Source organism: Otolemur garnettii, unplaced genomic scaffold (assembly GCF_000181295.1).
Source record: "Otolemur garnettii isolate 467f Iridium unplaced genomic scaffold, OtoGar3 scaffold00021, whole genome shotgun sequence".
In the NCBI taxonomy this organism is placed as follows: domain Eukaryota; kingdom Metazoa; phylum Chordata; class Mammalia; order Primates; family Galagidae; genus Otolemur; species Otolemur garnettii.
In genome coordinates, this window is record NW_003852416.1 from 7972146 (window position 1) to 8044234 (window position 72089).

Genomic DNA, 72089 nt, shown 5'->3' on the forward strand with positions numbered 1-72089 from the left:
TGGAGACATATAGACTCCCTATGCCGCCTGTTCTGGATGCAGGAGGCAACCATTAGGAAGAGGAATGCTGGTACCTCCAAATGCCGTGCTGAGAAGTGCGAGTGCAGAAAATGTGTTGGCCTGGGAGCTGGAGGCATGGCATGGAGCTGGAAGCCCAGGCGAGTCTCTCCACATTTCTGGGCTCTGGTTTCTTCTCCGGCAAGACTGAGGAGGTGCACCAGATTCGGGGCACTGATGTGATGGCCTGGAATAGCTCTAGTCTATTTTCATTACTCCTTTCTCGCCCAGAAATTTGCCCAGTCAGGGGCCATCCCTGGCAGGGACAGCTGGGCTAATCACTCTACAGGTACCCAGCTCCATGTCACCCACCTGGAATCAGGTTGGGATGAACATTGGAGGATGGTCTGGGAGGGGAACAATCTGGATGGCATTATGTACCAGGGGTTGGTATGGTGGGCAGAATTCAGGGGGTTCCACCCTCTTAGTTTGGGGGAAATTATACATATACAAGGCACAGTCTTTTTCTGGTCTTCTAGCTCTCTTAAACATGTAGTAACAGAAGAGGGGTCTGAGATAAATTCCTTGATTACTGCACTCTGGGGCCAGGTGTAGTTCTATGCTTCCCTTGGGGCCACTACTGTTATTGGCAAAAAGAACCTAGGTTGAATCCTGGGCAAGTGTGGCTGAGCTCTGGCTCCGAGAAAGGGGAGGCCCAGAGGAATGAAAGCATTTTTGGAGGTGGGGTAGGGGGTAATAGTTTGTAGCAACTTTCAGAACTAGTGAAAACTATGGCTTCTCTCCCCTTACAAACGCCCCTGTGCAGACTCTGTTCTGTAGCCTCTCAGAGAACTCATGGGACTCTTATGGGACCCCTGGGATGATGTTCCCTGGACCACCTGCCCTCAAATCCTCTGGGTGGGGTGGGAGTGTGGTTATGAGAATGCAGATTCCAGGGCCCCCACACTGGACCTACTGAATCAGAATCTTTGCTTGGGAGAACCTTTGAATCTGCTTCAAGAGTAGATTGTTTGTTTGTTCCTTTGGGAATAAACCTTCATGTGAGAGAAACTCTGGGAGCAGAATCTGCTTAAAGAGTACCCCAGCTGATTCTGCTGCAGGAGGGAAGGTCTGGGATTTAGGGAGTCAGGAGCAGGCTGGCCGCCCTCACTGTAGTAGGCTGGGAAGAGCCTGGGACGGGGAGCCAGAGGGTCTGTGTTCCGGCCCCAGCATTTCCAGGCGCCCTGGACATGATCCAACTCCAAAGCCTCCAACTCCAAAGCCTCCAGCTCTTAGCCTTCAGTGAGGGGTGGAAGGAACTGGTGACTGCGGGTCGTCGGCTCCTTCTTTAAGCTCTGTGGGCACTGCCGCGGAGCCTCCTGAGGAAAACCACAGCCAGGCTCTCTGGGCTTCAAAGTAGGAAATCCGTCAACTTTGTTGGCTGCCTGGTGGTTTTCCCTTGATGGTTGGTTTTTTTGTTTAATTTCCTTCCCTGTGGTGGAAGTGTGGTTTCCCACTTTGGAAAGTTTAAAAAATACACATATATATTTTTTTCACACTTGTATGTTTTTATTATAAAAGTGACATATGCTCATATGCTAAACAAAAAAAATTCCAACACAGCAGAAATGCCTCTTCCCCCACGGCCAACCTTCATTGGGTTTCTCAGGAGTAATTCTTTTAATAATTTGATATGTGTTATCATCGACTTTAACTCAAAAAAGCTTGTCAGAGCAACGGTAGCGCAACTAAGACTACGTGGCAGGCAAGGTGCTTAAATTTGAACTGCAAGGTCAGTATCTCTCTCCCTAACTCAGGGTGAAAAAACGTTATATATACATGCAAACATCAAAAATCCATTTTTACAAAAATGAGACAATATTCTATTGCCTGTACTCTAAGCTGGTTTTCTCATTTTACTGTATTGTGAACATTTTTCCATAACTGCACATGCTGAACTTTTTAACGTCTGCAGTGTTCAATTATGTGAATCCTACATAAGCAATCCCCAAATGATGTTTTATTATTATTACAAACAGTGGTACCATAAGCTTCTTTCTGGCAGGTATCTTTATGTATTTGTGTATTTCTGCATGTAAATTTCTAGAAGCAGAAACAGTAGATCAAATAGGGCATGTAAATAAAACTTTGTTTATACTCCCCTCACAATGTGGATAACAGGAAATGAATTATATTTCTGAATGTCTCTTCTAAGTGCTGAACATCTTTTCAAATCTAAGTCCAAATTACCAGGTGAGAATCAGGATATGTGCTTCCCAGAGCTGGTTTTAGATTCTGGGTTCTGCCAGTCAACAGCTAGGAAGCCTGGAACCACAGAGCAGCCAAGTCTTGTCCCGTTCCAGACCGTGATTTCTTCCACGTGCCATGACAACACTGTAAGATATTGTTTCTGAAGCCTCCTTTTGCTCTAACATTCCCCAATTGGATTAGTGCTTTAGCTCTCTGCCTTTGTCTTCCTATTTATAAAAAAGGATTTGATTCTTTTGGCTTTCCAGTATTATTAGTTAATGCGCCCGTTAGTTAAGAACTTTCAAACTTTGAAGTGCTAAGTAGTTCCCTTATTTTTCATACAGCAGACAGATTTTTGCTGGATATGGCCTCAAGTGGCCTTGACTTCTAAAAAAAGTTACTGGATCTTTAAGAAAACAAGGTACTTATTGAATCCAGGAGGTTGCTGTGTCTCAGCACTCTGGAGAGGCAGGAGGTGTTTGGGAAGGCTGATCGGGTATCACACCTCTCCTGGGAACCTTGCCTTCCTGGAAGGAGTATTTCCAACCGTACATTCCTTAACAAAGGGATTGTGTGGACGACGACCTCATGGGACACACAGCGTGTACTACATGAGACGCTGACCCAGTCTGTGACTGTGGTGTTTGGAACAAAGTCTCAGATAATACTGAGGCCTTCCATTTCCACTGTGTGTGTCATCATCTCACACACTGTCTCAACATTTCTATGCAGTAGCCACAGAGGGGACAGTTATCCCTGCTGTTAAGATGCAGATGCAGAAATTCACAGAGTGCCGACTTGCCTCGTCTCGTGTCACGGGGTAGGCAGAGCCCTGGCTCCATCCTGCCTGGGCTGCAGTGGGTCCCAGGCACATTTCTCTGAGGTCCCTTTCTGGGGCACCTTTTTAATGGCCGGACTCCTCTTCAGCTCCCTCTCCAGTCCAGACTTACCCAGTCGAGAAGGAGCAACACCTTGATAATTTAAGGGGCACCTACAATCTGCAGTATGGAATTTCTCCGAATTTGGGATCCTGATGATGGTGAGTTTTACTTTCTAAAACACAAGAAAGAAGAAAATTACATGACTAAAAATTATCCTTGGCAGGGAGGAGGGGAGGGTTGTCAATCTGTCTTCACACGCATTGAAGCTGCTTCTGAAGAAAATCCTGCAATGAGCTATAATATCTGGGCCAGAAGAAGCCAGGGATGACTTGTGTATTCAGCTGGAAAGAGGATTTTTATTTTCTGGGGTCCAAAGGCCTGAGCCTTTAGGGCAGACTCCAGATGGGGCCCAGATGCATCAGGAACTAACAGAGCCTCTTGAAACTGGCAAATCAAGATGAGACCATCAGACAGGACCAAGCCCAGACAAAATGGGGAGGAAACTGAAATTTGATGAGTTTTGCTTGCAATCTAGCACGAACACACACACACACACACCTTCTCTCCAGCCCCTTGCTGACCCCACCCCCTCTACACTCAACCTCCCATTTCTCTCAACTGTAGTGCAACAGGTGATGGGCTCAGGTACTTGACAACATTAGGGGCCACTGATTGTTCCTCCTTTGGTGTCACATCTCCCACTTCCAGGGGAGTTTTTGGGTTTTTTGTCTTTTTTCTTACCAGGGACTGGGCATTTGGATTTTAAAAGAGGATTGGATATCCATTGTAGCATAAATTAAGTCAGGAATGGTGGGAGTGGAATAATAGGGGGTTTTCTGATCTTCCAGATAATCATGTCGGTGAATGCCCGTGTGTCAGTGACGTCTGGGAGTTGCTATCAAATAGAAAGGGGGGAGCCAGAACCTGCCCAAGAGAAACTGGGAGTTGCTATCAAATAGAAAGGGAGGAGCCAGAACCTGCCCAAGAGAAACGCCATTGCTTCCTTCCTGCGCAATGACTTCACAGTCTAGAACACCCAGGTAGCAACACCCGGCTAGAGTTCCTGGATCAGCTCTTAGGCAAAAAATCCTTTCTTCTAAGCCAGTGACTAAAAATTATCCTTGGCAGGGTGGGGGGAGGGTTGTCCTTCAGAAGGGCTCAGAAGATTATATTGACCACTTGGCTCCAGCATGGATCTTTGGCAGAGGAAATATCCAACAGTTACAGAGTGTTGGGCTGGGTCCCTGAAAGCTGCCTTTTCTCCACCAGGCAAAATCCTACTCGGTCCTCAAAACCCAGTCTAACATCACCTCCAAGACACCCTCTGGACCTCCTTCAAATAAATTCACTCTGGGCTTCCTCTGTGCTCCTACAGTTCACATCTCAGGGCACATACTGTATTGTAAGCAGCACATAATAAGCCTGTTTTGTCCACTAATCTGTGAGCTCCCTAAGCTCAGGCTTGAAGCCATTTTCATAGCTCTCAAACCTAGCACAGCATCCAGCATTCAGGAAATGCTCAGTGAGCAGAAAGTGAATGATGAATGTGTACTCGCTCTGCCACTCACTAGTCGTGCGTCTTGGACAACTCACTCATCCTCACTGGGCTTATTCAAGTAGATAATACGGATAGTAAAATTTGACCAAGAGAGTTAGTGTGAGATGCAGAAGAGATAAGAAAAATTCTTAATATAGACATGCTACATAATCATAAACTCTGAGAGCTGGGGAAATTCAGGACATCATCTAGTTTCAAAAACGTTAAGCCAAGAACCCAAATCAAGCACCACTAAACAGTATAACCAAAATTGTTTTTTATCCCTACAGTGTTTTGAAAAAAAAAAATAAGAAATTTAAGCCAAGAAACTGTTTCTTCGAGGAAAGCTATCAGGAAAGTCCAATATTTTGGACTGAACCTGTTTTCATAAAAGATCAGTGATCAATGTGAACGTCTCTAGTTGAAGCCCCAGCATACCGTTTCTCTCCTCTCCTCTCTTTTCATTCCCATCCTGGGGTGTAAGGAGTAATTTGAAAACCAACCCTTACTTTTGAGAGAATAAACTGAAGCCTGAAGAATGGGAAAGGATTTTCCCGAGGCACAGGGCTAGCTAGAATTAAAAGTAGACTAGGGAAGGAGTGGACAAAATGGAGAGTGTCCTGCTGTCCAGGATGACGGCTCATTCTTTAGGACACACATGCTTAGTGCATCCCCACATATCATGTTTGATTCTTACCATAACTCTAGGAAGGTAAAGCTATGATGACTTCTGAGATGAGGAAAGTGAGGCTTAAAAAAGTGAATTTACACTGCATTCCACAGCTAGTCATAGAAGTAAAAGTAACTAGTAACTATCATACTAAACAAGTACTGAGCACCTACTATGTGCCAATCACTGTTGTAAGCACGTTACTCTCATTTCATCCTCCAACAACCAGTACTATCATTATCCCTGGCTTTTCAGAAGAGAAAACTGAAGCACAAATTGGTTAAAGGAGCTGGTTCACAAGCCCTGAGCCAGCCTGATTTCACAGAAGCTCTTTTTGCCTTTGAGGTGCTGAACCCAGGTTGCCTATCTCCTAGCCCAGGGTTTTCTCCAGATGCTACTTGCTGTGAAAGAATTCTGAAAGAGTCCTTCCTAGGAGAACACTCTGTTTATTTAGACTTGGTGGCAGAAGAAGGAAGAATCCCATTTGTGTTCAGAGTTCTTTTCAGACTCCATCTGAGACCTCGATCTGGTTCCTTCTGGCACTGACTCGCCCTGGCCAGGGCTGGTGAGTAGCACTCACCTCCTTCTGGATGGATCGGGTGAGAAACAAGGAAACCTCCTCCAGGCTCTGGGGCTTCAGGTCATTCACTGCCAAAAGATGATCTCCATGGCAAAATAAGCATCCCAGGCGTGGGGGACCTTCCCACTGAGCCACACTGCAGGGGGAATAGGGTGTGTGAGAAGGAGCTCGCTGGGAGGGCAGGGCACGTGGGGGACACTACACTCTAAGGTGTGTCACTCTGAAAGAGATGACCTCCCTTTTCTGTTTGTAACTGTGGTCCCCAACGCCTGAGCAGCGGACCAGTAGTGGTCCATGGCCTGTTAGGAACCAGGCCACACAGTAATTAAAATACAACAAACAAAAGGTGGTACCCCACATCCAGGTCACACAGAGGCGAGTGTGGGAAACTTCATCTATATGTATAGCCACTCCCCATGGCTCACATCACCGCCTGAGCTCCACCTTGTGTCACATCAGCCTTGATGGGATTAGATTCTCATAAGAGCATAGGTACTGCTGTAAACCACACATGTGTCTGATCCAGGTTGCACGCTCCTTAGGAGAATCTAATACCCAACCCCCACCCCATATGTGGAAAATTGTCTTCCATGAAACTGGTCCCTGCTGCCAAAAAAAAGTTGGGTACTGCTAGTTTGTAATATTCTTTCCTCTATTACTGCTATGGGAACCTAACCCCTGCTACAAGGCCCAATTCAAATCATATCACCCTTACAAAGTCCTGTCTTCCATGCCTTTGCTATAATTAATCTCTCCTTCTCCTGGTCTTCTATTGCATTTGTGAGTACCTTACTTATTATATTTCATTTTACATATGCTTGTTTGTGTGGCTGTCTTTTTCACCAGGCTATGCGATCCTGAAGTAGGGTACCACTATTTGTTTCTAGTATTTTTAATTTTTACAAACCCGTGTCTCCAAATAAACATAGGGTGCTCAATACGTGTTTACTGGAATAAGTGGGTAGATAATGATTACACAATGAGTATCTAATAAACAAACGAATTAACCAATGAGCAAGCTCAGTCACAGAGACGTCCACAGTTTTGGTCAAGTATTTATTGAGCCTTAGAGCATGGAAAATTTGGAAAAATGGAACTTTATGGTTCTTCCCCACTTAGAACTTAGAAGACTACTAATGTGTAGCATTTACTGTACATTAAAGGTCCTTCTCTTATAAAAATGTAACCTTCCTTCAAAATAAATTACAAAGTCTTTGTAAGAATGTAGTATCAAAAAAACAGTGATTGCCTTGTGTCTGGAAGTCTTAGACCCTAATATGTCTGCCTTTATTATTTAGAACTTTGAATTTTATTAACTTCATCAATGTCATTCATTCTTCAAACACTTGTTGTTCAATGATTGGGAATGATGCCCTTGGACCAGATGTATTCCTGCCCGTTCTCCTTCATCTTTGAGAAGTCAGAAATTGGCTGCTTCTTGGACTCTTGGGTCCTCTTACACCCTTCCTCCCCATCCCAGGCTCCCAAGTGACTCTCCTCAATAACAATACCCTCATTTCTGCCTTGGAGACCTTCTCATAACAACAGTAATATAGCAATCCAAGCCCCCTACTCAATTTTGCCAAATACAGTGTTTCAAGACACAATTATTCTCACCTCTTCCAACTCTAAGTATAATCGATAACAGTCAAATCGCCAACCTACCATATGCGTCCTGCAGCTTCTATGAGCGTGAGATAGTTTATGACATCAGGAGGAGAAAGGAACACATTCAGCTTCTCCAGTTGGCCTTCATCAGGGACGTTGCTATGAGACAAGACGTTGTAACAGTCAGAGCTGGCAACTGGCCCTGGCCCTGAACTATGCTTTCTGAGTACACTTTTGGCCTCTTATTTCTGAGATGATACTTTCCAGGTAAAGGTTGTCCAAAATATTTGGAGAAAAATATAAATTCAAATTTCTGAAAAGAACTCATTAATGTCCTTCCCCACCCTCTTGGGATGTGGCAGTAGGTGGTAGGCAAGAGGAAGGGAGGCAGATAATGGACTAAATTGGTTACATAACTGTCCACATTGGCTCAGTCTGCATAATTCTTTGCAGGAAAAGATTCCATAGAAGAAGACAGGGAGATGAGTAAAAATTCCAATGATCACATCAAAAGCTCTTGGTATTACTTAAAACCTAAATCCCCCTCTCCTAGTTGATAATTAAGCCTCATGCGACTTTGTCTCCATAATCACGCTGATGTAAGAAGCGGGTGAATGCGACCTGGGTCAGTGTGGATCCAGAGTTCCAGGACATGAAAGATTGCCAAAGGAGAATTTGCAAAAGTAGTTGAACATGCTACCCCCAGCCCAGGAATTGCTTTGCCCCAGCAAAAGAATTTATTCACTCTCCTCTAACACAGCATCAATGACAAGGAGAAGCTGGTCAGATTCTTGGCTGACTTGGAGACTTTTAGGAACTGCTTTGAAATTTAAATTCTATGCAAAAGTAGAAAAAGATGAAGAAGAAGAAGAGAAGGAAGAGGAGGAGGAGGAGGAAGCTGCAGGAGCCTGTCAAGTTTTAGAAATTTGAGTTTTACTTGATTAATATGGACAACTGCACAACAGTGAGGGATGCCGACCCCTTCTGGTCACTTGTGGCCTGTGCTTCTGCACTGGCAGGTGAAAGACATGAATCACTGTCTGAGTCTTGCTCTTGCACGTGAGGCCTCCCATCCCGGGTCTCAGGTAAGGTCTGGGGCTCCTCTTTGCCGCCATCCTCAGACTTATGGGATGTCTCTTGGAAAAAACTAGAGAATGAGAAGTTAAAACAAACCCTTTTTTAGCATGTCTATTTACAATTTTCCACGGTGTGTGTCAGATTTGAGTAGCTAGCCGCCATGTGGAAAACTAACAAGGGCTTGAAGTATATCCAACCACCATCAGAATCACAGCCATAGTTAGAATCAGATCCAACAAAATTTCCTTCTGAAAATGGATATGGAATCAAAATAACCCTTTCCAGGGTTTGGAGGACAGAAGCAAGAGTGTGAAAGACATAAATGCAAAATAGAAAATAACTTCCCCAGGGAGACAGAAAATGTCCCGAGGACGTCATCGATGGTTTTCTGTGGGTGGGGAAACCTCTGCCACATTTTCTTGTTTTGTGAACAAGAAATAATATGCTGAATAATAGGCTGCACTTGGTCTGGGGTAATGTTTTGCATCAATTTATCAACTATTAAAATGAACTGACAGTAATTATTCTATGATAGCAGATTAGCTGAAATTAATTTTTTAAAGGGCAGTTTTCCTTACCAGGATTTCATTGACATATAATGACACTCCTTTCTCCTGGAGACCTGGCCTGGACTATCCCATTCAATGGATTCATCAGAAATGTTGGCAGCAATAACATTATCCAGCTATAGACAAGAAGAATACATGTAAAGATACGAGTCTACCCATCAGTCAGGTAGCTTCTTGTTCCTACTGTTAAGGCTCTGGGCCCTGAGATAGTGGGTCTACCCACACCAGATGACCATGTTTCTCATTTGGGGTATATGGACCAACCTAACCACAACCAGCAGACTCTGGGAGACTCAAAGTCAATTTTCTTCTCCTGAATCCCCCATGCTCCTGATACAGGTGTTCTTTCTATTGTATTAAATTGCTGCTTTCTGCTTCATCATTAGACACTTAATGACCTGAGAGCCTTCCCCCAGTCAGTTCTACTCTAGAGTCATGATGCTTGACTAGATCGATGACTCAGGAACAAGGTAGAGCTGGTGTTAGACTACAGTGTTCTCAGGTAGCCCAGGTTGCTAGGTGGGGAGGGGTGTCTAAAGGACTTTGAAAATATGGCTGTTGGGGCTTGGCTCCCATAGCACAGTGGTTACAGCATCGGCCACATACACTAAGGCTGGTGGGTTCGAACCCGGCCCAGGCCAGCTAAACAACAAAGACAACTGCAACAAAAATATAGCTGGGCGTTGTGGTAGGTGCCTGTAGTCCCAGCTACTTGGGAGGCTGAGACAAGAGAATTGCTTAAGCCCAAAAGTTTGAGGTTGCTGTGAACTGTGAGGGCAGCATAGTGAGACTCTGTCTCAAAAAAAAAGAAAGAAAATATGGCTGCTGGAAGGCTCTCAATAACTCCTTCAGAACAAAGACAGTCACTTGCAACAATGATTGTTCAAAATCCCTAAGGCTTCCTAGCAAGTTCACTGCTAACCCATAACTGGAACATTACCTCCAGTCGGGCCAGTCTTCCCATTGTCCCCCTTCCTGTCCCCACGTGCACCTGCTTCCTTCACCTGGAATGCCCCTCTTCTCTTCTGCCTATTGAAATCATGTTCAGGCCTGGCTGACGTCCCACAGCCTCCTCAGCTTGCCTCAGCCACTGCCAAGCTCTCCTTTTTCTGGATTTCTATTGCCTAGTTTTGTACTTTATTTTGTCTTTTAGCTTAGTCTTATCTGCCTTAGAGACTGCATCCCATAAGGTATCCAGCAAATGCCAGGCTTTAACTGGTGCTTGGTACACACCTGACTGGTTGTTTGGACTACCACAAAGGACTTAGTCCCAGGGAACACAAGCACAAACATATTTTTGGGGAAAGAAGGGCTCTGTGCTCAAACGAGCTTAGGAAATGCTGTGCGTTGCATCTGGCTTGGCTATTTATGATGCACCACGGCATACTAAAGGCTCTGAGAATTCTGCTGCTCAGAGGCTTGTCTAACTGCCTTTATCTGGGCCGAGGATGCTTACTCTGCAGAAACCCATGTCACCAACTTGTAGAAAACCCCCAATTTGGGAATGATAAGCCCCTCCACCCCCCTTTTGTTCTCCTATCTCCCACTTGGGCTCTTCTCTCTGCGGTCTGCTGCCCAGGTAGCTGCTAAGGATTAGGAAAGTTAGTTCCGGTTTTGCTACTTCCCACTCTCAGAAGCCATCACCTCCTCTACACTACCTACAGAATGGAGTCAACTCGGCACTCAAGACCCAGCATGATCTGACTCTTCTCTGCTTTATTTCCCACTATGTCATTCGTACACTCCAGGTTCCAGCCTAACTGAACTGCTCACCACACATGCACCAATTGCCATTTCAACCTGACTCTGCTAGAGAAAATCCATCCTTTCTATTGCTTCCTGAGCACTTTAACCATGCCTTTGCTGTCACACTGCCACACAGAGACTGATAAGACTGTCATCTCTGAGGACAGGGTCAATGTCAGATTCATTATTGCAGCCATCATGTCTATAGCATGGCCCAGGGCCAGTGCAGAGAAGGCAGTCAGGAAGGGCTTCCAGTGGATGAACAGACTGATACATGGCACCCCATTTGTCATCCAAGCACCTTTGCTCATACTATTCTGGCAAGAATATAGAAAGACTCCCTACTCTGGGTCTTTGAGTCAATCCCTCACATCCAAATTTAACCCATCAGACAAGGTCAAATGCATCTTTTCCGTGCAACCTTCCCTGGTCTCTTGTCCGGAAGTTAGCTCCTCTCCCCACGCCCCTCATGTAGCCCTGAAGCATCAGTCTTCAGCACAGAGCTCTTTCTATCTTGTATGATAGTCGGCTTACATTCAAGTGTTAGCACCTTGATCACATCACCTGATTCGCCTATGTCCTTATGGACTCCAGCCTAGTGTCTTGCAAATAGTGCATGGCTGGGACACAGTAAATATTTGTATGATGAATGGACAAGGTTGGGGTTACCTCTAAAAGAACACTACGAGGACTAAGGTAGTGACTCTCTTCCTCTGTATCTTCAGTGGTCTCTGAAAGGACGTCATCTGGTAGATGAGCTTGCCTGAATCCTGGAGAATCTATTTCCAGTGAATTCTGAATAAAAGAGAAAAAAAAAAAGGAACTAATTTTTTTTTCTTTGTAAGATATGGAATTAAATCACATGTTTTCCGGAACAGCCATAATAGACTAGTTGGGTTGAAAAGACCAGCAGATCTTCTAAGGTTACATCCAGAAGCCCACACAACTTGAATTTGCCTTTGGAGTCAGGGACACCACTGATGATATAAAAATATAAGCACATCATTCAGGCGTTGTTTTTCCTCTACCATCTGGAACTGTAACTTAGAACAAGTGGTTTTCTCCCGTGGGTGGCGTTCTAAGTCCCTAAGCTCTGCCATGAGTGCTCATCCCCTTCTTTTTCTGGTTATCATCCAATACCATCTGAGAAGGTAATTAACTCAGTGTCCGGGCACTAAATCTTTCCTTTTCCTGCTGGAGATTTCTCTTTTCTGTTCTGCTATCATACTTCTATTGTTTCCATAGCAATGTAATTTGGTTGTCTTGATCATGTGATAGTATAAACTAAAGGCTTCAAGGTGATCTAGGTTCAACTAACTATTGCTTCCCCTCCCCCAACTGATGCACAATACTCTACTACAAAGCGGCTGCTTTGTTTGGCAAGAAAACTGTGATAAGTACAATTTAATTCTTCCAAGAACTATGCCTTAGAGCAAGAGGTTTGGAAAGGACTCTCAATGTTCTCTAGGAGGTCCTTGAAAGAAGGTGACTTAACAAGAAAAAGAAACAGTTGTCTTTGTATCCATCTCTCTAGCTCCAAACTCAGGGAGCCAGATCTAGTGGAGTTGGGGGTAAAGAAATGTTCCCCACTTAATTTAAACAAGCCCCAGCAAGGCAAATGGTACTTTTACCTCGAGCTGGTTGAAACCTCACTGGATCTGAATACATAATGTGAAAAAGCAAAATGACCACTAATGTCGTCTCTGGGGGGAAGGAGATATCGTGAGCGAAAAACTGAAAAGGGGCAGCCTGCCTAAGTCACTGGTGTTTCACGCCACTGTTTCTACTCAAGGAATAACTAAGACGTGCTGTTTGGCCTGGTGAATTTGATATGCTACAGAAAGCTTTTAAAATAGTTGCAGAGCTACTAATTAGATAAAATAGGAGGCTGTGCCTCATTAGATGAGCTCAATGCCCACAGATGGGGGAAAGTCACTGAGTCTCTAAGGGAGGAAATAGTATCCACGCAGGAGAACAAAACCCCTCCGCCAATTTATTACCAATATCCAAACTTGGGAACACGGCAAATCCAAGAAAGCTGAGGGGACAATTACAGGTTGCTTTTAAGAGGAAACTGTATTATATTTTACTTCCTCAAGTGGATTTTATTGGGAATGAAGGTGAAGTGCCATGGAGCTATAGTGACAAGGAAGACCAATCAGGGCAAAGGTAGGAAATTACAAGCTCTCTGTCCCTGACTGTGCAGAGCAGACAGCACAGAGGGAATAGGCTGTGTCTGGGGCATATTCTTACGGAGGGATCTGTGTGCCGTGTGTAGAACAAAGGAAAAAGTTGCCAGACAAGATTTGATTTAGCCGAGGGATTTTAGCACAGTATCCCCAAATGCATGTCAAGAGCGTGCTAATGAGCCAGGCACGGTGGCTCATGTCTATAATCCCAGCACTCTGAAAAGCCAAGGCAAGTGGACTGCCTAAGCTCAGGAGTTCAAGACCTGCCTGAGCAAGAGTGAGACCCTGTGTCTAAAAACTAGCCCAGCATTGTGGCAGGCTCCTGTAGTCTCAGCTACTTGGGAGGCTGAGACAAGAGGATCACTTGAGCCCAAGAGTTTGAGGTTGCTGTGAGCTACAATGCCACGGCACTCTACCCAACGTGACAGAGTGAGACTCTATCTCAACAAAGAGCATCCAAATGAACAAACATGTTGACACGTATTCAGGGCCAACAGTGAGGCTCATCTGTGGCACAGAAAATAAAGTTCATATAGGGTCACTGTCAGGGCGAAGGATCATTGTCAAGGTGGGCGCGGTCAAAGTCAACTGCTAACTGGTAAGATTTTGAAGCATTAGCTGACTCCCAGGTGTGGTGTCTGAGAGGGAAAGAGGTAAGTATGATTACCAAGTCTGGGAGACTGTCCCTCGGAGAGCTAGAGCCAACAGCTTCCCATGTGCTGGAGCCAACAGCCTCTAATGTGCTGGAGCCAACAGCCTCCGATGTGTTGGAGCCAACAGCCTCCCATGTGCTGGAAGGACCAGGGAGAGGGCTGGGATTGGAAGAGGGCTTTTCATCACCCAGGGAGAGTTTCTCCTGCTTACACAAAAGAATGACGTCACCATAGCATGGCTTAGGTCTCACCCAGCTGCCTGCCTCCAGTCTCTCCCCATGGCCATTCAACACTCATATTGCTGGATGGCCAGCATTGAGTCACTCAGACAAGAATCTACCGTCTCTCTCCTATTCCCAGGCTGTTGACAATACTCAGACTGGCCTTCAGAGGTGACCTGACTTTCTCTCAGCCGATCTTCTCAACTACACTCCCTCATACCCTGTCCCCTTGGCTTAATCACTGGAGTCTACTTGCAGGCATGCTGTGCTTTCTCCTCCTTGGCTTTGGCTTTTGCTGTAAGCATAGAACAGCCTAGAAAACATGTTTTAAAAAGAAAGACTACCTAGAGACCGAAGTCCCATCTATAAAAGTCTGAGCTAAGAAGGGACTTAAAAAAATTAGCAGAGGCCCTTTGAAAATGATTAAAAACTTACAGTTATTAGCGCTTACATAAGAGACAGTATATTAAAATGCAAGCAAGATGAAAAACATTTTTATAGAAACCACCCTGGACTTAGTCACTTGAAAGGCAACTGGTTACGTAGCTTGAATAACAATGATCGAAAATACTATGGTTCCAGCTACTATTTTAAAATGCTAAGGTTGATTTTTCCTCCCCCTTCCATGATGAAGAAAATCTCAAGTGTCTGTATTTTAGCTCTCTGGCAAAATGCAAAAATATTTCCCCCCCTTTTTTTTCTTCCTATTGTTAATCATAAAAAAACAAAAACCAACCAGGGGCGTACACATTCTTGCTTATTTGTTCCTTGTATAAACACCGGTTGCTAAGGTGAAAAACAAAAGCCACCATTGTTCCCTGTTGAAGGGGGCTGTGTTCAGGGGCCCTGTTATTTTGTTAGTGATGGAGAGTCACCTCTGTATTCTGATGTGCTGCTTTTACATCCTGGCAAGATGATGACATGAAGGAGACCCAGTCTTTTATCTTCTCCCTGTTGACAGGAATACATTTTCAGCCAACAATGGCACCAATGGCACCTGCGTTCCTTTTGAACCAGAAAGGGAATCTTGTATTAAGATTAGAACAGGCAGGGAGAGCAGGAATCAGGGGAACAAAGATTTTCCCGAAGTAGTTTAAATGGCCCATCTGCCTTTGCACAGCAGAATTATCTCTCATGCCACCTTCATGGGGCAAGTTCAGAGAAACGGGAAGTAAAATAGAAAATAATAGTGGTGATCACAGGGTTTGGAGCTTTTGGCTTTGACACAGATTCCTTTTCTATTCTGAAGCGACCCCCCTAACATGTGGGCTCCATTTCTGTGTAACCATCCAGGTGCGTCTCCCCATAGGGAATGCACATGGTTATGAAGAATGTGCTTGAATGGTTTTGTATAAATCACATCTTCTGTTCTGTTGACTCACATGACAACTTAAAAGAAAGCATTGGGCCCATCTGAAACAGACCAGAGTTCTTCATACTTCAACTTCAGCATTTGCCACCACTCCCCCAACTCCCAAAGCCATCGGCCGCCCCAAACCCATTTGCCACCACTCCCCCAGCCCCTATAAACCCATTTGCCACTCACTGCAGCAGATAAATACTCACCAACAAAGAATCCACTAGGCATCACTGCCGGTACCAGGGCCCTCACTGGAAAACTGGAGACTCCTTGAGGGGTGAGCTCAGTCCCTCCCTAATATATGTACCTTGTACAGAAGTTTGTGTGTTGGATTCTTTTATGTAGAATGCATCTGGGGTGATGGTGACTGTTATGCATTGAATTTTGGCCCCCCTCATTCATATGTTCCAGTTCCAACCCCCCCATACCTCCGAATGTGACCGCATTAGAAAATACGGTTGTTGCTAATGTGATTAGTCAAGAAGAAGTGACATTGGAGTAAGATGGGCTCCTAACCCAACATGACAGGTGTCCTTATATAAAGGGGCAATTTGGACACAGAGACATGCGCACAGGGAGGACACCATGTGAAGCCTGGAGTTATGTTGCCATGAGCCAAGGGAACTGCCTATAGTTAGGAGAGAACATATCTGCCTGGAACAGATCCTTCCCTGGCAGCTTCAGAGGGAGCACAGCCCAACCAACACCTTGATTTGAGACTCTTAGACTCCAGAATAGACAATAACGTTCTGTTGCTCTAAGCCACACAGTTTGTGGTAGTTCATCTGACAGCTCCAGGAAACGAGTACAGTGACATTCCAAAGTGTTTTAACAAGTAATGAAGACTGACAAGACAGGTTGGAGACCCTGTGGCCTGGGTCTCTCCACAGAGCGTGTTTACCTTAAATTGGTTTAGAATGTTTTGTTTTCTGGGCTGATTTGTTCTGTGCACATGCTCTGGATGCTGGCACCACCCTCTCTCACCTGTCATGGCCAATGAGGAAGTATTCCCTGCTAGTCGTTTTGAGGGACATCACCTCATCTGCGTTGCATTTAAACATCTTCTGCACAGTCTGCATCTTTTCCTGGTTACTTATGCCAACTTCTACACTGGAATTTCTGTTTGATACAGACGCAGAGTATGAAATCAATGTAAGTACAAAAATAGAAAGAAAACAAATAAATATTTTATACTGGGAGTCAAGCCCAATAAAACTTAGACCTACCTGTTTGATACGTGTTTTGAAGGTTATCTAATAATTTTAGAAAATAAGTTGGGATTTTGGATTTGGTTTATGATTAATTAGAAATAACTTGGTGGAGCCTACAGTTTAATCCCAAAGTTCCTATTTTGTTTGGATTCCTGATTCCACAAATTATTATCGTTTTCAAGTTTTTTGTACATAATGTTTTAAAGAGAAGACAAAAACAGCTGATCTGAACATTTTCAAAATACATCTTGCTTTTATAAAATGGCAATTTCAGGTGCTCATCTGGTCCACAAATTACATAAATCAAAGGCCTTCTTTACTGAATGCTTCTTTTTTTTTTTTTTTTTAGACGGAACCTCAAGCTATCTCCCTGGGTAGAGTGCCATGGCATCACAGCTCACAGCAACCTCCAACACCTGGGCTCAAGCGAGTCTCCTGTCTCAGCCTCCCAAGTAGCTGGGACTACAGGCGCCCGCCACAACACCCGGCCATTTTTTCGTTGCAGCCATCATTGTTGTTTGGCGGGCCCGGGCTGGGGATTCGAACCTGCCACCTTAGGTGTATGTGGCTGGCGCCTTAGCCACTTGAGCCATAGGTGCCGAGCCCACTGAATGCTTCTTAATTAAAGATTTATCAACTATAACATAGACTATAAAATAAGTATCTTTTACTCAAAGCCTTCACTATTTCAGTTCCTGTTCAGTCACAAATATTAAATAACTCTGAAGCACTTGGTTGCTTTGGTCAGTGATTCAAGTTTCAATTTGCACACAACTTGTGTGCAAATTTGACTTCATACCACTAGTTATAAAAGTTTTCTCGCTTGGGCTCGGTGACCGTAATACAGTGGTTATGGCGCTGCCAGCCACATACACCAAGCCTGGAGGGTTCAAACCTGGTCCAGGCCAGCTAAAACAACAATGGCAACTGCAATAAAAAATAGCTGGGCATGGTGGCAGGTGCCTGTAGTCCCAGCTACTTGGGAGGCTGAGGCAAGAGTATTCCTTAAGCCCAAGAATTTGAGGTTGCTGTGAGCTGTGACCCCACAGCACTCTACCCAGGGCGATACCAGGAGACTCTGTCTCGAAAAACAAAAAACAAAAAACAAATTTTCTTCCTTGGATACACACCGATCAATTTCAATGGACCCTCGCTGGTGATGGTCTTTGTAGTAGGAAAGACTGAAGCCCTTTTCTCCATTCTTTGACAGAACAAAAAACCGCTTTTTCCAAGAGGTCTGAAAAATCAAAAAGGTTCTACATCTTGGTTAAATCTCAGAGGAAAGAGAGAAATTTTAAAAACATTCATGAGGCAAGTGGGAGGCTTGTTAAATCATAGTGAATACTTACCGCAGAGAAGAAAAGCTGAGGAGGTGGTGATTTAATAAAGTAATCCTGTTTGCAGACTTCATTTTCATAATAAAATGTAAACGGTTTGCCTAATAAAAGAGAAGTGAACAGGACCCAGTTTGTCCTCCCTTAATTTCTGAAAAGAATTGCATTAATTGGAAAACACTGTTTATCTCTGAAACAGTCCTCAAATTATTCAGTTATTGGAAAGTACACCTATAATAACCCAAGAAAACAAAGAACCCAGTGTGTAATTCTTATTTATCTACCATGTGAGGCCTTCATTCAGACAATATTTAAAAGCACCTAATTCAGCTCACACCGTCTGGCTCTGTTTCTGAAGTGCGCCGTTGGCTCTCTGGGTGTAAGCGATGATTTGTCTCCATTTCCATTGCAAAAGCATGATAATTCTGCATTGCCCTTTGGCTTAACAAACAAATGAAAACCACCTGCTATTAAAAATGAAGTGGCAAAGAGCTATTTGGGGAGGCCAGGGGGCAGGTGGAGTTGTTACAGACGCTGGGAAGGAGGGAAGGTAAGGACAGCTGCCTCCCCGTTATTACTGGGTGGGCACCATCAGAATAGTTCCAACAGCCATATTACCAAATCCTGACTGTTTTCACTTAATAAGGAGGCTTTAATTTTTAAAGTAAAGGCTGCCCCATAAAGAAAGATGGAGACTTTACCTCCTTCATATTTACATGGATGGAGCTGGAGAATATTCTTCTAAGCAAAGTATATCAAGAATGGAAGAAAAAGTATCCAATGTACTCAACCCTATTATGAAACGAATCTATAGCTATCGTAGGAAAACTATAACCCAATTTTAGTCCAAGAATACGGGGAAAGGGGAAAGGGAGGAGAGGATGGGTGGAGGGAGGGTGATTGGTGGGAACGTGCCTATGATTTATCCCATAAGGGTACATGTGAATCTTACTAAATGTGGAATATAAATGTCTTAACACAACAACTAAGAAAATAACATGAAGGCTATGTTAACCAGTTGGATGAAAGTATTCCAAATTGTATATAGTAACAACCCGCTGTACCCCATGATAGTATTAATGTACACAGCTATGACTTAATAAAAAAGAAAGAAAGAAAGAAAGAAAAGGCTGCCTTTTCCAAAACTAAGGAGGGGAAAACTGAAACCTACAGCCTGGATGGGAAAGCAAAACCAAGCTCAAAACAAATAAAGCAAACACACACACACACAAACCCCAAACTGAAACCAATTAATTTAACATTAATTGTGTTTTTCAAAATGATGAAAGTAGTACATATTTATTATAGACATTTTGGAAAATACAGAAAAGTATAATACTGCCTATAATCTCAACACTAAGAGAGGCAGCTAACATTTTGGAAACCTATTTATTTAACCATTTTTAATTGCAGGTGGTTTTGTTTGTGTCTGCTTAACACAAAGGGCAACCCACATGGTCCCCCTCAAGTATTCAACAATACTGATCAATACACGTGTGTGCTGAAACTACCTGAGGCCAGAGAAAGAACCAAGAAAGACTTAGAAGAACAGGGTTGTTTCCAAAAACCTTAACTGCCACCTCAAGGACAAAGCTCAAGATTTATAGGAATGTAAAAATATCCATGACCTGACAAGGCAAAATTTGCAATGTCTGGCAATCAAAACATAACCAAGCCTGCACAGAAACAGGAGACATGCCCTGTAATGAGGAGACTAACCAATCAATTAAAACAGGCCTAGACCTGACACAGGTGTTAGCCCTGGCAGAGGTCATTTTAAAAGTTATTAAAATAGTTATTATTGCCGTATTTTCACGAAGTTAGGCAGAGACATAGAAGATATAAAAAAGAGCCTAAGTGAAATTTTAGAGATGAAAACTACGATGTCTCAGGAAAAGAAAAAAAAAAAAAGCACTGATGGAAATGAGAGCAAAATCAGATTAAATATTGTAGAAGAAAAGATTAATGAACTTGAAGGCATAGCCATAGAGACTTTCAAAATAAACAAAGAGTGAACAAAAAATTCAACTTGTGATTTTTCTCAGTTTAAGCTTTAAAAGCTCCTAAACAAAAAAGCAAAACACAAACAAAAAAAAAAACTTAAAAAGAGCACTGGTACACTATGGACAATTTCAGGTGGCCTAATCCACAAGTAATAGGAGTCACTGAAGTGAGAGAGGGAGACAAAAAAAAATCCAAAGAAATAATGATGAACATTTTACAAACATTAACGATAAACCTAGAGATTGAAGCAGCTCAAGGAAGCCCAACACCAGGTAAACAGAGGAAAGTATGCCAAGGCACATCCTGATCAAATTGCTAATACCAAGGACAAGGGGAAAGAAATCTTAAAAGTAGCCAGAGGAAAAGAAAGACATGATATGAACAGAACAAAAACAAGAAGCAAATATACTGATCTCTCTTCAGAAACAATGCAAACAAGAAAGAGTGGAACAATATTTAAAACAATGAACAAATACTATCATTCAAACTTTATACTCAGCAAAAATGTCTTTTTAAAATGAAGGCAATTTCAAGATAAGGGTGAACATAGTCAATTGCACATGAACTTAGGTCTACCCTGCATCAAAGCTGAAGGAATTCATCACTAGGAGGCTTGAACTGTAAGCAATGCTAAAGGAAATCCTCCAACCAGAGGGAAGTGATATCAGATGGAAATCCGAATCGATACAAAGGATGAAGGATACGGAAACGGTCGCTACAAGTGTGAATATTTGTAATTTTTTCCTTACTATTTAAAACATTAAAAAATCAATCGATTGTTTCAACAAAAAGAATAACATTTATTGTGTGCCTGTACAAGTCAGATGTATTCCAGTGGTAGCATAAAGGCCAGCAGTCATAGAGGTTGAAGGGGTAGGAAATACATTGTTGTAAAGCTCTTATATTATATGTGAATTCGTATGATAACTTGAAGTTAGACTGTAATATGTTAAAAATGTGTTTAAACCTAAAGGAATCACTAAAATAACGAAACAAATAAGCCAGCAACAGAGATAAAACAGAATCACAGAAAATCTCAGTCTAAAAGAATGCAAAGGGAAGTGCCTGTGGCTCAAAGGAGTAGGGCGCTGGCCCTATATACTGGAGGTGGTGGGTTCAAACCCAGCCCTGGCCGAAAACTGCAAAAAAAAAAAAAAAAAAAAAAAAAAAAGAATGCAGAAAAAGGGGAAATAGGAAACAAAGAGCCAATGAGACCAATAGGGAATGAATGGAGCAAGGGAGGCAGAGAATAAATAACAATACGATACACTCATACCTGACTGTGTCAAATGGTCAGTGTCAAATGGTTCAATCACTATGGAAAACAGTTCCGGGGTTATTCAGAAAGTTAAAAACACAGACTTATCATATGACCCTTCAGTTCAAACCCTGGGTATATATGCCCAAAAGAATTGAAACAGGGACTCAGACAAGTACATGTATGCACATGCTCATAGCGGCATTGTTCATGATAGCTTGAACTCAGGAATTTGAGATCAGCCTGTGCAACAGTGAGACCTTGTCTCTACTAAAAAGAGTAAAATTAGCAGGGGATGGTGGCAGGTGCCTGTAGTGCCAGCTGCCTGGGAGGCTGAGGCAAGAGGATCACTTGAGCTCAAGAGTCAGAGGTTGCTGTGAGCTATGACACCACAGCATTCTACCCAGGGTGACAGAGACTCTGTCTCAAAAATAAAGTAAAATGAAATAAAATAACTTATGCATTTTACTGGATATCAGTTGTAATAACCTATAACAGAGTTATTTAAAAATATGACCAACTAAAATAGAAACCTGACCATGCCACTTCTACGCTCAAAATGCTTTAGAGGTTGCCTGCATGCAGTGTCCAAGTCAGGCGTGATATGGCGCCATCTTTCTGCAGCCACATCCTCTATTTTCTCCATCCTAACTCATAATCATACTCTGCTCTGACATATTCTGCCTTTAAACCACTTCATTGCTTTTGCTCATACCGTCCCTTCCGCTGAGACATGCTCTCTTTTCCAATGTCTTTATTTTTAATTTTTATTTTTTTAAAGACAGAGTTTCTTTTTGTTGCCCAGGAGCTCAATGGCTATTCACAGGCTCAAGATCTTGGACACAAGTGCTTATCCCACCTTAGCCTCCCAGGTAGCTGAGACAATAGGTGTGCACTACTATGTTTGGCTAATTTTTAATTTTTTTTTATAGAGATAGATATCTTGCTATGTTGCCCAGGCTGATCTCGAATCTTCAGGTGATCCCCCTACCTTAGCCTCCTAAAGTTCTGGGATTATAGATGTGAGCCACCAGGCCTGGGTTTAATCTCTTTTAAATTCCTACTCATCCCATTGGGTCTAGCTCAAACATCTTCTCCATAAAACGTCTCTGGATCCCCATTAGTACTTACATGTTTTTTCTTCTTCAGACTCCATAGCATTTTGTATTTATTTCATGATTCCTATCATAGTCTGACTGTATGTGCTGACACGAACTTCCTAGTACAGCTGCTTGCTTAACTTCCCAGCAGGATTACTAACTCCTTGCAGGTAATAGCTCTTATCAATGAATCTGACTCACTAGTAATGGGTGCTATACAAATATTTTCGAGTTTAATTAGATAATTTAACTGCCTTTATCCTAAATTCAGCTCTTCTAACCACTCACCTGCACTGACAAGAACATTTGAGTAATATACCCTGAGCTACCTCATAATAAGCCCCGATTCTAGGCAGCTTCTTTAAGCGGGAGTTTTATGTAAAATTAAGGAAATGTTTTCCAGTACATGCTGGGTCATAGTTTGTGCTGTAAGTACCACCTTCAAGCAACAGAACACTTTGGCCCATGAAAATCAGAAAATGCTGTATTTCTAGATGGGTAAACGCATGCATACACAACAATTAACTGAATCCAACAGTTCTTGCTATATTCTCCAAATCCCTGTCACAGAAAGCCACCCATTATTCCCACTGAAACCAATTTCTGTATCCTGGTTAGCGTGAAGGGACTCATTGGTCATTTTCAATACAAGGACTTCTTCTGAAATTATGCCTGTTGGGTACCTGGACTCTTCTGAGGTTTGGGTTCCATGATGGCTGTCTGCTCTCACCTGTCAAAAATAAAGGTTAAGCATCAGTTAGTCCCCAGACGACAGTGCATATGCTTCCTTGATTAGCCACTGAGTCACTGAGCAACTTAACGTTGATGAGAAGGGTTAGGGGTCTCCCCTTCCCATTCTTTCTTTAATATTTTCCTCCCTGCCCCCAAGGGAGGACGAATCCAAGCCCCTCATGCAGTGGAGGCTGTGCGGAGGTGTCCGACGCAGAGACGGCTGAGGAGTTGCCTTCCTTGCACCCTCCCTGTACCTGCTTCATAAGTGGCTCTGACAGGACAGCAGCATGAAAGAACAGAGATGAGGACAGGGCAGCGGGCAGAATGCCGTGGAACAAATACAGCTACTGGCTGAGAGGAAGCCCAAGACCCTCTCCATGCCAGAAGCTCACTTTCTCCAGAGGAAAACTTAGGACCTAGGATCAGGCCACTGTTGTTCTTCAACTGCCTCAGGCACCGAGTGGGCCCTCCTCAAGGCTGCCAGACCCTGGGGGCTGAGGCTGAATCTGAGAGGCTGAGTCCTCTTCTGGACAGCTGCTGGTGACCCAATGACCAACACAGGGTGGAAGAGGAAGAGAAGGGGACTCTCACAAGGAAAGGGTTGTAGGGTGGGGGAGATCTTTGAAACCAGGACATGTTGGTGGCTAACTTATTCCTAAGTTAGTAAGACTTGAAAGATAGAAGGCCCTGGGGAACCGTGAAGAAGATGAAGATGGCGGTGGCCAGGACCAGGGTCCTGAGAGTCCTGGGAGTACGATGGCTGCAAAGAGCAGCCCGGAACATGGGGCCGTTAGGTGCACGGACAGCCTCCCACATGACGAAGGATACGCTCCCGGGGACCTATCCTAAGCCGCCACTGCCAAGAAGTAGAATATACGTGTAGAAGACTGCGAGCCTTACCCAGACGATGGCATGGGGTATGGTGATTATCCAAACTCCCTAACCGCTCACAGCATGAGAGGGATCCATGGTATCACTGGGACCACTCAGACCTGGGTTGAACTGGGGTGAACCGATACACTGGGACCCAGACATGTATGTCAGGAACCGTGTGGACACGTCACCCAAACCTGTTTCTTGGAATGTCATGTGTAAGCAACTCTTTGGCTTCGTGGCCTTCATGATTTTCATGTTCTGAGTTGGGGAGATGTACCCCACCTACGAGCCTGTGGGGCCAAAGCAGTATCCTTATAATAATTTACACCTGGAGTGAGGGGGCGATCCTACCAAAGAGCCTGAGCCGGTGGTTCACTATGAGATCTGAAGAGGTTTCGTGGGCTTTTGTGCTAACTAGGACTCCCTCTTTCCTGGAAACTTGACCCTATTGAAATCCCTAATAAAATTTAGTGCTGTGAAAAAAAAAAAAAAATAGAAGGCCCTGACAAGGGAGGAGCCAGGGTAGCTCCAGATAAAATGGGTTGGGGGCAGAGGTCCCTCGCCATTCAACTGACATGTCATTCCTTCTCTTGGTCTTCAGCATAAACTCACTCATTCCTCCCCAGCAGAGATGACTCACAGCAATACTTTAATCACATATATGTGTGTATGTGTATATATGTGTGTGTGTGTATGTAGATATATTATAGGTGATTTTTAAACAGATAGGAAAGTCTTAAGATTAAGACAAGTTCTTAAAGTATACATTTGGTACAGCATATAGCAACTCTTTGAAGACTAGTGGGGACCTTTCCTGGACTGTGAAATCACATCTACTCTAGGGAAAGGTTTTTTTTCTCTTGAGGCATGCATAATAACAAGAGTGATTATCTGAGGCAATTGTAACTTCTCTGGGGCCTCCTAAGGCATCTGTTGAAGAAGTGTTGCCCTTAGCCCTTGCCTGGTATAGCTGGCACACTCAGCTCCGTGCGGGGAACTGTAGTGCTTGGGAAAGATGCCAAGCAGTTGCGGCCAAAGGCCTTTGTTTCCTGGAAGAGCAATTCTGTATAAGGAAGAAAAAAATAACCTACTTCAAACCTTGCCCACTCCCTGAAAGTCATGGACAATACAAGGAAACAATACCCCTGAGATTCTTTATCAGATCCAAGAGGTGCTTTCAACGTCAAGGTTTTCACTGACTCAAGAACTGGGGACAAGTCATTTCTTCCCACCCATGCTGTGAGACTCCCCTCCCCCTGCAGCATTTAGCCTCCTGAGTAGTGGTGCTCAAAGATCAGATCAGTGTACTGTGCCCAAGAGATTAGCTGTGGGTGACATATTTTAAAGCAATATGGTTCACTACAAATGATTTGGGGACTATTTTTGTCCAAAAGTTCCCAAATAATTTTTTTCTAGATGAAATATTTAATTATTTTCAAAGCCTATACAGTTTAAAAATTGCACTTGCCTACATTATTTCTTTTGTGTTTCAGAACTGTCCTGTTCTGAGATAGCTCTTTTTATAAATAAAAACACTGGGTGGAGGCTAATGCCTAATCCTAGCACTCAGGGAACCTGTAATCCTAGCACTCTAGGAGGCTGAGGCAGGTGGATTGCTTGAGCTCACAAGTTCTAGACCAGCCTGAACAACAGTGAGGCCTGGTCTCTACTAAAAATAGAAAAACTAGGTGGGCTGACACCTGTATGTAGTCCTATATACTCAGAAGGCTGAGGTAGGAGGGTTGCTTGAGTTTAGGAATCTGAGGTTGCTATGAGCTATGATGCCACAGCACTGTACTCAGGGCAACAGACTAAGACTGTCTCAATAAAAAAAAAGAAGAAGAAGAAGAGAGAAAAAAAAACACAAAAAAACCTGCATTGGAGAGAAGACTGAAGTGACTCACCCTTAGGTCCCCTGTCAGAGACTACCCTCTGCCGCCACCACACGCAGCACCTCACTGATGTTCATGGACACCTCAACCACATTCATACTCCCTGTGCACAGCAGATGGCAAAGTTTGCCTTGGAGGACATCTCTGGTTATCCTTGTGCTTGTGATGGGTCCTGAGTCACGTGTGGGGATCACTTCTGCCTCTTCTCCCCACCCACCATAAAATGAGATGACAGATAAGGCAGTGGGGTGTGGTGATTTAGAATATTAACTCTGGGGTCTGGGGTTCAATCTTATCTCCACTAATTATGAGAGCGGTGACCTTGGGGACACTGCAGTACCTCTCTGTGCTTCGTTCCTACCTCTGTAAAATGGAGGTCATACTATCACCATGCTCTGAGGACTGCTGCAAGCAACACTTGAGATAATCTATTGATGAGCCCTCAGTATACAAGAGGAGCTTGGTAAGTGAAAATCCCTAAGTCCTTTCCAGCTCAGATATTCCATGATTGTTTCCTGATGGCTAGAACTCACTAGTACTTAATCTATTCCAGGAAGTTCTATACAATATGCATATAATTAATATGTACAAACATATAATGAGTTCACATACACTATATGAAATCTCATCAAATTCTCATAACAATACTATAAAGCTTACGCTATTTAAAAAATCATACAATACCCATTTGCAGATAATAAAGTAGTTATTAGCAAGATTAAACACCTTGCCTTTGAGCACATATTTTAAGAGGCAGAGCCAGGACTCTAACTTAAGAGTTGATCTTAACCGTTTTGATCTTCCTCCTATCTGAGAAAGAATTAAATCTTTCCATGCATATCTCTTCACTGTCCCCAAACAAACAAAACCCCATCCAGTTTAGTGCTTTGATCTTATTAAGGAGAATCTCCCACAATCATGGCCTAACCTGTTCATTGTAACATTATTTGGAATTTGATGGGTGTGATTTATTAAGTGGTCCTATTTCCCTCTGACTGGGGGTCCTATTTCCCTCCCTATTTCCCTAAGCTTAAGAAGCTTATCAAGAAAGAGCCCGAAATAGTGATATTGTTCCTCTGAAAAAATTTCAGTTTTCAATTTTGCCATTGATCAAATCATTAAAATGTCCAAAGTGGTTTACAGATTCAATGCAACCCCCATCAAAATACCAACATCATATTTCACAGATCTAGAAAAAATAATCCTAAGCTTCACTAGGAACCAAAAAAGAGCCTGAACAGCCAAAGCAATCATGAAGCAAAAATACCAAATTTGGAGGCATCACATTACCTGACTTCAAATTATACCACAAGCCTTTAGTAACCAAGACAGCGTGGTATCAGTATAAAAGTAGAGACTTCGACCAGTAAAACAGAATAGAGAACTGAGAAATAAAACCACCTATGCCAAACCAACTGATCTTTGAGAAAGCAGACAATATACACCAGGGAAAGGAAGTGCTATTCAATAAATGGTGCTGGGAAAATTGGATAGCAACATGCAGAAGAATGAAAAAGATACCTGTTTCTCACTGTATACATAAATCAATTCAAGATGGATAAAAGACTTCATAAGGCACACAACCGTAAAAATTCTAGGAAAAAACATGGAAAAAACTCTTTTAGACATTGGCTTAGGCAAAGAACTTATGACTAAGACCCCAAAGGCAAACACAGCAACAACAAAAATAAATAAATGGAACTTAATTAAATTAAAAAGCTTCTAAACAGCCACTGAAATAGTCAATAGAGTGAATAGACAACCTACAGAGGGAGAACACTTTCACAAACTGTGTATCTGACAAATGACTGATATCCAGAATCTATAAAGAACTCAAACATATCAGCAAGAAAAAACAAACAACCCAGCAGAAGACCTAAATAGAAGTTTTTTGAAAGATGAGAGACAAATGGCCCATAAACATATGAGAAAGTCCTCCACATGCTAATCATCAGGGAAATGCAGATTAAAACCACAATGAGTTACCACCTTTCCCTGATCGGAATGGGCGTTACTAAAAAGTTAAAAACAATAGATGCTGCTGTGGACGCAGAGAGAATGGAGCACTTATATACTGTTGGTGGGACTGCAAATTAGTACAACACTATGGAAAGCAGTACGGAGATTCCTCAAAGAAACACATTTAGACCTACCATTCGATGCAGCAATCCCAGTATCTACCCAAAGAACTTGCACTCAAATGTTTATCATAGAACAATTCACTATTGCGAAGATGTGGAATCAACCTAAGCACTCATCAATTCACGAGGCAATGAAGAAAATGTGGTGTACATATACACCATGCCATAACAAGGAAGGAAATAATGTCATTTGGATGGACCTGGAGACCATTATCCTAAGTATCTCAGGAATGAAAAACCAACACCATGCATTTTCACTAATAAGTGGGAGCCAAACAATGGGGACACACAGGCACAGAGTGATATAAAGGACATGAGAAACCAAAAAAAGGAAGGGGAGGAAGAGGGTGTGGATTAAAAATTTACCTGTTGTGTAATGAACACTATTCTGGTGACAGACACAAACGAAACACCCTGCCTTAAGCTTTATGCAAGGCACTTATCTAACACAAAGACTCGTTCCCCCTTAATTAGTAAAATAATTAATTAAAAAATCTTCTAGATCACCACAGCCTTGAGAACCCAAACCAGTCACACCAAGCAGTACTTACTGGAAGCCAGGAGGTCATAGGGCCAGTGTTCAGGAAAGCGCTCTGTCCCTGCGTCTCCTGAACTAACCCCTGCTCTCTCTGAGCTCTGGTGCTAGGGTGAAGATGAAGCACAAGCTTTCTCTGCAATCCGAACCAGCAGGAATTTCCCCAACTTCTACTCTTGGGAAGATTTTACTCTCTCCCCAAATTGAAATGGAAGCTGGTACCCACGAGGAAGTCCTGGGTTTTCATTCTTGTGGTTTGGCACTGGACTGCCTTTAGTGTTCCAGCTGTCTAGCACCAAAAACTGAAAGCAAATAAATAATGAAATAAATAATTCCTGGCAGACTTTGGACCACAGTCACAATAACTCTCATTGAGAGCAACACAACCTACTCTTGACCTCCTGTAAGTGACTGCTATTGAAAAAAATCCCTTTGCTTCCCACCCATGCTTTATCTTACCAGTGTTTTAGGTAGGATTCCATACCGGATGAAGAAACAAAACACACTTGTACATGCCAGTGGTTTCCAGGAAGGGTTGCTCATTCATCCATAACAGAAGTGTTGTCATCAACATCGACAGGGTGGTACTGGACATGGTCTCCTGCATAGCCTCCCAAGAACTCTTACCAATAAGTAGGCCAAGCCAATGACCATTTTTACATCTGCTGGGTGGTCTGGTCACCAAAGGGTCTTAGGAATAGTCTCATTCGTATTACAAATTGTTGGGGGTGAGGAAGAAGTGCTGGTGAATGTTATCTTGCCTTTGGAATTGAAAGTACAGAATTTTAATCTTTATTATCTTCTTTGGGGTCACTGGGCTAAAACCAGTTCTGCCACATATTGCTCGTGTGGTCTTGGCAAGTTCCTTAAGTTCTCTTTCTTTGCAGACTGGGACGAATAATACTGATCCTGCAGAGTCTTTTTAAAAATTAAGGGAGACATCACAGATAAAGAGCATCTAGAACAGTGCCTGACCCACCACTAGCATTTGACAAGTGTTATTTCTGTTTTTCTCTTTTGTACCCTATGGACGGTACAGATATTATTGGCGCCTTTACTTAGCCAACCTAGCTGGACTTCAGGCATGCGAATATTATTAATTTATTCTTCACTTCCTGCACAGGACTGGTTTTGCTTGATTTATGAGAAATGGTTTCTTATAATGTATTTCCTGGATGTTGCTTTAAGCCAGCTTTTGACTATTCTGGAAATAGTATTTAGTATCTTTACATCTGGTCTTTAATCAGATATTAGTTGTAGCTTTACATTTCACTTACTTGGGAAATACAAGGGTATCAACAGCCCCTCATTGCAATATAGAGACCTAAGTAAAAAGACAAAGAGGAAAAAATTATTGGAAGACTTGTGTTCCTTTGGAAAGAATACTTATAAAACAGACGATGGACTGTCCATCACCAACCTGTTCATCTATCCATCTATCTATTTACCACTCACCCATCTAACACACCCTGTTCCAGGTTTTTTGTCTTATTTTCTCAAGAGTATTATAAAACTCTTTGGAGAAGAAACCTAATTACATATCTCCACAAGTGCCTAGGAAAATTGATAACAATGAAGATACAACCTGCAAAATAAAAACTTAAAAGCAAACAAAAATTGACCCAGATGCCAAATACTAAACTTGTGGAACATAAATATACCTAGGAACTATGAGCATAGTTTTTAAAAATTTTCTCCAAAGACATGTAAACCAAGTAGCCATCAAATATACCTGTTGCAATGAGCAGTCACCTGCTCATTTGAATGATCAGGATGAGTTAGTCCATGACTTGGCTAATTGTGCTTCTCTATCACCAAAGTTCTCTTTAGGTCTGCTTCCCCTTAACCAAAACACACAAAAAAATTTATGGGGAATTTTAATTTTATATAGAATATCTCCTTTAATCTCAACGATCTTGCAGTACAAATACTATTATTCTTAATTTTAAAAGGAGGAAATTGAAATTTAGAGAGTTCAAATAACTTGCTAAAGACCATGCAACTAGGATGTGATTGACAGAAGTCAAAGGGTTGTCTGTCCTAACTCTGAAGCCTGCATGTGCTCTTTCATATCCTACACCACATGGGTCCTGGACTATGATCAGATAGCCTGGGCTTCTGGCCTGCTCTGCTAATGACTGACTATGTGACATTGTGTAGGTTGCCAGACTTTTTGTCCCTTCCTCAATGAGCTCTAAGTAGTACTTATTCAGCTTTGATTATAAATATGGCCTTGAATCCAAGCTAATGATGTATCAACGTGCAGGTGGTCTCACTGCGTGCTCCATGCTCTCTGTCCACATGGATAGTAAATATGTCCTTGTCAATGACACCAGTAAAGGAGTGACATGAATCACATCACATCAAAGCATCCTTACTGTACCTCTTCTCTGGAACAAAGAGTTCAGGCAAGTGAAATGAGGAGAGAGATGTACGCAGGAAAAATTTATAACAAGGGTGTATTTTAAATTGTGTTCATATGATACCAGACAGAAATTTATTTTCTATCATTTGTTTGGTAGTGAACTGAATCGTTTTATGGTTGTAAAGAGAAAGGAACTTATTAATATAAAGTATTTTATATGACGTTATATGATTCCATGACTGAATTTTGAAATTGTGACTTAGGATTGCTTTGGGCTGCAAGTAAAAAAGAGACACTCAACAATAGTAGCTTATAATTTATTTATCATACATTATGCAAGAAGTCTGGAGGAAAGCAGTTCCAGAGGTAATTTGGCAACTGATGTTAGAACACTGAGGTTTTTTTCCTTTCTTTTTTGTTTTTGAGAGAGTCTCACTATGTTGCCCTTGGTAAAGTGCCATGGTGTCACAGCTCACAGCAACCTCAAACTCTTAGGCTTAAGCAATTCTCTTTCCTCAGCCTCCCAAGTAATTGGGACTATAGGCACCAGGCTTTTTTTTTTTTTTTTTTTTTCAGTTATCATCATTTAGCTGCCCCGGGCCCGGTTTAAACTCGCCAGCCTCAGGGCATGTGGCCTGGCACTGTAACCCCTGTGCTATGGGCGCTGAGCCAAGAACACTGAGTTGATGTCTCTGACTTTCTTGGGCTTTTCCATATGGTTGTAATTTGGCTGCCATGAACATCATGTTTTCACAACACAGCAGGGAAGAATTGGGGGGAAATGAACATGCTCTTTATGTGCCCTCCACTTTGAGGAGGAAAATTTTTCTATGAGGCCCAAAGAAGACTTTCTGTTACATATGATTGGGTTGGTAATATGTCACTTCAAGGAAATGAAGTGACATTATCCAAAAGCAAATGAGATGTCATTGGCTTGGACCAATCATGATTATTTCTCTTGAACAAGATTAGGGTTCCGCGAGCCAAGGGGAGGAGAATGGCCCCTGCTTCCCTCTCTGAGATCACCTCTCACCACGTGCTCACTGCTGGCTTCTGCATCCTAGGTACCTTGATCTCTATACCTGCTGTTCCCTCTATTTGGCCTGCTCTCCTCCTGTCTCTTCACCTGGCTAACTACGACTCATCTTTCAGAACTCACTCAAACATCAATTCTCAGTGATCCTTCTCTTCCTCATACAAGGCCAGATTCTCTTATGACACAGTGTTATTGTGAAGTGCTAACTTCAGAACACATTTTGCTATTTGTAATTTTATATTCATTTGTCTGATTATTCAATTCATACTTGTTTCTTCCTCTGCAAGTGTTTCTGATACATTAGGATTAATACTATGACTGTTTCTTTTGACCAGTGTATCCCCAGTAGCCAGCTCAGATGCCTACCCCACTCTTTATTTATTCTATGCCTACTATATTCCATGTGTCATATTAAGGATAAGTAGATAAATGAAAAGAGGGGAGTCTTCTGAAAGTTCACGATTTGGCTAGGGAGACCCCAAGGGAACTAACCCTAATTCTCCAATGGTCATGACTTCTACTTCACTCTTGTGCTCCATTCCCATGGCCACACTCTGCACCTTGGAATAACCATCTTTGTGTGACTCCAGTATCTCGCTTTTCAACTACGACCTCCCTTTCTTCTATACTTTCCATTTTCTCACTTCAGCTTCTCCAGGACTTCAAGATTCCTATGTCTTACTCCTTTTTTCAACATGTCTGCTGTGCTCCGAGTCCTTTTTTTAGCTAAAACTGCCATTCCGTCAGCCCACTGCAAAAGGAGATGAGGCAGGTTAAACTTTGCACAGGAATAACCACTAACCCTAGGAGTGGCCCTCCTTGGCTGGCTGGAGACAGAGGGAGTGGCCTGACACAAAGAACTTTGCTCAGCAGAGGCAATGGCAGCCAGCCAAGCCCCATTAAAATCCTTTCTTTCCTTTGCTTCTAAGTCCTCTTCTTAGCCTGTTCTCGTCTGTGCTGCTCTAGTTCCTCTGCTTCAATTTGCTTACTTCTGTACCTGTGGGTGATCCTTACCTTTCCCAATCCTCTGAGTTCCTTCCTTTGATGTTACATTTTCTCACTTTGCAAGTATTTCCCAATGTTGGAAGTACCGCAAGTTTACTGAGGTTGGTGACCATCAATTTGGCAAGGTTCTTCTCTGCCAGATGTGGGATTTTCTCTAGTGGCCTTTCCTGGTTTCGGAAAAGACATGGGGGAGCCAGAGACTCTTCATTTCAGATTAGCATTTTTACTGGGGAGAGGCCACAGAAGGACCCCAGAACAAAGGAGTTTAGGACTTCTGGAAATAGTGGTCAAAATGCTGAACCATGGAATCAGAGAGGCATAAGGAGGGAAAAGAAAAGGAGGAATAAAGGAAATAAGGAGGTAAAGGAGAGGAGGGAGGGTTCCTGGGGAGGAGGCCTGGTGAGGTGTACCATCAAAGGCAAATGGTATGACCTGGCTGGAGGGGCACAAGGTGGTGCTTGGAGAAAACAAGGTTAACCAAGTAATCTTGAAAGCATAACAATTGCAGGGAGCAGGGGGCTGAGCAGCTTAATGTAGGTGGAGGTTGTGTAGGGATGGAAGGAGGTTAAAGGGGCTATAAGGAGGTGGGAGAGAATTAGGGCCTTCAGGACAAGAAAGTTAGAAAGGATCCTGCAGCAAAACAAGGTATTTGGGGGTGGATATGACCTAGTTAACCAAGGATGCACTGTTCCTGCAAAACGTAACTTCTAGCCTGGACCCATGACCTTGTCCCATGAATGATCCCCCAGTAAACTAAGATAAGGATGCCCATCACAGAACAATGCAAATGGTTGCTACAAATATCATGAGATTAACAGACACCATACCATCACCAGTAAAATAACAGTTAATATACAGAGTAAAGAAAATTGGATTTATGTGATAACTAATGTAATCCACAACCAGTGAAACGAGGATGGCATGCCTGAAGGGTTCCTGAGGAGAACCAACATACAGGTAAATGGAGGAAGAATTGGGGTGAAAGTACTTACACTGGCGTGTTGCCTTTCTGTGGCGTCTCCTCTCACTTGCTAGGGGAACCCTTTTCTACTCTTGGAAAAGTCTATGCCTATCTCTACTTCCCTTCACACTTATTCTTCCCTTAAATAAAAACTTTGCTTCTACCCTGCTATATTGGAGTCCCAGCTGCCTCACTTTCCATTACTACAGTTGCTTGTTCTCCCTTTGACTCAGCCAAACTTGCTAGTTCTGCTGAGTGAATCAAACCAGGTCCATTGAAGAGCTCAGAGGTAAACTGTCACCTCTAAGGCAGGTCATTAGCCATTGACGGGTTTGGAAAAGCTCAGTGGCTTAGTAGGTGCAAAGTGTGGTAGGAGAGAAGAATTTGTGTAGGCCAAGATTAGGATCTAAAAGTATAAGTTTATTTTATATTAGAGGGAAAAGACTAGGAGGAAAGAGATGAGAAAGAGAGAGAGAAGACAGCAGAGCAGGGAGTTGGCCTGGCCTCCCCCCAAAAGAAAAGAATGCCTTCTAGGAGGCCCAGTGGCTAGTTGAATTTAAGGTGGACCAAAAGTAATTGGAGTTGAATTCATAAGATATTTTGAATGTGAATGCTGTGTCCATTTTTCCTCCACCAAGGATGAAGACAGACATTTTTCCAGCTGCTCCCAACCCTGAGGCCTGATTGTTCATATTCCATTATTGTCCATCTAAGACCCTCAGGAATAACTTGAGGCTTAAAGGAGCACATTTTAAAAGACAAAGTTGCTGGGGAAATGTAAAGAGAAAGAATTTACCTTTCCTTTTGGACTACTGGGTTGGGCAATGCTTTGTGAAAACAGACATCCACGGGGGTAGGGAGGGAAGGAATTGGCGAGAGAAAGAAAGCAGGGAGAGCAGCGGTTCTCAACCTGTGGGTCTCGACCCACAGGAACTGTATTAAAGGGTCATGGCATTAGGAAGGTTGAGAACCACTGAGGTAGAGAGATAGATTTTAGGCCTGACTGCAAAACTTAGAGTTAATAATTTTTGTATTATTGTAATAATTTTTATATCAGTGTTTGGGGCCATGCCCATAAAATCAGATTACACAGCCCATTTAGCAGTGTGTTTTATTCTTCTTTTTGTCCTGAGAGAGCTTATATATGTTTTAAAAATGCTTTCTTCCCTTTTACCTCCTATTCAAGTTGAAGGCAGTTAATAGGAAAAAAATATTTTATTTCAGCATCTATTCCTATCAGTTGTGTAACAGGCACAGTAGAACACTTAAAAAAAAATAAAACATAAGCCTTTTTCTGTCACCTTATAAGTTAATATGGCAGATAGATCTGTACAGAAATAATCAGTGCGTCAATCAGGGTAATAGCTGGAAATACCATGCTCAAAGGTTTTGTGGAAGATAGTTATTGATCAAAGGGATGGTCAACAGAGGCATTGGGTAAGTTAAGGGAGCCTCCAAGGGCCAGTGCTGCACCCATGGTCTAGCAATAGTGGGAAGGTTTTACTACCCCTGACCTGCTGGGATGACAGGAGGGAGAGGTGTCACCAGATTCTGATGAGAGCTATAATCACACAGAGGCAATGGTTGTAGGAAGGGCAAGAGGCCACTGTCCAAACCATGGCCCAATATGGAAGGCACAGGGGTAGCTGGGGTGAGGTAGGATGAGGAGGAGCCAGAAGAGGAGGTTACAAAGGAGCAGGCAGATGAGGGTCTGGTGTCTGGCAGTGGAAGTAGGTATTTGGGGAGGGGGGAGGATCAGCCACGTCAAACGCTGCCAAGAGGATGAGTGAGGTGAGGATTAAGACCTGACCTCTGGACCTGGAGGGATGCAGGTCAGAATGGCTTCTGTAAGACGTATTGTTTAGTGGAGCAAGAGTCTGATTGGAGTGGGTGAACTAGAGGAAAGTCCCTGTGCTGAGGACCCTCAGGGCAGAAGAGAGTGGAGGGGCCTAGAGAGGTCAAGCTGGGGACCATCCAGGAGTGCCATGTGGCAGGTGCCATCAGAGCAATGCGGAGCATGAATCACGGGAATTCAGGGGAAAGACCTGCTCTTCCAGAGGGGGAGGAGGAGGAGAGGGGGGAGGTCTGCAGGAAGAGGCGGCATCTCAGCTGGGTCTTACAGGCTGGGGTGGGCGACTGTTTCCTGTACTGTCCTCCTCCCTTCCATTCCCCAAAGTCCCCAGGGACCCACGTGACTCTTAGTGGACACACTCTTGACTCCAGAGTTGGCCACAGCCACAGTTCGGAGGCAGAGGGAAGCTCAGAATCCGTGCCTGGGGACCTGAGTGAGAGACTTCCTCTCTTCCTCTGGGCGGTGCAGCATGTGGACGACGGGAGAGCACTCGGCTTCCACCAGGGAAGCCAGCCTCCTAATGACATGACACAGGGAAAGGGCAAAGCGAAGGCCACAGAGATCCAGAGCCGCAGTCTTGATGACTTGGACCAAACTGTGCTAGAATTCCATTCTTCTTATAAACCTTCCAATCGCTATGAGAAACTAAAATTCTCTTGACTGTTTAAGTCAGTTTTCATCAAGTTGTTTGTTCTGGGCGACAGCAAGCATCTTGATTGAAACTGCTATGGCTTCAACATTAGGAAACTGGCCCAAGGGTGAGGATGAGGGGATGGCATTTGGAAAGAGAAAGGATAAAAAATAAAGGAAAAAAATCTCATTTCTAGCCATCCACCCAGAAGAACAAAAATCATTTTACCACAAAGACATTTGCACTGGAATGTTTATTGCAGCTCAATTCATAATTGCCAAGTCATGGAAGCAACCAATCAACCCATGAATGGGTTAACAAACTGTGGCATATTTATTCAGCCATAAGAAAGGATGGAGACTTTACCTCTTTTATGTTTACCTGGATGGAGCTGAAACACACTCTTCTTGGTAAAGTATCTCAAGAATGGAAAAAAACCCCAGTGTACTCAATACTAATATAAAACGAATATATAAACAATTACATACCCATATGAAGGATAAAACACAAACATAGTCTAGCAAGGGGGAGGGGTAAGGAGGGAGAAGGGAAGGAGCAGGAGAAAGGATGATTGGTTGGAGGAGGTGGGAGGAGGAAGAAGGGAAGGAGCAGGAGAAAGGATGATTGGCTGGAGGAGGTGGGAGGAGGGGGGCAATTGGGGGATCTCACCTAATGTGCATAATGGGAGGGTGTTCAGCCCCCTGGGTGAAAGGCTCTTCTACAACTTGAACTTTACCTTGGAAGTGAGAAAAATGTAACCTAAAAATGTGTACCTTCATATTAATTTGAAATAAAAACAAATAAATGCAAATAAAAACAAATATATACAAAAAAAGTGAAGTTAATTTGTATGTCATCTTACTTAAAAAAAAAAAAAAATGAAGGCACTCTATATAGTATGGTATTTCCAAGCATGGAGCCAGACTTCTTGGGGTCATTGCTATGCTTCACCTCAGTTTCCTCATCTTTAAAATGAGAATGATGATAGTGAAGGGATCACATCGAAACCCACCCTTTTCTCTTGGTTGGTTAGCAGAAAGATCATCTTACAGTTACGGTAGATTAATAAGAGAAAGGTTGGTTTCTAAAAACCACAAGAATGATTACCCGAAGTCTTAGTGATGGTCAGAGACCTTTACAGATGCCTTTTGGAAGGGACAGGGGAGAATGTGCAAAGTATGCGTGCAGCAGGTGTTTGCTAGGGAGGGTGTGTGTAGATGAATGGAAACAGATTGATTTGTAGATTAACCGGAGACACAGGCTTCAGATGACCTTGGGGCCAGGTCTATTAGCATGTAATAAGGAAGTCATCAGCCCCCTAGGATTCTCAATCAGGTTACTCAGCTTTTATATAGATAAAGGGAAGGCCTCCTTCAATGCTTCCTGATCATGAATGGCCTTTAGTTGGAAATATTCTTTATGCACAGAATCACATTTGGGGGGAAAATTTCCTTAGCTCCTTCAATAGAACCTACTTGCTAGTTATAAACATTAAATGAGCTGATATTTGTAAAGAACTTAGAATAGTGTTCTGCATGTGAGAAGCCCTTTATAAGTGTTTGTCCAATAAATGGACCTTTTGTCTGTAATTTATAGTGAGCTTGTGCGTGAATCCTATCTTAAAGACAGGGGCTAGGCTTCTCTCGGGGTTTGAAAAGTCCCCAAAGTGCTTTGTGTAGTGTCAGGCCCATGTTTCATATGAGTAAACAGAGGTCTTGTTAGAATCAAAATCAGGTAATCAGAGAATCTGGTAATAAACATCAGGATGAGTTAAATCTCAGCAGACTAAGAATCAGGTTTCTGAATTTATGTTTCTGTTCTGCTTCAACTTCACTGGAGACCTCAGATCTGTACCTTGTCTCTCTCTCTTGAGGGTGTGGGGGTGGTGACCAGGTAACACCTGGTGGTAACAACGCCTGAATTGATTCTACACCTTACCATTTATAACACATTTGTACAGCCCCTCCTTCCGCTCACATGGGAACCTGGTTAGGGAGGCAGTGTGAATGACATTTTCCCTATTTTACGATCTAGAAGATAGATAGATAGATGATTTGATATCAGGTGAGTTACCAGTGAGGGTAACAGGAGCTATACCCTCCTAGGAAGCCCCAGGAACTGGTATAGAGCTCCCTGAGTTATTCCATCCAAGGAGGAGAGGGTTGGGGTATTAATATACCGACATCTGCCAATCATCAGGGGAGCGTTGATTTTTTTTTTTTTTTTTTTTTTTTTGAGACAGAGCCTCAAGCTGTCCCCCTGGGCAGAGTGCCGTGGCATCACAGCTCACAGCAACCTCCAACTCCTGGGCTCAAGCGAGTCTCCTGCCTCCGCCTCCCAAGTAGCTGGGACCACAGGCGCCCGCCACAACGCCCGGCTATTTTTTGGTTGCAGCCGTCATTGTTGTTTGGCGGGTCCGGGCTGGGGATTCGAACCCGCCACCTTAGGTGTACGTGGCTGGCGCCTTAGCCGGTTGAGCTATAGGTGCCGAGCCGGGAGCGTTGATTTATTGGCACTTCCAGCCTATTGTGTATATAGCATAGTGGACTCATGTGGAGAGCAGGCCAGCACACTGACATCATCAGCAGGAGGGAATGTGGGTGGCGACCACCAGCACCTGCTGCAGTGTCCCTTGGGCAAGGCTCTCTTGTCACCTTTACCTGCAAATTTGTGAAACCTGGTTTCTTAGGTGAGTATGTTGCTATTCTGAACTCAGTTACCTTATAGGGCAAAGGAGACTCTGCAATTGTAAGTTAAGAATCTTAAGATGGAAAGAGGCTCCTGGCTTCTCCAGGTGGGCCTGATGGAATCACAAGAGTCTTTATAAGGGGAAGGGGTGGTGAGAGGAGAAAGATACTGTTCGGATGGCTCTGAAGGTGGAGGATGGAGGCAGGCAACAAGGAATGAGATGGCTTCTAGAAATCGGAAAAGGCAAGGGAATGTATCCTTTTCCAGAGCCTGTAGAAGGAACAGCCCTGCCAACACCTTGATTTTTAAATCTCTGACCATTATAGCTCAAAGAGAATACATCTGTGTTGTTTTAAGCCCCCAAATTTGTGAAAATTTGCTACGGCAGCATTGGAAACTGATCCAGGGAGAATGCATACTACGTGGGTTGATGGAAGAGCTTGCTGCAGGGACCAGCAGGTATCTTACGTACAGCTTGCGTAAAACAGAAATCTTCATTTTCACTGCTCAGGACCCTCCCACCTGTTCCCAGTCTTAGGAAACAGCACCGTTTCATCCACCTGCTTAGGCCATAAACCTAGGCGTCATCCTGGACCTTGAGCCTTTTCTCTCACATTCCCACTGCAGATCCTACTGGCTTTGCCTTCAAGATAAAGCCCAAATCTTAATGGTGGTGATGGTTTCATAGGTGTACAAACTCATGGAATCATGTACCTTACATATGTACAGTGTGTACAAATTTTGACCTGTCAATCATACCTCAGTAAAGGGGTTTAAGAATAACAAAGGTAAAGCCTAAATCTGATGACTTCCCGACTCCCCTGGCCCCACTTCCCCACTGAGGCCTGCTTCTCCCTGACATAGTCTCCCACCAGGGTGCCCGGCTCCTACTCATTACTCCATTCCCTAGAGTATCTTTTACAATAATACGTGGGGTCCTATCAATCCCCTGCTCAATCTCTCCGGTTCTGTGTCATTAGAATGGCTGAAACCCCTGCTTGGTCTGGCCCTGCCTGCCTTTCACCCTTGTTTCCAGAATCCTGCTGTGGGTTCTGGAAGCAATGGCTTTCTTCATGTTTCTCAAGCAGCCCAGCGGGTGGTTGCCTTGGGGCCTTTGTGGTTGCTGTGTGCTCTGCCTAGAACCCTCCTCTTGCAGGTATCCTCCTGGCCCACTCCATCACTCCACTTGGTTCTGCTCAGAGGCAGTCTCCTCCCAGAGGCCCTTCCCAGCCTTTCCCCTCACTCAACCTGCTTCTCTCTCCCCTGAGTCTTGGAGCTTCTCACCTCTCCTAATTTATCTTTCCTTATAACGCTTCTCACTTTATGGAATTACACTAACTTCTTTCCCCACTTAAATATAAATCCTCTCCAGACTATTTTGTTCCCTGCTCTATCCCAAGTGCCAAGAACAGTGCTTGGTGCACAGTGTAATAAATACAGGGTGGCCCTAAAGTCCGTGTGCAAATACAGGATGGCCACCGTGTTGGTTGATTGAATATATATACATGTAAGGTTACTTTCTTTTAGGTGTCATGGATAGTTAAGGACGGGGGTGACTTCCAGTGTAGCTGTGGCTTACTTAGAACATGGGTTGGTGCATTTTTACATAACCACCCACACCTCTTACATCTTTGTGCCTGAAAGAGAAATTGGTCTTCAGCTCCCACAAGCCCTGTCAAGTTAGAAGAGAAATTGTGAACCAACTGTGATTCCATTGAAAGTGCAAATCCTCCAGCACAGCCCTTTTCAATCTCAAATGGATCTTTTTGTGCTTGCAACTGAGAGGGACCATTGTCCCCATTGGGTATGTAGCTGTTGAGTGCTGGTTGATGAATGATGCCAAATTCTTACCTGTTATTCTTAGCTAAACGACTATTTTTAGCTCATACCCAAATTTGCTAGCTTTTACAATGGCCTCTTTTGTTCTTAATACTTATGTTATGTTAAAATACACTTTAAAAGAAAAGCTGATTGGATATATCTATTTTTACGAATTCCTTCATCCCTTGATTTTCTGTTTTCTGTCCTCCCCTTCTTAGAATCTGCCTCCGACTAAAGCTTCAAGGTTTCTAAATGGTCCCACTCACCCTTTGCCAACTATTCTACCACTGGTTATAAGCTTGGCTGGAAAGTAGAATCACCCTGGGAGGTTCTGCCATGGTGACTGCTGGGTCCTAGCCTCACGACTCCTGACTTACTTAGGTGGTCCAGGTGCTGCTCGGGTGTTGAGACGGCAAAGCTCTCCCAGTGATCACAAGGTGTCACCATGGCTGAGAACCTCCCAGCTAGGCCCTCTCAAGGGGTCTTCAGAACACCCCTCAGGAAGAAACTCCCCCGACAATGTGAAAATTTCCATATATCTCCTTAAATTAACCAAGACATGCCTTTTGTTTGATGACTCTGTGCTCATAACAACACTCACCAAGGGAGATATCGTCTTTCTTGATGTCGCTCTTTGGAGTTTACGAAGCTTTTTTTCTACACGTTATTTCTCTGGTTCTTCTCAACATCCCTGCGAGGTGGGCTTTTGGGGAGCTAAGACAAGGCAAAGGATTCAGGCAACAGTGTAGAGAAATAGAGCTAGGGGCTTCTGACAGACACATCTCACCAACAAAAATTAGCCTCACCAAAGCAGGATGCCAATAAATTGGAATTTATGTAGAACTATTTATATTTTAAGACAAAACCCCAGAATTTGGGGGTTCTTTTTGAGACAGTCTCACTCTGTCACCCTGGGTAGAGTGCTGTGGCCTCATAGCTCACAGTAACCTCCAATCCTTGGGCTTAAGTGATCCTCTTGCCTCAACCCCCCCCAAGTAGCTGGGACTATAGGCGCTTACCACATCACTTAGCTAGTTTTTCTGTTTTTAGTAGAGATAGGGTCTTGTTCTTGTTCTTGCTCAGGCTGGTCTTGAACTTGGTGAGCTCAAGCAATCCACCCACCTCCGCCCCGCAGAGTGCTAGGATTATAGGCCTAAGCCACCATACCTAATCTGGAAAAATAGTTTAGAGAGGTTAAGAAACTCCTCAAGGTCATACAACTTAAAAGTGCCAAAGTTGGGATTTGAACCCAGGAGGGCTGTCTAACATCAGGGCCTTTTTTCTAAACATGCTAGGAAAACAAGAAGAGGGTACTGGAAGCCCTATGTATTTGCTATTCCAAGTTTTCCAGCTTGTTCAAGTTCACTTCTCAATCTCCTGGGGTTTGAAATAATCACTGGATAAACCTTTTCCATTCTGTGTGGGTGGCTTGGGAGATTAAAAGTGTTGACAATACAGCAATCCATAAGATGCATACATATTCTTAGAAACCTTATTTTTAACCCTGAAAAAAAAAAAAGTGTCACCACAAGGCTCTAGAAGAAAGACTTCAGCAGCCACTGCCAGCAAAGTAAATACTAAATCAACCCAGGGACAATGTTCTTTAAACACATTTGCTTAGGCTAAGGGGCAAATAGTTTATGCTAATTCTGGGTAACCAGCTACAAATATGTGTCAAAGAGGCTTTTTTCCAAGTATTCCATATCTTTTTTGGTAGAAGATCCTTCTGTGCTTTAGCACTCCGTAAATATTTGTGCAATTAATGTATGCTGGCAAATGTCTCAAGAGGAAAGCAGGCTAGGAAATGCCAAGCAAAATTGTAATTAGTTACACAAAAGAAAAAGAATTTGTTTCTTTCATCCCAGTGCTTCAAAACTGTCAGCACTTAAGACAGCTGGGAGCTTCAGAAGAGATAATTTGCAGAAGCTGATTTTCCTAAGCGTTTAAGAGTTAGCCCTATATGCTCACATAAAAACACACACACACAACAAAACCATTCACTTGAATTATTTGTTCCTGCCCCTACTTAATATTAATTATGAAAGGTGTTTATGGAGAAAAAGGTCCCTTTTAGAAATGTCGACCTAAAAATGTTGTTGGAAGGGAACATTTGGGGAGGAGAGGACCTGAGTGGCCCATCTTGTCTAGAAATGATTGCCTGCGTTATTCAGCAGGGAGGAAGAGGAGAGAGGTGCGCCTGCCCACCAGCTGGGGAAGCCAGTGCACCCGGACTTCTTGAAAAGCTGCGTGCTCAGCTGCTGCTCCCTGCCACTTCACAGCCTTCCTCGAAAGTTGCCCTGGTGCCAGGTGCCGACAGCCAAGGTACTGCTGGCCCCTTAGTGATCTTGTGTGGTTGTTCAAATCAGGCTTTGCTGTCAGTTGTGCAGGACTGCAAGGGAGCCTTTTGGTATCAGTAAAAAGCCTGCCTGGGACTGGAGGGCCACCTACATCAGAATCTCCAGGCTGGGTGGTTAGACACGCACGTTCTTGGTCTCCGCCCCGGAACTACTGAATTGCTATGGGGACGAGGTGTGGCACAGGAATTTTCTTCATAAACAGTTCTTCCAGGAATTCTCAGGCACCCTAAATATGGAGACTCACCAGAGTAAAACAACTCCGCCTTCTACCTGCTCCGTTAGTTTCCTCTCCACTGCCTTTCCCTCAGCCTGCTGGGAGGCTGGAGTGGAAACTGGCATTTCCTCTGGGAACCCCTGTCTGAATCCCCAGGCAGAGGGACATTCGTCGCCGGGGTTCCGGAGTACTGCATGCACAACTCGGTTACTGTTAGATTTTACTGGAGTGGTTTGCTCACCTCTGGGGTGAGCATCATTTCTTCGGTCATTTTTAAAACCCCATTCCTATGTAACATTTGGCACTTAGAACAACTCTTTCAAGGGCTGTTGACTAAATGAATCTTTGGCATAATCTCTGCACTTCTGGAAGGCCTCAGTTTGAACGCATAGGCTGGAAGACATGATCAAGGAGTGATCCTCGAGGCAGAAAGAGCATGTGGAGAGTCTAGCCGAGCGCCTTGCATTCTTGCCTGTCCAGGAGGCTCAGGTCATCATCACCACCACTTTCAATATTCACTGCTTATTGACCACCTTGTTCCCAGCATTGCACTAAGGACTTCACAGACATATCATCTAATCTTTGCATCACTAGCCTTATAAGTAGATGAGGAAATGACAGGATTGTCTACAGTTACATGAGTATTTGATGGTCAAAAGACAGAGCTGGCATTAGAATTTGGATTGGACTCAGAGCCTAATTTTTAAACACTCATGGTTAAAAGCATCTCTGCCAAAAAGTTTGACCCCATGCTGATTGAGATCTGCCTTAAACAACTGAAGCTGGAACTAGCAAGGTGGGTCAGACCCATCTTGCCCTTTAAACTCCCCTCTCCCAAATCCTTCCTGAATCTCATGCTATTTGCCTGGATCAGACCATCAGAGCTCAAGAAATGCTCAGCTTTGCCTATCTGCAGCCATAACCCCACATGCCTTCCAAATTTAAATCCTTTGACATAGTTTAGCTTTAAATGCCTAAAACAAATTTGAAAGAGAACACTAGTGCCATAAATATTCATAAAGTCATACAAACCAAAACTCACACCAAAGCCAACTCATTGCATTTGACTTTGGTGATTTCAAATGTTGGTCACATACGTTTAGAGGGCTGTTCATGCATTGGTCTACAAGCTAATGGAATTTCTGTGTCCACAATGGTACTATGGAGGTGGCCAAGGCTTTCCAAATATGTTCTTTTAGTGTGTTTGTGTTAATGATTAGTAAATCAAAAAGAATTATTTGCCGTTTGATCCTAAACAAAGTACTGCGGTCTATCCCAATAGTGACCTGTAAGCTGAGGGCAGACTGGCAAGGACAGGTAATAATTCTCCTCATGTCCACAGGGCTCCAAGGACAGGTAGGAAGAGACGCCCTCCAAGGCTTCAATGGAGAACAGTTCTGCTACAAACGAAAACGTGCAAGGAATGGCTCCCTAAATCCCATTCTGTTTATGAGGACATTTTAACAACTGCAGTTCACACTGGCACACTCTTTGAGAACACGTAGCCAATCCTGTTCTATCACTCAGCAGAGGTTTATTTAAAATGGAGATAGGCACAGAGAGTAAGAAGTATACCATGTAACTTAAGGGTATTCTGGAGTTTTAAGAGAGGGTTGTGCTGAAGGTTAAGAGAGCCTCCACCACAGGTCTTTCAGGAAAGCTCAAACCAAATATGTTCTTTTACTCATTTTTTTGCTATGCTATTAGCTCCATGTTCAGGGCAGAAGGGAGATAAAACATATATTTATATGGTGGTCCTTGCCCTCAAAACAGAGCTGCTTGAATTGTAATGCATGCACGATCTGGTGAAAGGCAAATTCACATTGAGGGGGTCAGGGTGGAGCCTGAAGGTCTGCATTTCTGACCAGCTCCCAGGGAATGCTGGTGCTGTTGATCGGTGGACTCACCCACACACTCCCTCCACCATGCAAGACACTAAAACATTCACAAGGCAAACAGTGTGGGAGAGTCTTTCCATCTGCATATGGCTGAAGAACTCTTAAAAATCACATGCCCCATGGGTGGGGCCTGTGGCTCAAAGGAGTAGGGCACTGGCCCCATATACTGGAGGAGGCGGGTTCAAACCCAGCCCCGGCCAAAAATTGTAAAAATCACATGCCCCAGAAGTAACTAGACATAAACAGAAGTTACTGCTATTTGTTCCCTGGCCTACTGACAGAGAAGAATCACTGCTAGAAATAGGTGAGCAGCACAGCACAGCCGCTCACCTGGCTAGATGTTTTGTGGAAGAGGAAAGATCCAAAGGCAATCTTTGGTCACCAGTGTAGCTGGTAACAAGCTTTCAAGGATGAGCCACAAGAACAGACAAAATAAAGGATGTGTCCACCTGTGTCTAGGACCTGTCAGGGGATGTCATTTTCTTTCTCACACAGGGGCCTTGGTTTGCTCCAGGTCTTAAAGCATGTGATGACAATGAACCTCCTACTTTATGCTGAGACCGATTTTGAACAATTCATAAACATAATGGGTTCGTGGATGCGTTCAGAGAAAAAGCTCAGGGTAGAGCCCGAAGCTGGGAATATATAACGACTAGAACTTTAAACAGGTACTCTAGTGGCATCGTGAGGAAAAGGAGAAACGCAAACAGAAACCCAGGGTAGAGCCCATTTCGCCAGTCAGGAGGCTGCAGACGGAGCTGTCCTCCTCGTAGGATGAGAGCAGGGCTCCCGGCTGCTCCTCCTGCAAGGCAGAACTTCGGTCCTCAACAGCAGTGTGAACCAGGAATGTGTATTTACCAGGACTGAATGCTCCTTTAGGGTAACTTGTCATCAGAAACTTCATAAAATAAAAGGACAAAGTAAAGTTCAAGAATGTTGGTGTGACTGAAAACCTACAACTCGGAGGAGGATTTCTGATCTTGATAAACAAGTGACTTGTTAAAGTGACTTGATAAACAAAGACTCTTAACAGCGATTTTACCTCTGATCTAAGGGATAGGAGACGGTATTTGTTATCTGTAACCTACAACTTCCCAGAGAACTAAGAAAAAATTAACACTGATACTTGGGATCATTCTTTCCCTTTCATGAAGCTTACAAGTCAGCTACATAGAGGGCTACGGTTTTTATTTCAGATTACAATGCACTTAGCCACGTTTATTTCGATGATGGGGACCTTCAATACGATAACTTATTTTCCAAAGAACAGCCTGTGAATTCTGGGAATAGTAAGGTAGATGTCTGTTGATTCTTGATTCATGGTGTCCACTTAAATTTTGAACATTTGGGATATTTTAGATGGCAGGAAACCAGGGACAAGTCTAATAACTGGCTCTAATTTAGCTTCCTTATTTGAAAGAAGATACTTTTACACTAGCTGATTTTGCTGCCAAATTAATGAGTGGCAGCCCAACACAAACATTTTTAAAAGTTGATTAACCCTTTGTGTGAAAAGTCTCAGCTTCCCAGTGATTATTTTATGAGCATACCAGCTTTGAAAAGTCATGTGTTATATTTTGTGTGATGGCAAGTCAGGAGGATCATTTTCATCCTGTTTTCGTATTTCCTTACTGCCATAAGCAACTCTAAAAGGAAATCAAGCCAGGCTAATTAGGAATTAGGCAATCACGTTTTAATCAATAAATACGAACATTATGTTAACCAGTTATTAGGCAGGAAAAAAACATGGCACTTTATGGGGAATTCAAAAGATAACACTACCTTGAAAACAAAGTGTCAAAAATCTCTGCCCATAAACTGTTCCACACTGATAGAACCAGAGGTAACAAAAATTTTATTCAGAATAAGATTTGAAATCATCTACAAAGTTCCAGATATACTGCAGAGATGAAACAGATTATCTTGCACATACGTAGATTATCTGACAACCCAACAAATAAATGGTTGAATGGGTAAACTGTCGAACATCAGGGAACACACTCGCTTACATTCACATTATGGGCAAGGCTCACATCCATTTCTTTTTCCTCCCCCACCTCACTGTCCCTTGCTCTGCTCTTATCAAGTAAACCGCTCTCCCAAGGGCCTTGGCTAGGTCGTTTCCAGGTAGGGCTGGAATGGTAAGAAGAGTTGCGGGCAGGAGAGGCGAGGCCAGGGTATTTCTCCACGTCTGATGCAGACCTGGTCTTGCCTCTCTCTCAGGGAATGGCTTTGTCCTTGCAATGGCTCCATTTCCCACAATCCCTTGGTGGTCCTCGCTCTCACCAGGCAGGTCCCACCATGCTTCTAGATCCTCCGATGATCTGAGCTTTTAGATTTAGGAAACCATGCCTCTTGCCATTGTCCTCAGAGCCTTAGTTGTGGGAACAAAGTCTTGCTATTTGGCTTCTCTTATAATCTATATAAGCCAATTTCTTGTATTAAATTATCTCTATTCGCCAGGCACAGTCCTGTCGTTCCAGGACTTTGGGTGACCAAGAAAGGAGGATGGCTTGAGCCTAGGAGTTTGAGACCAACCTGGGTGACAAAGTGAGACCCTGTCTCTATAAAAATAAAATAAAAATTCCCTCTACTGAAACACCTAAACATTTCTATTTTCCAGACTGATACATATGAATCATTAGATTTGTTTTCTCCTCTAATGTAGGTGAGAAATGTATGCATGAGAATCTGCCCTAAGCCAATAAAAAAATCACTCAAGTCACACTCAATACCCACTTTCTACAATATAGGCCAATATTGGCTATTCTGTCAAACACTGGGATTGTCTTTGCCAAGTGCAGATCCAACTCTGACTCTCTACCAGTGTCACCACCAATTACAGTGGACAAAGCCATCGGTCTTCTCCAGAGGTCACTTTGGTTGCATGTACTAAGTGCAATAACAAAGTGAAAGAAATACGAAGAGAAAATTAACCCTAAGAGGAAATTACAAAGTCATCCGGGGAATAACATTGTAAAAAAAAAAAGTCTCTGAAAATTCAGAGAACATAACAACAGCACCAGAAAGTTTCTTCCCTGTTGAATCAATAAATTTTCCTGAAATTAAAATCCCGTGGATTTTCCGGATATTTTAAGAGCATTAAAAAACATCTGATTCATCGACAAATGATCCATAGCTTCTGAACTAGAATGCACCCTGGAACGGTTACTAAGAGAAATAGAGTTCTTTGGTAAGCATGGAGACCACGCACGGGATCTGCTTCTTCTCGTGGAAGCGTGGATCATCCGACTGAGACTCGAAGTGCCGGGCCACCCTGTGGTTCACCCTGGTGAGGATCTGCATAATCTCCAGGTCTTTCCCGTGCTCCTCCAGGATGGAGCAGAGGGCCTGCACAAACCAGGAACCTCTTCCCGGGCTTCTCCAAGAATAATAGCCTTCAACAGGAGAGAAAGGAGAAGGTCAGATCTGCCAATTCAGCTAGCTGCTCCACTCACCCAGCTCAACGAGCTTTCAGTGTTCAGGGCCTTTGCACCTGCTTTTTGGAAATTATCTCACCCTACTCTGCACACAGGTCACCGATGAGGATTATGCTGGTGTGCTCAGGGAGCAAACATCTTTGATTTAGAGGGATGCATGAAGATGCTCAAAAATGCTGGCACATAACATCACACGGGGTGAGGGAGCTCTCCTGCACTGGTTTTGATGGAAGTTCCTGCATGATGATTATCAGATACATGAGTGTGAGACCAGTCTGCACATGAAGACTTCTAAAGACATGCAGTTCCTAACTCTGGAACTCCTCACCATCCTTTTCGGGTCAGGGCTACTATCTAATCCAAGCCTAGAGAGGGCATCTAGAGGGAACCTCAGAGAACTGTGAGATGTGTTTCTGCTGCTGGGGGACAGTGATCTAGAGTTGGGTCCTACTAAAGAAATCCAGAGGCAAGAGGTAGCTAAGTGCCCACTTGCTTAGGGGTAGAGCCAGGAGGGCCCACTGGCCTAGGAGAGCCCCCACTGTGAGGGCAGGGATGTGCTTTTCTCACGGACCACATGTGGTCTATGGGAGAGGAGGCTGGCTTTTGGGCTGCCCTGGGTCCTGTCTAAAAGTTCCGTTGAAAGGCCAAGAAGATCTCAGGAGAAAGAGAATGCACAAGTGCCCTGAGGATGCCAGGGAGTTGGGGAAGGAATTCCAGTGCCTGACCTGGAAAAGAGTAGGGCCCAGGGCCCAGGGAACACTGGAACTTGAAAGCCCCTACTTTCAATCATCTGCCTGGTCTGGAGCACCAGAGGTAGATGACTGTGGCATTTGCGTCTCCTACCCCTACTCCATTTCCTCTAATATTTGACACCGAAAGAATGTAAAAGAGGATCTGGCAAGAGATGAGAAAGCTAAAGGATGAAGGCCCCCTGAGCTCCCCAGCCCTGCAGTAGGGCTGATCTGGAATGGGGAGAAACTGAAAGCCAATTCAGGTTTGAGGATTTTAGTTATTATCTTAGACTGGACATCCCGGTTGAGGTATTGTAACTATTTGTGACTTTAGAAAGTGACCAGAGTACTGTCTCTGGGAGAGAGGATGAGGAGCAAAGCTATCCTAGGATGAGGAGCAAAGCTGTGAACCTGCTGGAGTTTTCATCCAGGGCAAGGGAAGATTCCACCTCATGGTGTGAGACAAAATAAAGTTGCATTTGGTTTACACGATGAGCTTGATGAGAACTGGGAGATCGTCGTCACCATTTCTAATAGTTACGGAGTCGATGTGCAGTAAACAGAAATAACCCGTGTGTGTACAGTGACTAAGTACACTTGGAATTCTTTCTTGCAGAAGGCATGAGCACAACGGTTTCATTTGTGTGTCTGGGGGTCGCCTGTGTTACTTCACTCAGTTTAATAACCTGGTGAGACTGGGTTACCCTTGAACCTGCCCTATCAGGTCTTAAAGGTAACTATTCCAAAAGGCAGTGTCATCCTCTGACTCCCTGGGTAAAGTTCAGGCTGCTTAGTACATACCCAGAGTCCACTTCAGCAAGGTCCCTTGCCTACCTCTGTGGGTTTGACCCTTGCTAGGCCCTGTGCTATGGACTGAACTGGGTCCCCGCCCCCAAGACTCATTTTTTGAAGCCTCACCCCATAAGGTGACTATGTTTGGAGATAGAGACTTTATGGAGATAATTAAATGAGGTCACAAGGGTGGGGCCCTTGTAAGGACTGGTGTCCAGAGAGCTCATTCATATTCTTGTCTCTCTCTCCCCCCTGCCATGTGAGGATATAGCAACGTGACCATTTTCAGCCACCTAGGGAGTCCTCCCCAGAAACCAAATTAGCCAGCACTTTGGACTTCCCAGCCTCCATAACTTAAAGAACCAACCTGCTATTGTTTGAGCCACCCTGTCTAGAGTATATCATTACAGCAGCCCAGCAGACTGACACATCCTGTGATCCAGCCTTGAGTTTTACCAAATGCATTGGGCTGCTTTCCCTCGGCACTATCCAGCAAGCCATCCTTCTCTTTGCCCTGTTGTTTGCATTTTGGGGACTCAGTTACACCAGCCCAATTTTAGGATGAGCTCTCTCACCTGCCTTCTTAGCAGCATTCACCCTTTCTTCTTTAGTTCCTCAGGTGCACCTGAGACTCCGCTACAGGGTTTGTGTACACAGATCCTATGATACTGCTCCTTCTTGAAAGCAGGAAGACCAAATCATTTTCCATCTTATACTATCCTTAAAACTTGTGAAATTATTATTCTCACAATTCTCATCTACAGATCCTGCCAGAGCTTGTTTTTCAAACCCAATCAACCTATTTATTATAACCAAAACCTTTGCCCCAAGCACTTGACAGTGGGGAAAATTCTAACTTGGTGAAGTTTTATGCAAAACTTTAAAGGAAGGACTTTCACTGAACAGACTCAGTCACACACCGTGACTGGTAAACAATAAGCAGGCTTGCTCATTATAGCATTTTCTGGTATCTGCAGACAGGTTGCAAAGTAAAGGAGGCCTAGTTTGAGCCATAGCTCTCTTGTACACCAAAATCTCTGTCTGATCTTTGGCACATCAACTAAGCTCACCCAAGCTTAATTTTGTTTTCATCTATAAAATCAGGACAGTAATAATCATCTGTAAAATCAAGGCTGTAATAATAACTTTTCTAACTACCTACACAATTATTATAAAGATGATAGGAGAAAAAGACAAGAAAAACATTCTAAATTGTAAAGCATTATAGAAATGTATGTTATAATTACCAGTAATAATAGTAACAATAAATGAGATAATTTAGCTTTCCTGGACAGAAAAGGGAATACATCCCTGTGGTTGGCAGAATAATAACCTGTGAATATGTTACCTTAGGTGCAAAAGACTTTGCAGATGTGGTTAAGTTTATAGGACTGAAATAGGGAGATGACGCTGGATTATCTAGTGGGCCCAGTCTAATAACAGGAGTCCTTTCCCAGCTGTGGTCAGAAAGGGAGTGATGTGATGACAGAAGAGGAATCAGAGAGATGCAAGGAAGGGGCCGCAAGCCAAGGGACACGGGAGGTTTAGACATGCTGGGCAAAGGCCAGGAAATGGAATTCTAACCTCCAGTACTGCAAGATAAAAGCCACTGGGTTTACAGTAATAAATGAAGTGGTAGAAACGACGATACTCCCCAAGTCTGCATGTTAATGGTGAAATGGGCTGGTGTACTCAGGAGCCAATGGACTTGATACCTGGAACTGTGGAGTAAGCGAAGAGAAAGTCGGCTTCCACTGGGATCTTATACCGGGGATTAGCATCTGTGTCGTTGATGGGCCCGGAGTCGGCTTGGATGCCATCATCCAGCTCTGTCCCCCGACAAGCCTAAAGGTCAAAGCAGAGACCACTCCATGGGGCTGGGCACAAACATGTGCACTGTCCACTGTAGCAGCATCCCAGTGCCAAGAACCATGCCTGGTATACCCAGAGCTCAACCATCACATGATGAACTGATACACAAGTGCATGTTGTGTCGAATTACTAGGCAAACAAATGTGCTGCAAGGTCTTAAAACTTTGTAACTTGTGACCAATGCAAATACATATGCCAACCATTCAGGCAGAAAAACAAAACCCACATTTGTATACCCCACGGAAACAACAACTCCATCCCCATCACCGTGCAATCTCTTCACATCTTCAATTATATTGGCTTTGAAAAGGAATTACCTGAATGAAGAAGAGTTTGGGTTTCTCTAAAAGGGTTTTGCATCTATCCCCCCTAAAATGGGCTGTCAAATCCTTTATTGGGGTCACGCCATCTTTTCCATAAATTAGATTCTCTTCTCCGTGGCTTAACAGGATGCAGGCAAAGCAGGCTGAATTTGAATGGTCCTCCTCAGAAGCTGCAAACAATGTGAACAAGAGTTAAGACACAAGTCCTGTGGGACTTCGGACACCCAGAGGTAACCTGGCAGCTGCCACTGCCAGAGGGGACAAGGGAGAAGACCAGGCTCTTCTCAAAAAGGGCTGGACTTTATGTGGACTGTCCTCTGAAAAAAATAAGGACCAGCAGGGAGAAGTCAAAGAGAGGGAGAATTCAATCTGAAAGCAGCTTGGGGCTGCCCTAAGTGACCAGGTGAGCCCTGAGTGCCACAGGTGTTCCAGCCACCACAGGTGGCCGAGTATTGGGGTGCTGACGGGCACAGCCAGTGCTATGACATCAGGCATGTTACTTAACCATTTGTGCACTGGTTTCCTCGCCTATAAGGCATATCCATTAAATGAGGTGCCATTTGTAAAGCAGACCACTTAATAAGCATCGTGCAAGTATTTGTTAAAGAATATAAAATAGTATACTAATTGAAATAAGCCAGTCACAAAAGGACGAATACTGTAGACTCCACTTTCAGGAGGTACCCTGAGTAGTGAAGTTCACAGAGGGAAAGTAGAATGGTGGTTGCCAGGTGGGGTGGGGGGAGGAAATAGGGAGTTAGTGTTTAGTAGATGCAGAGTTTCAGTTATACGAGATGAAAAGAACTCTGGAGACAGACGGCAGCAATGACGACACAACGGGAAGGTACTCAATGCCACTGACCGACACATAGTGGTGTCAGTGGTAGATCTTATGTGCGTTTTACTACAATTGAGAAAACAGACAAAGAAAGAAAAAGAAATACAAGATTGGCTGTTCACTTAGGATGCTGAAGAGAGAAATCACAAATCACGAAGCCAGCTTCCACTCAGTTAAGGTTCTGTGATACTAACTAGCTAACAAACATGTCCTTTCTTCTCTATGATCTATTATGGAGGAAGAATCATACTTAGAATTTCTTGAGCACCTACTATGTGCAGACACTGATGTAGGTGCTTTATGTAAGTTAACTTTAGCCCCCATAAGGACCTACCCCTGTGAAATGTATACAGGCCTCATTTATCTTTATTTCACTAATAAAAACAATGGCATCTTGGAAAGATTTTGTAGCCTTGCCCAGAGGTAGCCACAACCTGATGAAGCTTGGAGTCAGGGTTCAAGCCCAGGACACCCTGCTGCCTCACTGGCTCCAAACAGACCAAGGGTGGTCTCTCCTACTGTAATCATCAAGATGCTGCTGCATCAGTCTGCATGATGAATTTTGTTATTAGTTTCAATAATACAGGTAAAAGATGATGGTGATGAAAGCTGGAATTCTTAGCTTATTTTAAGATCAGATGAATTAGGACAGAGTCAGAGATGAGAGTTTTGTCCTCACTGGAAGTGATTACACATACAGTCAAGAAAAATAACTGCTTTACTGTTTTGATAAGGTAATAAACACGAATTTCTGATTGTGACATGCTCTGGGCATGGGTGGAATGATTTGCGCACAAGAACAGAAACTACAATTGGGACAAGTCCTTATGCCTACAGAAGCCATTATACTTCTCCAATCTTGACTCTGTCCCCAGTCATGACCTTCGTTTCAGGAAAGCAAAAATAAATCAGCCTGGGTCGCCCAGCTGTTAGAAATTGGGCCAGACCCAGAACTTGGACTCTTGATTTCTTGTCTGATTTATCTGATGACCTACTAGAATACAAAACGTCAGCTTATCAGACTGATGTTTGAAGAAATTAGGAAAAGATGCCTACTTTAAAAGAAAATAAAGAGGGAGTGTGGTCTTTTTCTTATTTAGCTGCGTAGGTAAGAAAGCAGCCGTGATTTGAGCTGAGTTCCCCTCCACTGCCTGTGGGCCTGTGTCTAATGAATGAAGAGAAGATATTACTTTCAAACAATTGCTCTAAATGCCAGAGTAGCCTGCGGCGTCCATTAGATAGGCTGTTGCAGCAGGAGATGCATTGGTCGTGGACGGGGAAGAGGCTGTGGATTTCAATTCTGCTCCTACTAATGACAACTTCAGTATGTCTTTTCTCCTCTCTGAAGTTTCAGCCTCACATAGAAAATGGTCATAAAAACATTTTGTTGGCCAACACTGTGGGGGCTGTGTTAAAGATAGGACAAAAAATATTAAAGAAATAATTCTGTGAACATGCTACATTAAAAAGTAGTTCTCACGTACATGGGCCTATTGTCTAACTGCCACCAGGGAAAAGTTACTTCCCAGGAATTAGCCTTTTGAAACTGTGGCCATTTTCCATATGCAGAACCTGTTTCTCTTGCTGGAATTTAAGGTGATTTCATCTTTTTACAGCAAGACCCTGAGAGACCTGGCTACCCTAGGGCAGGAATGGACCAGAGCAAGAGAGAGGCAGGCTTCTCAGGCTGAAGTCCCTCTGCCCGGTGAAGACATCCTCCTGAGACCGGCCAGCAGGGCCCTGCTCCTCTTGGGGGCAGAAGAAGGCAGAGGAGTGGGAAAGGCTCACCTTGCTTCAGCAGATCTTGCATCTTGGCACAAGAGCAGTCGTTATAGACGACCACGTCAAAACCCAGGCTCCGGAAGCACTTGTAAAGGGCCTCGGCGTCTTTGTCGGTTCCGTTTCGGACCGCCATACCTGTGGGAATCAAGCCGGGGCCCACAGCTGAGCAATCTCTAGCCGAATACCACGTGAGGGTGTCCACAGGCCAGGTGAGGGAGTACTTAAATTCAAATTCAAGGTCACAGTTTGAACGAAAACCAGAAGCAAATTCAAAGGAGAGGCTGCTAACTCAGTCTGCCCATGGCAGAGGAGCTTCCTCAGGGTAGCTTCCTGCTCTGGTCAAAGCCAAACAGCTCCCCTTCGCTTCTCAGCCCTTTGCTTCAAGTCCCATTTCAGGTAACACAGAGGACTGGACCTTAGACTGAAGGTTCTCCACTTCCCTGCCTCCCCTTCCCCCTGAACATTCCCATTCCTCCTTCGGAGGGACAGGCTGTCTGTCCCAGTAAGTGCATCTCTCTGATGAATGTCTGCTCCAAATTAGAGAAGACACAAGGGAACAGGAACGGCCACGCTCGCCCACACACCCACCTGTCACCTTATCGAAGTTCTTGTTGTTTATGATGATGCACCTGCCCACCTTCTCAAAGTTCATGTTATACTGATAGGTAGGTACTCGGTCCCGTGTGGTCTTAACTGATTGTCCTGTGACATTTTTCTTCTTCTTACTGGGGAAATACAAAGCCAAGGAGGGGTTATGTTAGAAATTTGGACAGTAGTATCTCTTGACTTCACAACCCATGAGATGGGGGTGCATAAGAAGGCCCTCGTGACTTTGAAGGAAAGAACTGGATAGACAAATAGTTGTTTCATTCCAAGAAAGCTCCCATGTCTTTGAGGGAAAGAACTGGGCAGACAGATAGCTTCACTATCTTATGTAAGTGGAACAACAGGATCCTCTGGGAAATTTTCTTAAATACCAGTTCCCACTCACCAGAATGGCTACAATGTCAAAGAAACCGAGTGTTCAGCAATTACCACACACAGCTGGTGGGAGCCCACTCTGCACTCCATTGTGGAAAACTGGTCCAGTCTCCTAGAACCGAGTGTACGCACATCCTAGGACAGTGCAACTTCCCTGGGAATGCACGCATGTGCACCAAAGACAGATCCACACGCTGTTCACAGCAGTACTGTTTAGTAACAACTCCAACAGGAAATAATCCATACATCCAAATAGAATAAGTTGAGTGTTCATATAATGAAATGCTACATGACAATGAGAATGAACAAGAGCCATGACCATGGGAAGGAACATGAATAAAACTCACGGATATATCACTAAGAACCAACCCACAAAAGGCACCTAAAGAGCTAAAATAAACTAATCCCTGGCATGAGAGGTCTGGAAATGGATTTCCCGGTGGTAGGAACACCAGGGACCAGAAGGGCCATACAGACTTTCTGGAGTGTGGGTCACATTTTATTTCCCAGTATGGGTGCTGTTTACATGTGTGTGTTCATCAGTGTGAGGCTTTTCTATGTCAATTAAAAGGAGAAAGCAGGTTCCTGCCAGTCTCCAGACAACTGGCAGGCCAGTTTGACAAAAGCGTGGCCTGTGGTGGCATGGGGCACCATTGAGGGGGCAGAACAACACAAGTCCAGGGAGAGCGGGAAGCCGCCTGGTGGCCATCCACTCCAGCATGAGCTCCAGGAAGGAAGAGATTTTTATCTGTTCTGAAATGAAAATCACTCATCCCCCGGCATCCAGAACAATGCCCAGCACATACATTGCTCAATAAATACCTGTTACATGAGTGAGCGAGTGGAATCTTACTCTTCCTCTTACAGATACAGACAGGTCCACAGGGAGGCAGGGGTTGTCCCAAGCAACCTGGCTAGTGACGGGTGGGTCACAGTGGGGAACCCTGAACCCTGGCGTGTACTACCTGCCCTACCTTCTCCCACAGTTCCCAGCTGGAGGTGAAAGAAGCTCCCAGCTATCTGCCTGACAAACATGGGGCCAGGGGTGTGTCACTGAGTTTCTGTGGATTCTTCACGGTTGGTTTCTGATCATCTCCGACTGTGCCTTTTGCTACCCCCTCCCTTGCCCCAGATTACACCTCAGCTCTGTGGGTCTGACCTTGAGATTCCTTACTGGTGTTTCTCCACTTCAATATGACTTTATCCTCCACTTTTAGAAGGTCAAATTTCTTCCATGATGCCATTTTTTCATTTTTTTAGAGAGTGCCATGGTGTCATCATAGCTCACTGCAACATCAAACTCCTAAGCTCAAATGATCCTCCGCCCTCTGTCTCCTGAATAGCTGGGACTACAGGCACATGTCACCATGCCTGGTGAGTTTTTCTAGTTTGTGTTGAGATGGAGTCTCATTCTTTCTCAGGCTGGTCTTGAATTCCTGGCCCCAAGTGATCCTCCCATCTCAGCTTCCCAAAGTGCTGGGATTACAGGTGTGAGCCACCATGCATGTCCCCCTGATTCCATGTTCAAGAGAGAAATAGCCCAAATCTGCCTCCTTGCCCTCCCTGGGCTCCTATTTCCCTCTGTGTTCTGTCAGGTTTTCTCCAAACTTCCCCTGAGAGTCAGCCCAAAAGTGTTGGACTTGGGGTCAGTCAGAGCTCTGCGTCCATCCACCGAGTCACCAGAGACGGTGAGTCACTGCCATGCCCTCGGCAGAGAGCCAACTTCCTTTCCTATAAAATGGAGCCACCTGCATGCAAGAGGTGAAGCCTCTGGAGCGGTCACAAAATCAGATGGGAGATGTGGCAGAAGCAGGTACTTCCTGTGACTTCTTCCCCTCGGAGGACATGAGTATCAGCACAGTGATTTTCTGTGACATTCAAGGACACAGCACACAGGCAGGGGTAAGATCATTTCCTCACCTGTCACCCTGGTTAATGACCCCTATTGATAGTATCCTCTGTTCATGTCAAAACATGTGCGGACAGCCGTTCACAGACACAAAACCGCTGTTCTTCAACAGACACCTCAGAGGTAGGAAGCGGCGTATAATCTTACCCACTTTGCAGGCGATAATAACAATATTTGTCAATGCTCATGCTGGCCCTGGTTCTTGCTAAAACTCTCATCTGCCTTTTCTCACTGAATCCTAACTGCAAGTCAAAAAGGGAGGCAGATATCATCAGCCCCCCCTTTGAGGGGGCTCAGGGTGCGTACGTAATGGGCTCAGGTCTATGAGCGGGCATGGAAGGTCCCGATCCAGCCAGTTGGCCCTCAGAGGTTGTCCTCTTGCTCCCTGGCCAAGGGTGATCTCTAGATGGAAATTGCAGGTTATAGGTTTCTGAATGAACTGAAACCACAGCAGGTCACCTGCCCCAAAGAGGTCACCCCATGTTCCTGGCCCCAAGACTGACAAGGCAGTGTCCAGGTGATCCTCCAGGGGACGTTCATTCAGTAACCTGTCCCAGGAAGTCTCCTCACAGAAAACATCTGAATGTGCCAGCCTCCCAGGCTGGGTCAGCAGGTGAGTCAGGAAAAACGGAGGTGCATTGGCCACCCAGACTCTTGCCCAGTGATTTTGAACTGGTGTGTCACAGCACATTAGTGTCTTATGAGAGGATCTTAGGTGTGCCACGAAAAATTTTAAAGCTCATTAATTAAATCATTCTTGAAAGAAGTTTAAAGCACAGTAATTATATTCTTTTTTTTTTACTCTTTTTTTTTTTTGATCAACATAATTTAAGTGTGCCACAGAAGTTTAACTAGAGGTTCAAGTGTGATGTGAGATTTTTTAAAAGCTTGAAACTCACCGCTCTAGCCTCTGAGAGTTCCAATTTTCTCACTGGTGAAAATAGGTGTTGTTATCACTATCAGGATCCAGTGGCATGAGGTGTGTGAAGGTACTTTGAGATCTACAGCATTCAAGATAAATACAGTGTAAGTACGTAGCTTTTCCTTATTAGAACCTGCCACCTATGGGCCAAGAGCTATGGAATCCCTGTCTGTTTACACAGCCATGCTGATTTTGGACAGATAAGAAAGTTCAAGTTCAGAACTGGGATGTGATTCTGAGTGATCCAGCCCCGCCGTGTGTGTGTTCTCTGAACAAACACTGTCTTTGATATTAAAATTCAGGCCAGGACTTACTCATCTTTCATGTTACTTCTGGGGAAGTCAATATTTAATTTGCGACCTTTCTTAAACTGGGTCTCCCAACCCAGTGAACCCCTCAACAAAAGCAGCTTCAGGGCTTTATCCAGCCTTTTCTGCAACCCATGAGAAAATACCAGGATGGAATAAAAGGAGAGAAAACTGAAGAGGTAAAGTAGGGATTGTTACACATGGATTGTAATTCACAGCAAGATTTCTGGGTCGATAGCTATTGAAGGTCATTCAAAGACCCGAAGAGTAGCATTAAGCCTGGCAGGCTGGAGGTCACAGTAAATGCACCCAAATGCTTTAAGGGACAGGTGTCTGTCTCCTCCGACATGGATCTCTACGACAACTTCCAAGTAAGCACCAAGATATGTATTGTTTTTAAAATGCCATTAACTCATCCTCAGGGATAAGCAAAACAGAACCAGCAAGTATCTTTTATAAGAAAAACAGGATTAGATATAAGTTATGTGAAACATATTGCTTCTATCAGAATAGAATTTGGAAAATTAAATGGTTAAAAAAAAGAGAGAACACAGGAGGGAAATAAAGATACACACACTGTAAAGAAAACACTGTCCATGGTCATGAAAAGTACCTGAAATTTGAATATGAAATATGACTCCTATCCCTGGCAAACATCTCAAAAGGGTAGAACCTAGCCTGCCCCCACATTGAACTCTTATTTTTCAAAATGAACTTAATATCCGCTGCCTCCTTCTGGATTTCAGTCAGTCAATATTAATTTTCCCTTTTAACCAAAATAGCTTACCTAGGCTGCCCCTAAATTGAACTCTCTTTCAAAATGAGCTTAATATCTGCTTCCTTTTTCTGTATTGGAGTCAGTCAATATTAATTTTTCCTTCTAACCAAAATAGTTTTTTGTTAAACCCAGGTCTTCCCAGACCACAGATGTGCATTAGAGAGAGATTATCCATCCATTCTCATTGAATCCATCTTCCTAAGAAGAGCTGGCCTTAGGAAAACTCCATCCACTTAGAGGATGCAAACCCTGATGATCAGCTTAAAGCAGGTAACCAGAGAGAGACTTATGAAAGGTGGAAATGACTGTGGAGAAGGCATCAGCGAGAAAGTGCCAGAATAAAAGGAAGGGAGGGGAACTAAAGCCCACTGTATATAGCTACATCTTGCAAGAATGAGCGTCCAAGGGGTTAGTCTGTCACCAAGGGCAGTGATGCTTAGGCACTTTCTTTCTGGATCATCTCCCTCTCACCCGCATTTCCCTTGGAGTGAGAGTTACCATGCTATGAGAAAGTGATTTCCTGTCCCACCCCCTGACCCTATAGCTATCACTGATTGGTCCAGGGGTACCTGATCCCCAGGCTGGGCCAATCAGCCCTCTTCCCTGGGAATTTGAGAACTGAAATTGAAAGAAAGGGTCAATTTCTGTCAAGGTGGTTAAACTAATTGTTGTTGGTAGCCACATTTCACCATGTGGCCTGAGGAGCCAAGACAATAGATTGGCAAAGTGGAGGCAGAACAAAGCCAATGGATGAGAGAAATGTGGGAACAGAGGAGCAGAGTGGGGCCTGTTGAGCCCAAGATTCCTGAAGCCTGAGCCCAACATCGCCATGTAAAACCCTCCTAGGGTTCCCCGTGGAACTCTGATCTTCCCTGCTGGCCATCTGGCCCTGGCCCTGGTGTGGTACTCGCCTGCAGTCCTGGACCTGCTCTGATTGCTCCTGGAGGCTCACAGGGTGTGCCAGGACCCAGGCAAGCCAGGTCAGGCTTACACCCTGTTGAGCTGGCACCATGTAAGTTTCTCCTATCTCTGCACAAGACAATTTAGTGCACTGAGCATCTCACTGCTGGAAGGCTCAAGCCACATCATCTCCTGACCTGATATCCACCATGAACTTTGAACTGGCCTCTCTCCAAATTAAGCTTTGAAATGAAAAAACAATAAACCAAATCACATTTGTTCTCTGCTCAGGGCCATCCAGTGCTCTCCCCCTGTGCTGGGAAGGAACTCCAGGGTCCTGCCTACAGCCCACAGGGCCTATATGAGTTACAACTCCTCATCTCTTCCCACTCTTTTCCTGCCGCATTCCACTTCAGAAAACCTCAAACTTGTCCAGCCTGGGGCTGCCTCAGGGCCTTTGCTCCTGCTCACGCTTCTCACAGCTCCAAGAGGCCCAAGTCCCCCTGCTTCAATTCACTCCGACCTCTGCTGCCACCTCCACCCCCTGCCAACACCCTCCAACCCTCACCAACCAGTCATTCTCTGTGTCCTGTCCCTGTATTAACTTTTAAATCGTACCTCATCATCTGACCCCAAACTCAGAGGTACTGTCAACTCGTACAAGAGTGTAAACTCCATGAAGGCAGGACCCGGACTCATTCACTGCTGGTCTTCCAGCTTCTGGAACAGTGCTTGGCATGTGATACTCAAAGACATTTTGTGAACAGTGAAGGGAAGGCAGGTTTTATGCTAAAGGAGCGTCACAGGCCCAGGCCCTGGATAGCCTCTAGTTGAAGCAGGTGTGGACTGGCCTAAACAGCTGCTGCCCATGCCAAAGCACAGGGCATTTCAGAGGCAAAGGGAAGGGCGCACTGGGCTCTGCACTTGCAGTCTGCCAACTGCTGTTAATAGGCTGCTGCAGAGATATTAATTAGCCACAGACAGGCTCCAGGATCACATGTAGGAAGGGAGCTGATTTCTGAGAGGGAACTAAGTCGGGCCCAAGCTGCTGATTCTGCAGGAGCACCGGGTGATGGTTTTGCCTGAGTATTTCTTTTGAGTGGGAGATCTAATGCTACTTGAACATGTTTCTGAATGGACAGGTTCTCTTCCCTTATTCCCTTTGACTCTCAACTCCATTTTCAAACCTTAACAGCACACCTCAATTAAAATAGCCCTGTGTTGCCAGGCATAGTGGCTCATACCTGTAATCCCATAATCCCAGCACTCTGGGAGGCCAAGGCAGGTAGATCACTTGAGCTCAGGAGTTCGAGACCAGCCTGAGCAAGAGCGAGATCCAGTCTCTACTAAAAATAGGCAAATTAGCTGGGCATTGTAGCAAGCACCTGTAGTCTCAGCTACTTGGGAGGGTAAGGACAAGAGGATTGAGGTATCAATCCAAGAGTTTGAGGTTCCTGTGAGCTATGACGCCATGGAACTCTAGCCAGGGCACAGTGTGATTCTGTCTCAAAAAAATAAACAATAAAAGAGCCATGTGGCAGACATAAGTTTATTCAATTAATCTCTCACTTCAGGGCAGGTATAAAGTACCAGTTCCTTCTCCACTCCCTGGATGGACCACAAAGGGAAGGTCTCTCATCAAAATCACATAGCATTGTGAACAAGAATGAGGAAGCTCTCTGGGACTTCTAAACAAAATAAACTAATAAGATATTTTAGATTTGTTCACATGTACAGGAGGAAACACTCAAAGGATGGTATGGTTGATAAATCCATGGATTCTGGGGCTGGACTGCCTGGGTTTGAAATGAATCCCTTCTCTACTACACAGCTGTGTGATCATAGACAGGTTACTTAACCTCTCTGTGCTTCATTTCCTCATGTGTAAATGATGGCAGCTACCCCAGAGCTTGTAAACAAGTTCATATTCACTAAGCACTTAGTGTGTGGCTTATAGTTAGTGGTAAATAAACATCATGAGTATCACTGATGTTTTTCTTGGAGATTATTACAAGTGGTTACCTTTGCTATGGGGGGCTGAGAGCAGCACGAAGCAAGAGTGGGAGGAAGAATTTTGACTGCAAATCTTTTTTATTATATGCAAATAAGTTAACTATTTAAAGCACTAAACTAAAATTTACCACTTAATAGTTAAAAGTGACTTGCTGCAAATGGATTTCCAGATCTAGCATATTTTGAAGATTATTGGATTCATACTTTCTGGCTCTGTACACACCCCATTTTTCTGTTTTCCACTGTGACTGTACCCTTCTCCTTGGCTTTGTAAGTTTCTTACAGTGCTGTGTGCCAACAGTAAATACCATTTGGATCACTCACTGCTTTACATACATTACCTCATTTAATCTTTACAACAGTTCTGTGAGGCATTAACTCCATTTCATAGAGGTTAAATCAGCTTGCCTGAAATCACATAGCTTGAAAGGGGTAGTGCTTGGATTTATTCTGAGATCTAACGCCAAGCCTCCTATTCCAGAGTCTCTCAATTCTGTTAAATTTCAGATTCCCAGGCCTTGCCCTGGCCCTAGAGAATGAGAGTTGTGGGCCAGGCCTGGGTGCTTTTCTGGAGATGCTCAGACCGTTTGAAGTTTGAGGGCCACCGGCATGAGACTGTCTGCCCACTGTATCCCACTGGCCCCCTTGGCTCTGACATTTGATTGCAGTCTTTCATTTCATTTCAAACCCCTCAGCTATTTCCAGCGCCCAGGGGAGCAGAGATTTTTGGCCCCCTGTTCCTGTACAGTGGCTGTTCACACACCTGTGCAGGGCAGAGGGCAGCAGGTCACTCTACCACACACGAAATGCCCCTCCATGTGGGCGTGGTCTTTTGGCTCCTTGGCTCTAGGCCAAAGGTGGAATCTGACAAGCCTCAGGAAGCATAGCCTTCTGGAAGGTGCCCCGGGGCACCAATGCTGGCCTCTTGGTGAAACCTGCAAGGTCTCCTAGCAGTGACAGCTGAGCTAAACCTCAAACTGAAATTAACCACCAAAATGCTTCCAGGAAAGTCAACTGCAGTTAGGCCTCTCCTTTGGTAACAAACCATTTGGAGTTCCCAGGACAGCCTTGGGATGTGTGAGCAGGAACACACCTGGCTGGACAAAGTATGCTTTGAGACCCTGGTCCTAGCAGAGAGTAGAGTTACCTTCTGTTTAGAAACCAGCTGCTAAAGCCAAGCAGATCACCAGATAAACAACTAAGATTGGACAGAAGAAAGGGCCTTAAGGGCTCCAGGGAGACTGTGCTAATTAATTAGCCGACTGCAGAAAGAAGGCATTGGTCCACAGCTCAGCCCAGCAGGTCCTCCAAAGGTTGGGGAAACCAGGGAGGGAGTAAGGAGGGAAATAAGAAGCTTTCAAAGATCCAGATTAGAAAATTCTTCAGCTGGCGGTCACCCTGAAAGACAAGACTTTCTAAAAGCGGCTGTTCTTGCTCCAGGTTCCTAGGACTTTTCTGTAGAATATGCTGGAACACGTGAGTACTGCTGTCAGCCCAGGGAGATCATTACAAGTCTGGATCAATAAACATAAGTCTCTCTCCCAAAGCTGAAGAACAGTACAAATGGTGGAAGAACCACTTTAAATTATTTTGATGATACCAAAACAAGTATCATCAACTTTTTTACAGGCCTGTGCTTTGCAAAGTGAATTAAAGACAAAGCAAATAAAACTGGCCAGGGTATTTTTTAAGCCAGATTCGACCACTTCCCATTCTATCCAACCTGCCTTTTTCTTTTTCTCCTCCCTTTGCTAATCCTTTGCTGATACACCTCGCTTGATTTTGGCCCTTTTTACATTCTGAAGACTTTTGCCAAGATCACTTTGCTGAGAAGGAACACAGGATTGTTGCTTGGGAACTTGCCATTAAGTGCAAAGTCCATGATAAACCAGGCTGGTGAATTAAAAGTTCTAAATCCTCTTAAAAGCTTGTGTGTTCCACAATTAATTGCTGATTTAAAAAAAATAAATCTGGCCACTAAATCTCTATGCTCAGGGCCAGACAAATAAGATCACAACAAACTACGATACCCTCACAGAATGATTTACTAAGGGCACTTAAGTGTGTGCTAAATTGCAAGAGGAAATTAATTAACAGAGCAGGCTGAATACGATGCTTCCTAATCATCCTCAGTGATCCTGGGTATTATACTTCCTCACCTAAGTGGGCAAGTCCATTATCTTCATTTCCCAGACATACCCACACAGGCGTACAACTCTGCTAGGAACACAGATAATGCCAGCATCAACTATCTGGGAGGAACCAGATTATCCTAATTTCTCAGGAAAAGCCATTTCTCACCACCGCAGATTTCATAGTGAGGGGCCAATTCAGTGATTTTCATCACAACAAAGCCGAGAGTCAAAGAAATGACAACCAAACTCTGATGGTTATTTCCATAAAAAGACCTCCTTGAAAAGCCTCCAGCAACTCAATCCCAGAAAACAGTCCAAGATAAAAATATTCTGTGCACTTTACAATGAAGTGAAAAACCTTAGAAAGCGGACGATGGATTTTTACAATCCACTCGGGGTGCAAATACAATTTTCCCCACCACTGGAGTGGATAAGTACAGGTTTTATCCTCTTAGAGATCCCCTAGGCTGCTCCAAACATGAACTATGCCTTTCTATATTTGGAAGGGAATATAAGCATTCAAACCCACTCCTGTTTATTTTCTAAAGCTTCTCCATGAATTGGCTTCCCAATAGCCCTATCTGCTTACAGATATTCATCAGCATGAAAGTAAACACACCACCAGGCTCCCACCTCCCCGGGTGCTGTTTCATTCGGAACTAGAGCTCTGGTTTTTGTAGCTGCTTTGTCTAAACATTTTGGGGATGATTCATTCATGGTTTCAACATTTCAACAGAGGGCATCCCCACAGTCCTAACATACCAAGGCACAGAACAAGACAGGGAGGGAAAGAAAGAAGGCAGAGGCAGTACCTAGTGTCTCCGTCTGAAATCGGCCCCCTCTGCATCAAAACCAGGCTTCGCTCTGAAAGGACCGGAAGTGAGTTTCCTTCTTCTCTGTAATAATAAAAACTCAACATGCTTGGAGCTCAGCAGGGGACAGAAGACTGGCACAGGCCGCCTGCCCTGAAGGCCTGGGACTGAATCAGCAGTGAACTGCATGCTGGAGTTTTCCATAGGACCATTCAAACTCGGGCCAGGAAGGTCACACTGGCCTCCCCCTGCTCTGCTGACCGGCAGAAATGCCCCGGCTCCCCATTGTAGCATCCCCCTGCCTGGGACGGCTCCGTGTGGAAACAAGCAACTTTCAATGAGCATAGGGTCTACAGGGCAAAAAACGAACCTTCACAACACGCAGTGAGGAGCACAGTCTTTAAGAGTGGAAAAATTGGAAATGAGAGGGGACTGGCTAAGCAAAAGATGGAATACCAACAGGATAAAATATCACGCAACTATTCAAAGTTGATGAGCGTGCACACACCGTCAACCCACCCAAACAACAAATCTACAAAAGGCTGCAGAACAGCACACACGCACGGATAATAAAATACGGGACAGTAGATGAGGAAAAGCCGGAAATGAGTCTGGGGTGAATCCAACAGTTCAGGTCCATTAGGTTATCTTCTCTTTATAAAGGGACTCACAACAAGAATACAAGCAACAGAAGACCGTGGCGGCATACCAAATCTGTTAGTTTTAAAATGAAGCATAGAAACATTTTTCAAGGGTCTTGCATAAAGTGAATGACCCCGGAGTCAGCACACTGCCCCCTCTGAACCCTCCAAATGCAACAAGGAAAAGGGAAACACACAAACCCCCAAACACTTATTAAGCAAGCTGCCCTGCAATGCTTTCCCTCCCTTGTGGGTGCAGGGTCACAGTCAAGGAAAGGTTCACACTTGATGAAGTGAGCTTACAACACCTGCTGCCCTGGGCAAACCTCCAGATCGGATCAGCTGCCCTCCGCAGGTCTGTGAACAAGACAGAAAATCAGCTCTGTGTATTTTTCTCTGAAACTCAGTTTGCAAAAATACATGAACATGGAGGGAAAAATAAAACTGTTTCAAACAGGCTAAGGAGAAGAACAGATCCCACCCCCCAAACTTATCAACTGTGTTTTTCTCTTCCCCCTAAAAGAAAAGGGGACAATGAAACTGACAATAAAAAATGGACAAAGGACTTAAAAAAAAAAAGTCACCCAGGGGAAATAAAGGGCTGAACTGTCTTTAAATAGCCTAATAGACTCAGCGGAGGTACAATGGTCTGTCTGTATTACCATGCAGGGTCAAGCATTTAGAAGGACTGATATACTTCAGGCCTCATCCTTCCTTACAAAACCGCTTTGCCCATCCTTTTTGCCTTCAGCTGAGCCGCGTACAAGCTCACCATCACAGATCCTTGACAGGCAGAAACCCAGCAAGCTCAGGGTTTGAACGTGTAACGCCCTCCACGCGCACACATTTCTTACTCGTGACCCCATGTTAACATGAGAAGCAACTGGTTATATTTTCACTGCACTTTTCTATTAACCAGACTTAATTTTTCTGAACTAATAGTGTTTTAAATTTCTATCACTATGGAAACATGATTATTTACCTCCCTTCTTTTTTCCTTTTCACCTTGATTTTTCCCCTGTAGGACACCAGGAGCCGAACCTAACTGGAGGGACCCTCCACACACGGGGCTCCCAGAGCCTGTGAGTTGTAGTGGCGTGTGCTCTGTGCTCCTGAAACGTGCACTTGTCCCTCTTTCTGGGGAAGTCCATTGCTAGCCCTGTTGGAACAGCTGTCTGTGTCCCATCCCTCAGCGGGAGTGAAGCAGAAAGGGAGCAATTTACATAAAGAATTAAATTTGCTGACCCACTTGGGTGGAAGAAAAAAACCCACTCTGTTGGTGGATTAATGTGGTTGAACAGCTAACGTCACCACAGTTGTGAGCAACATTTGATGTAAGGCGGTGAAAGCCTGGACCCAAGTTAGGCCAGAGTCTTGGCCGTGGTCCTGCTGGGTGACTGCCCTTTACCTCTCTGGTCTTACTTTCTTGGATCGTAAGGAAGGGAATTAGATGAATGATCTTCCAAGGGGTCTTTCAGTTTTCACAGGAGGGCTCTATGATTTCATTCTCGTCAGGTATATTCAGGTAATTCAGGAAGCTGGCAGTTACTTTAATTCTCTGAGAATTCTGGAGATACAATTAATATCCATATTATGCAGATGAGGAAAGGGAGGCTCTCACGGTCATGTGACTTGCTACAGTCCCTCAACAAGCAAGCATGAGGCAGGGCCAGGATCTGAACCCAGGGTGTCCTAGTCGACTCTACCACTGCTAGTGCTTTATGCGGTATTATCACTGCTCCCCATGTATGTGTCTTTAATACTCTCCACATGCAAATTTGAGAGATAGGCGTCCAATCTTCTGCAGAGGAAACTAAGGGCTTCCTTCATGGAAAAGTAAATGCCCTGGGTACATTTTAAAGTTCATATTTATTTTAGAAGGCCCAGACCTGGCTTCTTTCAATCAATGAATGTCAGTGCACAGCTTTTGCTTAATTTGGAACATATTCTTTGGAACAAGGTCAGGTCTGCCTTCTTTGCTCTTGTCTCTGATTCCAAAGCGTTGCTTTTTCTGATACATTTGCCCCCGTCTCTCCAAATAAAAAGGCAGGCCACCTTGATCTTCCTCGTTAATTCCACAAACAACACATTTTTTAAAAATAGGGACCTGCTTACACGTAATACTCACTGGGGGAGAGTCCAAGGTGCAGCCAGGAGGGAGAATTATAACCAAGTGACATTCCTTTATTAACCACTCTCCAGGGGGACAAAGGCTGGAAAACAAAGATGATGCCAAGGAGGAGGCGGCTCACGGGATGGAGCCAGGGCCTCAAAAATAGAAAGTTTATTGAACATTGAGAATGAGCCTTTTCTCCTGCCCTCTTCCACTGGTGACCGGACAGATAAACAAACAAGAGGACACGAGAGGCTCCACCGGACCCTGGGGACATCTGAGACTGTGTGAGATGTCTGCTACTTTGTTTTATGTTTTCTTGAATTCTGACCTTGAGCAGAGCTCAGAAAGGAGCCTCTGAGGTCTCAGGTTTCTAGATGAGAACATCTTCCAGGCTGATGGCCAGGCCTTGGTCTTGGATGTACAATGCCTTACAGGGCCTGTGCCATCAAGACCAAACTCACCCTGTCCAGGGCTTCCTCTCACTGTCCCAGATCGAAGCTGTGTTAGTGGCCTGGCCAGACCATCATTTCCACATTGGCCCCGAGGCTCTGCCAGTCCGCAGTACCCTCATTGTCTTTTTCTGACTACTCAAGTTCCAACTCCTCTAGTTCTCCCAATCTCCCCACCCAACCTCTCCCAGCTTCTTCAATTGAATCCTACAATTCAGCAGTTAGTTATTATTTTTTGTAGCTATGCCTAAGCATTTGATAAAAACTTGACTTTGTATCTAAGGCAAGGACCACATGGTCACCTTGGAGGGCAGGTCACCTGTACTAGAGCTTCAGAGGGACCTTTCCATCAAGAGAGCCCTTTTCCAGTGCACGGGGAACCCTAGACTGTGTTCTACAGACTATAGTGTATAATGAATGGAGACTACCCCCATCTTGATTTCCTCTAAATATTTTTTTTAAAACCTGAATACTGATTCTATAGCTATCTTAAAATATTTTTCCTTTGTGCTTTTCTTTGTTTTCCAAATGTTCTTCAATAATCAAAAAAAAAAAAATGAGAAAAACATCTCAGTATATTTGTTTAAGAAAAGTGAATTAAAGAACAGTTTGGATTAGTCAGGGCCCAAGGAATGGGAATAAAACGATGCTGTCCTGCCATCTAGTGGCAGGATACAGAAGAGCCAGGACGGGTCTGAGAGCTTAGAATTACAGGAGGCTCCTGCCCTGGCTTTTGGGGGAACAGGGACTCCTTTCTGTGTCCTACAGTCCTTGAGGCATCCAAGGGAGGACAGGTGGGCAGACTGGTCTGTTAGAGACTTGGGGAGATTGCCACTGCCTCCTCTCCTTCCTACCTGGCAGCAATTCTCCCTGGAGAAGGTAGAAGGGCATGGGGTGGGGACAAGGGGCCTGCCATCAGCTGCAAGGAGCCAGCAATGCTGCCACACATTGCATCCTCTACTCTGATAGTGGGGTACACAATGCCCCTAAAATTACACAGGGGACCTCGAGGTATTTACCACCTATTTGATAGTATGAAGCTTGATGTCAACATCTGTCATGCCATAAAAAAGGTCCTGGAGTGTTGATAATTTAGGCTTACCTTTCCAAAGGACTTAGAGGAGGATAAAAATCACACCACAAATCACATCTACTTTTGCAAAATAAAGGTTCTTTTTAGGCAGAGGGCTTCTAGCAGGGGGCTCAGTGACTTTCCAAGAGATGTAGATAGAGTTTTATAGGAATAACTGACCAGATTATCAACTTCCATTTATATTTTCTTCTAAACTGGACTGAGACCCCCCTCTTTCCTCTCCCGTTCTCCCATCTCCCGCTGTATAAAAGACCTCCCCACCCACCCTGAACCTTACTGACAGGGCATCAGAAGCACTCAGTAAACAAGTAAAACACCACTCCCTGTGAGTCTCCTTGAATCAGGCACTGTGGTGGGGCTTCCAGCTTATTCATGATATGGGTGAAGTACAGCATTAGAAATGGGGGTAATCTGGGAGCACACTGGGCTCTTTCAAATTCAATTACAGGCATATCTCAGATAACGATGAAATTTGCTGCATTGATTGACCCATCCTCTCACAAAAGATTGCTGTGGAGCAAGTGATACTGTTTGATTGTATTTTACCCACAGCAGAACTTCTTCCTCTCAAACCCTGCCTGCCACTAGTTTATCAACTAAGTTTACGTACTACTTTAAGTCCTTTGTTGTCATTTCAAAAATGTTCATAGCGTCTTCACCCAGAGTAGATTCCACTTCAAAGAATCATGTATCTGCTTATCTGCAGGAGCAACCGCTCGTCTGTTCAAGTTCAACGGGGAGACTGCAGCAATTGAGCCACATCTGCAGTCTCCACCGCTCATTCCAATTCTCTTACTGTTTCCACCACATCTGCAGCTCCTTCCTGCACTGAAGCCTTGAACCTCTCAAAGTCATCCACGAGGGTCGGAATCAACTTCTTCCAAACTTCTGTTCATGTTAATGTTTTGACCTCTTCCCATGAGTCACAAATGTTCTTAAAGCCAGTCTGAATGTGAATCATTTTATCATTTCCAGGTTTTCAATCTAATTTGCTCTAAGAATCACTATCTATGGCAAATGTAACATTATAAAACGCACTGCTTAAAGAATAAGACCTGAAAGTTGAAATTACTACTTGATCCATGGGCTACTGATATAACTACTTGATCCACAGGCTACATGGATATTGTGTTAAAAGAGACACACAAAAATTTTAATTTCCTTGTACATCTCCATCAGAGCTCTTGGGTGACCAGGTAGGTACATTGTCAATGAACAGTAATATTTTGAAAGGAATCTTTTTTTTTCTGAGCAGTAGGTCTCAACAGTGCACTTAAAATATTCAACAAACCCAACTGTAAAGAGATGTGCTGTCATCCAGTCTTTATTGTCCCGTTTATGGAGTACAGGCAGAGTAGATTTAGCCTAAATCTTAAGGGCCCTAGGATTTTGAATGGTAAGGGAATGTTGTCTTCAATGGAAAGCCCCCAGCTGCATTAGCTCCTAACAAGAGTGTCAGCCTGTCCTTTAAAGTTTTGAAGCCATGCATTGACTTCTCTTCCCTAGCTGGCAAAGTCCCAGATGGCATCTTCTAATAAGATTTTCATGTCTACACCGAACATCTGTTGCTTAGAGTAGCCATCAATGCTCTTAGCTAGGTCTTCTGGATAACTTGATGCAGCTTCTACACCAGCACTTGCTGCTTCACCTTGCACTTTTACGTCATAGAGATGGCTTTTTTTGAACCTCATGAACCAACCTGTCCTACCTTCCAGACTTTCCCTTGCTCCTTCCTCACCTCTCTCAGCCTCCACAGAATTGAGGAGTGAGGGCCTTGCCCAGGACTAGGCGTGGGCTTAAGGGAAGATTGTGGTTCGTTTGATCTTCTATGTAGATCACTAAAACTTTCTCCATGTTGGCAATAAGGACATTTCGCTTTCTTATTTTTCCTGTGGTCGCTGGAGTAGTACTATTAATTTTCTTTTCTTTTTTTTTTTTTTTGCCAAGTTTAACAAGAAATTTAATGTTTTTTCAGTGCTCTAATTCAAATTCTAATATTCTCATG

At 44.0% G+C, this 72089-nt stretch overlaps 2 protein-coding genes and 1 pseudogene across 2 annotated transcripts in view; 1 reads left to right on the top strand and 2 right to left on the bottom strand.

The window, feature by feature from the left end:
* Positions 1–3060: 3060 nt before the first annotated feature.
* On the bottom strand, positions 3061–22956 carry PLEKHS1 (pleckstrin homology domain containing S1). Its single transcript, XM_023511768.1, has 13 exons — positions 22929–22956; positions 17899–17987; positions 17680–17786; positions 16323–16457; positions 14854–14929; positions 13893–13960; positions 13772–13820; positions 11585–11710; positions 9179–9285; positions 8461–8670; positions 7581–7682; positions 5916–6051; positions 3061–3300 (listed from the first exon to the last, which is right to left on the bottom strand). Exons 1-13 carry the CDS (start codon positions 22954–22956, stop codon positions 3061–3063), a joined length of 1473 nt encoding a protein of 490 aa, XP_023367536.1.
* A 733-nt stretch (positions 22957–23689) lies between these two features.
* On the top strand, positions 23690–24335 carry LOC100941861 (annotated as a pseudogene).
* Positions 24336–47821: 23486 nt separating this feature from the next.
* The window catches only part of CASP7 (caspase 7), a 39775-nt gene continuing 15507 nt past the window's right edge, over positions 47822–72089 (bottom strand). The window contains exons 3-7 of the mRNA XM_003787154.3: positions 55616–55752; positions 55034–55162; positions 52402–52577; positions 51928–52057; positions 47822–48647 (exon numbers count right to left, since the gene is read on the bottom strand). Coding sequence (XP_003787202.1) covers positions 48421–48647; positions 51928–52057; positions 52402–52577; positions 55034–55162; positions 55616–55752 — 799 coding nt within the window. The 3' untranslated portion in view covers positions 47822–48420. The remainder of the gene's footprint in view (positions 48648–51927; positions 52058–52401; positions 52578–55033; positions 55163–55615; positions 55753–72089) is intronic.

What these genes read in the sequence shown, in the direction of transcription:
- PLEKHS1 (XM_023511768.1), bottom strand. Translation starts at nt 22,956, where the DNA reads ATGGAACCCAAACCTCAGAAGAGTCCAG. An exon ending in CTCAGCTTTTCTTCTCTGCG is followed by an intron (nt 17,787 to 17,898) that starts GTAAGTATTCAC and finishes TTGATTTTTCAG; the next exon opens with ACCTCTTGGAAAAAGCGGTT. An exon ending in CAGCACATCAGAATACAGAG is followed by an intron (nt 13,961 to 14,853) that starts GTGACTCTCCAT and finishes TTGTGTAAGCAG; the next exon opens with GAGAAACTCTCCCTGGGTGA.